Genomic DNA, 60,948 nt, shown 5'->3' with positions numbered 1-60,948 from the left:
AGGAAGGGTGAGCAGATTGCCCAAGCAGCTTTATTCCAAGGGGGTTGTTCCTGCTTGGTCCTCTCTGCTTTTTGGTGGCCGGGGAGGGTGTGTGTGGTAACCCACAGAGATTTCTGCTGATGTCCAGCACCAAACTCTTTCCTTAGAAGCAGAAGTGGGACAGGCAGTCAAATGGAGGCCCCAGAAGGGCTGGAATTGTCAGCTCCAGCTCCACCCAAATGTAAGCCTGCAGAGAAATCGTAAAGGCTGAGAACGTTATATCTGACTGGTATCTAGCAGGTCTTTGAATCGGATGCTCCGTGTGGAAGGGGGACAAAGATATTTTTACCCTTTGCTCAGATGTAGCAAAAGAAAGCTGTTGCAAAGCTGGAAAACAACCTCCAGCATCTTGGCCTCAGCATTTGGACTCCAAAGCCATTGCTCTCTTGCGGCAGCTGTTCTCAAAATCAGGATGCAGAGCATTTAGGACTTTGTAGGTTATCAGCAGCTTTTACAGGCAAACAGGAACTTATAAGACCTTTCCTGCTTATATTGCCATGAATACACAGCTCGATCTACCCTGACTGTAGATACTGGGAGTTCTCCAGGTCTAACCCTGGAAACACGCTTGGCAATAATCCACCCAGATGAAGCCATTAATTGATGCCACTTACTACAATTTTGCTTTGAGTAGCTGCCTTCACTGAACTATCTGGCCACAGATGTGATGATCAGATTGGAGCTAAACAGTACAAAAACCCCACTCAGACATCACTAGCACTGTTAGCCTGACCATAGATAAATTAAAGTATTAAAAGCAATAAATGGACTGAATTGCCTTGGTGCTTTCTCTCATCTCTGGACCCATCAGACGAGCCTGAAGGCAATGCTGAGGTGAGAAAACAACCCACGTGCATTCCTAGCCTCTCAAATAATCCATGATCCCTGCCCACTCTTTCAAAATCGTTGTTTTAATCATCACTCAGGCCAAACGCAGGGAAGATATATATCCTGTCCCCAGGTGGGGATGCTTTTCCTGGGCTGCGGAGACGACTGAGAGAAGATGAAGGCCTCCCTCCTTGCCCTGCTGGCTTTGATCCTATGCGCAGATCAAGGTGAGGTATTATGGCTCGCTACTAGACAAAGAACAGTTGTGTGTTTTAAAGTCAGGGAGGCCTTGTAGCCAGGGGAAAAAAAAATAATGGGAGAGGGTGCCTTAGCTCTTGCAATGGTGCAGCTGAAGGGCATGGTGCTCCTCTTTGGGTTTCTTACCTGTAGTCTCAGCCTCCCTGTGTGAAAGGTTTATTTTCTGGAGGGGAATTTCCCTATAGACACATGTACTACTGGATTTTTATGAAAGCAAGATGGAAAACAGGAAGCCGTTGCCACTGTTCTGCCTTTGTTAAGAGACTTCCCAGTGAGTTTGGCTGTTGAGATGATGCAAGACTGTGGTTATTTCTAAATCTTGATACAGAAGTGCTTCAGCCTACGATAGCGCCAATACATCAGCAACTCCATGCACATGGTTCCTACTGCAGTCAGCGATGCCATTTCTAACAGCATCAGGGGACAGGGCCAGATCTACAACATCTAGCTTTGCGCTGCTGCCTGCTGCATGCCCCTGATTTCTGCCCATCTCAGAGACCCGACAAGCTTGCCGATTTCAGAGATTTTGGGGCAAAGTTGGGGAATTAGGGAGAAGTTGGGTTGTGGACTAAATGGGTTGAGCAGCCTTATGCTGGGATATTGTGTGGAGTCATGTATTTGCATATTACTTGCATTATAGATTATGTATTTTATTTCCCAGAGAGACTGCAAACGAAATCAGAGCCCTATTAAAGTACATGATCTTACAGCCTCTATAGACAAGACAGTTAAGCAACCAGAGAGAATAAATGTTATCCTCATTTTGTGAAGAGGGATAGGGTTTGCCAGTGCTTGGAAATTTGCCACATTGTCTGGTGCAGAAAAATAATTTCTTGGAATAGTTATTTCTGTCTCATTGTGGCCTAAGAATACCTTTCTGCTATTTAGCTTTGTTCACTTACCAGAATAGTAATTCTGACAAATTTCCAAGTGTTAACAAGGCCTGGGGGACAGAGAGATTGTCTTCAGTGCCAAAACAAAGACTGCCCTTATCTGCATTAGATAGCCTAGGCAGTAAAAATGAAGTGCTAGACTGCGTGTGTTTTAGGGATGAATTCACACAGCGAAGAGTTAAAAGCCCTTTTCCTCACCTTTTTTTTTTTTTTTTTTTTTTTAACCCAGGTAATGGCTATATGTTTGAGGGCATTGAAGTTCCACCCAAAGACACAGGTGTGGGAGGCTGACTTTTTAAGGCGATAGAGGTCCCAATTAACCCTAATCAACTGCCAATGCTTACTACCCAGTTAGGCTATAGTCTACCTTATAGCGTCTTCAGCAACCAGAAAAGGTGAACCTGACCCTTGGGACACCCCTGTAAACTCTTACAAAGGACCCTATCCTTCCCAGCTCCCTGCACCACATCAAACCCAGTGCCCTTGGCCCATCGTGCTATTATTTTGAGTGCAGGGCAGGAAGGGCAGACTTGCACCATGGGTGCAAGTCAATGGAAAGAAGGTAGTAGGTTTTGCTGCCAGGACTGGTGGAATTTTGTCTCCGTCTTCCATATCCCGTGTCTCCTCCTGCAGCAAATGCCCTCTATTGCTACACCTGTGACTGGGAACGAAGCAACTGGAGCTGTCTGAAAGCCAAGAAGTGCTCGGACAAGGATGAGTACTGTGTGACCAACGTTGCTTCTGTAGGAATCGGTATGTCCTGGCTGCGTATCCTCTGATGGGGACTCAGGAATGGGATGTGGGATTTTGACTGGATTTGTTATGGTTGCCCTTTGTTGATGGATAGGCTGGGGAGTCATGGGGAAGCGTATGTGGAAGGTGGGACCTGGCAGTGCTGAATTTTGCACGGTATGAAATCCTCCTGCCCATCACACGTTGAGATTGTCCTCTTTAGCCTTTGTTTTATGCCTGCATGAAAAGGCAGGGGACACTGAGAGAAGAGGAAGGACAAAGAGAGCATCCTTCAGAGAAAGAATAAATAAATTTGAACTGTGATTAGACAAGGAGATGAAAAGAAGCAGGTAGAGAGGGTGGATGAGAAGGCGTAGAGAGATATAGAGGGGAATAAAATTATTTCCTTCAAGCAGAGGAGCCTGGAAACGTGCTTTGAATCCAGGCATGAACATTGTCTCATGGATGCCATCGTACACCTAAAAAAGCCTCAACGCAAGGGTCCATGCTGGGAAGTCCCAGATGCCCAGCAGGGATATTGAACGCCTTGTGGTCCCAGCAATTACTGGGCTGTGGTGGGATGAGGGTGGGTCTCATTGGCCATGCTGGTCCTCGGGGTTGTCGGGGACGGTGGGACTCATTAGCCCATCTCTCTCCTGTACAAGATCGAGGAGCGCTCAACAAACTTTCCTTGCTAATACTGCTCTCTCCCTTCTTTGGGCAAGGCTTTTTGTCTTTGTGGAAGAGGATCACCAAGAAGTGTTCTGAGACCTGTCCACACCACAACTTCAGCCTGGGCCTGGCTTCCTACACCTCATATTGCTGCCAAACCTTCTTGTGCAACCTGAGTGCATGCCCGGGACCCAGGCTAGCTCGGCAGTGAGATGGCAGGGAGTCCCATGCCAGTGTCCTTCACCTGCTCAGCGGTGGTGGGAGAAAGGGGCTTCTGAAGGCCTGAAAAGCATGGTCAGATTCCCTCAGGAGGGTACGGACATCGAACACGCTGCAGAATAGATAAAATATTATGGTCACCACCTCCTGCCCTGTGTTGCCTCCCAACCTGTAGCTTCTCACTTGCTTCTCGTACCTGAGCTCTGTTACCCCAGCAGCTTGATGGAGAAGCGGCCGTACTATGTCCTGCAGCCTGGGGGAAAGGGATGCTGCTTCTGCATGTCCTGCAAATCTCTAGAGGGATTTCTCCTGCCATCTTACCTTATCTCGGGTGCAGCTGGGACCCACACTGTGGCAGCTTCCAAATTCAAGGAGGGAGGTGGGCAAAAATAACAACCCCTCTGCACCAAGTCAGGAGGGAAACTATGCAAACTCACAGGGTTGCTAGCTGGGGATGGGAAAAAGGCGGTCCTGTGTATAAAAGCCTGAGCTTGCGATGGGTGCTAACTGCAACTCTCCTCCCTTACGTCCCTCACTCCCTCCATCCAGCCTCTTGCTCCCAGCTCCCAGCTAGGGACAATGACATCCCCCAGTGCTGCATTAACAGTCAGACGCACCAGCCACATATCTCTTCCTTTTGGCTCTGCCTGCGGTGCCACATTTTTATCAAAATGATGCTTATCTGCACAGCCTGCACAGCTGTGCACATCTGCGCACATCTGCTTCTCTGCAGTCTTTGTCCCCACCTCCACTCCCAGCAGCTGCCCTTGGTCATCCCCTTCTTCGTGTTGCCTTGCTTGCTTGTGGCTATTCTTTGAGCCAAGCGACTTTACCCAGGGCTAGCACTGCCCCGGACCTACCACTTGGCATTGTGTCTTCCAGCAAGCCATTCATTTACCCATCCCCCTGACATCCCCCAAAGCAACGGCAAGGTAATGAAAAGTATTTGCAGCATTTGGGTCGAGCTGCTGAGGAACAGTGGAGGGGTTTATAAGAGAAGAATACAGATTTCAGAGAGGCCAAATATTTCATGTAGATGTTTCCAGGGGCTGCAGAGAAATGAGGGTAAAAGGAAGATGAAAAAAATGAACAGTGATGAGAGCTCAGAGATTTTTCATTGCCAGAGGTGCTGCCGAATGCCTCTCCCTCCTCCCAAGCAGCACTTTTTGGAGGAGTTTTCCTCCGGCAAAAGCATGGAAATGCTTAAACTTGGGTCAGCCTGGGCTCCCAAATCTGCAAAACATTGCTCAGCCAAGGGATGACGCTGTGCTTCGAACCCAGCCCCGGTAAACAAGAGGGACAAAAGGGGCTTTGAGCCATGGCAAGCTTGTCTGCCTTGGGCTAGTGCCCATGGCTGCTCTGAATGAATGCCTTCTTCTGAAGTGCTGCATAACAGGAGTCTTCAGAGATGTGTGCTCTCTTTTATTAATCGACTTCTACTTTCCTTTACCCCCTCCTTCTCACAGTTACACCATGCTGCGAGGGCAGATCTCCGTGCCGAAGGAGCCGTGCTGGGTGATGCACCTCCCTTTACCTCTTCATTAGACCGTGATCTCTTTCATGACCTATTTAGGAATTTGCATTTTTCACCCTGAAGCAATCCAAGTCCCCTCCTGTCCCTCAGCCGGAATGCTCAAAAGCCCTAATTTACCCCTCACACAATATTTTCTCATAAAAAAAAGGACTTGTGTGATTTTTCTTCTGTGTGCAGGAATTATTCAGCTCTCTGAAAGCACTGTGGAATCCCAGTTGGACAGAGTCTAATAATTAATATTTCATTGTGTTGGATTTACACGTCCTGCAGTAGCAGAGACAGAGTCCCCCACAGCCTGCAGGAAAACACAGTTGGGTATTTTTTTGCCGCTTTAAAGCAAAACTGACTGGGTTTTTTTTGCTTGGTTTGGTCTGCCTTTGCTGCAGAAAAGCATTCTTGGATCCCATGGCTAATATAAGGGGAAATAAATCATCCTGGGCATAGTTGAAGAGCAAAGGGTTATTTTCCCTTGCCCAAAGGGCACTGCAGCTCAAGGACATTGAAATCTGCCCTTGTCCCGTGGTGCAGAGCTACCCTTGAGGCAATTGCTCCTTCCCAATACATCTGAGATGCGGAGGGAGGAAGAAGAGGTGGATGTGATTCCTAACCACTAATTTTGACCAGGAATTAGGGCCAGTCGGGACCACAGAGAGATGGCAGTCATTCACACACGGATGAGGCTGTCCAGAAAATTACCCTGAGCCTGTGTCATTGTGCAAGGCAGCATTCTCCCCTTGGGTTCGAAAAGTGCTTGGAGGACCCTAAACAGAAAGGGATTGTGCACTGAGTGGAAAGGAACTAGTTGTTATCATCACTATAGACTGCACTGAGCTTCTCTGACCCCATTCAAAGACATGGTGGTGATGGGAGAGGTGGGAGAGAGGTGAAGGAGCCCTTCTGCTCTCCCCAGCACAATGCAGAGCTCAGGTGCAACACCTGAGTGGTTCAGGGCATCCCTCAGGGCAAAAGAGACAGCTCAGCTGGAGACGGTCCACGGTGTGGGAGAAAGATGCTACGGAGATGTGGCACGGCGTTATTGCAGGCATTTGGGGAGGGGATACCCAACCAGCCAGACATGGGGAGAGAGGGGAGAGAGGGCTGTTGTCCCCCAAAGGGGCTAACAGACCCCAGTTCAAGGCATGGAGATAGATTAACGGGGAAAGAAGTGCCCAAGCGTGGGACTTAGAAGAGGCAACACAAAGCACAGAGTCCTTTCAGTGGCTGGAGCTGGCAGGCAGACAGAGCCTGGGGATGAAGCAACAAACAATTACAAATGGCATAATAAATGGCTGGTTGCAGATAATAACTAGCAGTTTAAATACCTAAGGGACTCATTGGATGGACGTCATGGGGGAGTTGTGACGTGGCTGCTTTGGATCCAGGCTGTAGGACAGTTGGACTCGCTGTGTGTGGTTGCCACCCTTCCCTTCTGCTATCAGAGGTACCAGCCTACAGCCTCGAACAGCCAAACCCGCACGATAAATTTAGCCCTGCGCCAAGCTGTGCGTGTGGGCAAGGCTGAAGGAGTGCTGGGAGGAAGGCTGGAAGCAGGATGGAGCCGTCAAGCCTTGCAAAAAGGGAAGCAGCGGTGCCCTGGGCAGGGGTCCCCATGGGTGGTGATGGTAGATGAAGGCAGCCAAGCCTTCCTGCGGCCAGCAGCCACACCATCTGTCCAACGGCCACCCACACCGCCGAGATGAATATCACGGCAGGCAGGAAAACACCAAACCATCTTTCTGAAGCACAGCCCCTGATGTGTTGCCTAATTCTCCGCAAGGCTCGGGGCGGGGGAGTGAGGTCTGTTTCATTTGTGGGGTGGCCAGCATCGTCGGGATACTGGTGAGACCTGCTGGGTCATGCAACCCCAGGAGAGGAGGGGGGAAGAGATCTGGCTGTCCCCAGCAGGTACCAGGGTGTGCTGCAGGATGGACAAACATCTCTCCCAACTCATGACGCCTCCCTGCTGGGGGTTTGGGTGGAAATGCTGCAGGAAATTCAGTTCTGGGGGAAATTCCAGCTCTTTGGGGAAGCTAGGAGTCTTTCAAACCAAAGCTAGAAGCTGAAATGACAGCGTTTCCCAAGCACTGTTTGGGGTTAAGCCACGGGGGTTTTGTGGTACAAATCAAAAGAGGTTTTTTAAATTTTTCTTTTTCTCCTTTTCTTTCTTGACTTTTGACTTCATAAAACATATTTGATTTCAAGCATTGCAAACTGAAATGGCCTTTGGGAACTTATGCCATGGTCCTCATTGACTTATCTAAATGGTGGATGCCTCAGTCTGTGCCTGCCCCCCCCCCCCAGGTTGGGCATTTCTGAGGTGACTCCCCCTTCCTAGGACAGACATCGAAGATGGTGCTTGAGGGGCTCAGTGGAGACCCCCAACTCTTTTCAGAGGCCCAGGGCAAGTGAATGAGAAAGACCTACCATTTACATGCCTAAATTAGTTGCTTTGAATCCCAGCCTCAGTGAGAAAAAGGGAAAAAAAAAAAAAAAAGGTTGGCAAAACTACCAAAAAACCCCACCTACGAGAGGAAACTTGATGGAGCCTACGAGAGGAAACTTGATGGAAGTTGGCACATTTCCATAAAACTACCATATCTGGTGAACTAATGAATATTCTGAATAATGGAGGGGGTAAGGGAACAACAAAAAAACCCCCACTTTCCTGGGAAAACCTGGACTGTTTCCAGCACAGAGGGCCAGACTAAGCCCACGAGAGGGAGCTGGTGCCTCTGCGCGGTGCCGGACCGGCCACAAAATACTGTCTGCCCACAAAAAGCCTATGCTCCTGGAGCAATTTCCAGAGGGAAAACCAGCAGCCGTGCGAGGGATGAGATGGTTTGGCTGGAAGAAGCCCAGGGAAGGATGGCTGCAGGACCGCGCTGCTGATGCTAGCCGCGTTGAGCTCTGCTTGCTGACGGCGGCCCCTGGCCAGCCTCCAGTGTCTGCTCACTCCCACGCCGGGGACATGCCTTGGTTTGGCTGTACGGGATAATTCTGGCACATCCAATATCGGCTCCTGGGTTGCCTGTGCTAGAAGAGAGAGCATTTGCATCCGAATCCCAAAGCTGGTACCAAGCCCTGCAAGGTTTCAATCAAGAGCTTGTGGCCGTGGGCTGCTTGGAAGTGGGATGCCACCTTCTGCGTTTCCCTCTCCTATGGCTGCGGTGCTCTGGGGAGTCCCCAAAATTGCTGGGCTGATGTTGGGCTGGGCCTGGGCAGCATGAAGGGAGCCTTATTTTCTTGGCACCTATGAGGTCCTGGGGAGTAAAGAGAGGATCAAATCGGATGGTGCTGCACCTTTCTGTCCCATTATGGCTGACTTTGTCTCCTTTTTCTGATTTTCCTACACATTCCCTCTTTGAAATAGCTCCTTGAACATCTTCCCTCCCCTTCAATATTAGACTTCACTAACTCCATCCATTCCTCTCATAAATGGTAACAGCCAAAAAACAAGACTAGCACCTGCAACCCACCATGCAAGCAAATAATGGAAATTCCACCTTTTTCCTCCTCACCCACGGGTTTTAACCCTGTCTTCAACCCACTGCCTGATGCCTTCAGCAACTGTATGAAAGTAGAGAAGTCTACAAAGGTCTTTAGGGAGAAGGTGGTCTAGGTGAGACTTCAAATCAAACTCTACCTCCACTTCCCCATGTCTGACCTCAGGAGAGTCACCAGGTGCCTCTGATTCATGTAGTTAGGATGGAGATAACAATGCAGGGCTTCTTGCCCTGACCTGGAGGGCGCTTTGGATTTCAACACTTGCTATCTTGGCGATGTTTCACGGAGCTGGTCTAGGGATGTCCTTACACCAGGACCAAGAAGGGTCAGCCTGCCCACCCACTGCAGGTGTCTGTGCACTCAGAGCTTTATCCTCCTGCAGCGCTGTGCTGCTATCACCGGTGTGAACGCTCATCCTCTCCATAATGCGATGCAGAAACCTGTCATGGCAAAGCTGGGGCTGCTCCCACGTCGCTCACTCCTCCAGAAATGCTGTTCTTTGACTCACTGTGGTGATGAGGAGCTTTTGTCAGGAGCTCTGTTAGGAGCTGGGCACGCAAACAGCGCAGAAAGACATCTCTCTCCCACTTCCCCGTCACATCAGCTTTCACAATGGATGGATGTAGACACAGAGGTGAAGGCAAGGGTGTGGGCATTGCCTGATGCATCGATTGCTTGGCCACTGCCTGATTTGTTGTCAGCAGGGTGACAGGTCTCATGATGGGCTGAGGCTGCTTAGTAGATCTGATGGGGTTCAGGACCTTTTGTGCAACATCAAGTCTCCTAATGGTGTAAACAGAGGAACTCCAGGGCCAGGAGTTGGTCCCTGGAATGAGCCCGATGCCAGGATGAGATGCAGAACCCCGTGTCCTCAGAAAACCTCGAAGGGCAGCAGGAGGGCTACACATTGCTGCTGACCTGCTTCTCCCCTCAGCAGGCAGGCTGCCCTCCTCCCCAGCACTGGCACAGGAAAGAAGGGGTGCTGAGCCCAGCACAACCCATGGTACAGCAGACAGGAGAGCAAGGAGGCAGTTTGGGGATGTGCCCTGCCCTGCAAAAGCTGGGAGACTGGCTTGTCAGCTCATCGCCCAGCTCCCAGCTGGATGTCAGCAGTGGTGAGAAGGAGGGGTGGTGTACTACCCCCTCCCCACAGCCAAAAAAAAAAACTCTCCAGGCTGCTCCGTGTCTCTTTTCCCCATGCTTAGGGCGGTGCAAAGTTTTCCCTGGCCTTGTGGATCTTGCTGCTGGGGTGAATGTATCTGGAAACAGATGCCATCCCCAAGGTTTGCTGCCTGCTGTGGGGCTGAAGGATCGGGAGGAAGCAGAGCTTGATGAATTTCTAGGTCTGACCATATTTCATTTCCCAAAATACCCACAGTCGCCAAGGCTTGGTGGCAGAAACCCAGTGCTTCCCCTAGATGCTGTCCTGCTTCCAAGGAAACCGGCATCTCCCAGGCATTACTGAAATGGTCCTGCCTGCAGGACCTTTTATTTTCCCCCTTCCTTTTATTTGGAGCGAGAGGGAGCTGGGTTGGAGGCTGTCACAGCAGCATCCCTGCAGATAATCTCACCTCCCACTCCAGACCCTCCCCGCTAAATGCTGCACTGCACGCGTTGGCAGGAGTGTGAAGAAGCAAGCGGGTGAAACCAAGCTCCTGAGATGAAATGCTACAGGGAGAGGCTCCATCCAGACAGGTAAACAGCCCAGGGCAGGGTCCGTCCTCCAGCTGCGAGTCCACGTGGTATGCCATGTTTGTGGCACCCTTCCCCTCCCCAAAACAGGGTGGTCACATCCAAATGGCCCATTGGCCCTGGGCTGTCTCCTCACCATAGTCTGGGAGGTGTTCCTTGGAATGGGTGAGTGTTGATAGCGGGCAAGTAGGCGAGCCCGTGCCCTGTCCTTGACGTATTTACTGGTGTAGAAGCAAGTTCCCACCTCTTTTTTTTTTATCAGAGCACTTTGTGGGTCTGGCCAGGACCTCACCACACTGGACAACTGGCATGAGAAACCCAAAGGAAGCAATGCCTGACTCCATGTGCAAGGATTGCTTGCTCAGGATGGTGTTTTGCATCCTCCCCTTCCTGGCCACCCTTCCCCGAGGAAATTAGATGGGATCCGAGCGGGTGGGCAGGACTCGTCCCACCATCAGGACCAAGTGGCAGAGATGTCACGGCTGGATTTTGGCTGTGGAAGTGACACTAGGGGCATTGCTTGGTGCTGTGGACATGTGAGAGGAGAGGAGAGAGGAGAGGAGAGGAGAGGAGAGGAGAGGAGAGGAGAGGAGAGGAGAGGAGAGGAGAGGAGAGGAGAGAGGACATACCCTGTATGTCTGCTGTGAAAGCCATGCCCAGGGAACAGGGGTGAGCTTTTGGCTGCAGAACATGTCTCCTGGTGCTAAGCCCTCCCCAGATTTGTTTCTCTTGGCACTTCTTTCATCCCACTTGCCTTTCAGCTTGAATGAAAATGGGGTTTCCTCCACGCGGGAAGGCAGGAGAAAGCGGCTGTGAGCAAAACGAGGGCCTGATGCCAAGCACTTGTGTTTACAGCCCAGAAATGGGAGGACACATCCTCGGGCTTTGCTTTCAGAGGAAGGAAAGCTTCGTAGGCCTTTTTTTCCCATTGGAGATCCTGTTTTCTTCCCCCCCCACCCTGTTCTTGCAGCAGCGGTTGGGTTGCAAAGCAAAGCCGGTGGGAGCAGCAACCACAGCTGCTGTGGGCTGAGGAGCAAAAGCTACCGCTCTCCCACGCCTGTGACTTTGGGCACGCTTATCCTCACTCAGAGTTAATTTTGAGGTTCTGGAAGCCTTTGCTGAAAGCTTGTAAAGTCCCTTCAAGATGTGGTTGTCTTTTTCCTGACATTTTAACAAGCTGGGAGTGGGTCAAAGCCTGGTACGCCGATTGTGCGATCAAGGTGGGGCGAGTTGCTCCTACCATGACCTTTCCTTGGCAAGCAGGAAGGTGTCTGCAAACTCAGGGTGGCTTTTCCACCCTGGTATTCCTCCCTGGATTATTGGTTCCCATGTCCCTCCCAGGCTGTCATCCGTGAGGTTTACAAGCCCTCGTTTGCGCTGAGTGGTTGGCAAGCTGGGCTCAGAGGGGCTGCTCTGAGGGTGAATGGGATCGATCGCGGCACGTGAGTTGCTCTCACCATACCCCACGAGTGGTGAGGACGGCGTGAGAGAAGCCAAAGCCCAGCTGCAGCGTGCAGGGATGCCCTCGAGGTGGACTGATGCCTTTCCCTCCTTCTGCCCTACCACCAGCGCAAACACACCCCAGCAAAACCATGCCCTGCTTTTCCGAAATAATAATAACTAAAAAACCACAAACAACACACAGCCTTGAACTTTTGGCTACCCCTCCTGGGAAAATACCCTTTTGCTCGCCCAGTGAGGAATACAATTGCATTCCCAGATATCATCCTGTTTGTTTCTCTGCCCTGCTGAACACACCCGTCAAGCTGGGATGGTTTCAGCCAGGGTTTTTCCTTGATCTGCAGCTCCTCCGCCTGCCGTGGGCTCTCCTCCTCCAGGGACAGCCCTTCTCTCCTTGCCCTCCTCGGCCACAGTGGTGGAGGTTTCAGCATGGCTATTACCTAAGGTGTGACAAGTTTCTAGACGTAATGAGGGATGGCCCAAGCTCTTGTTCTCACCATGCAACTGGGGTTTTGATGCCATACCTGGCTGGATCAGCAGGAGCAGGTCAGGAGAGAAACTGGAGCATCCTGATCTTCCCACGCACGTGCTGAGTTTTTCCACTCTCAGTTGGGACCCTTTTGTAAAAAATTAGACCCAGAGCCTCTAAAACAAATTAAGGGTAGAGAGGCTGTCTACGGAGCTGATCACAGCTTTTCCACAGACACAGAAACGTACTTTTCTCATTTTACTCTCAGCTTTCACCTAACCTTGGAAATTTCAGCGCAGAGGATCACTTCCAGGCCTGAAATACCCATCATGCAAAAAATGAGTCAAGAACCTAAAGCAAAGTTAAAAAAAAAAAAAAAAAGATCTATTTTGGAAACCATGACTGTTTCCTTGCCTTCCGGGGCGAAGTGTGTGTGACTACCCTATATAATGGGTAGACATGGAAAATTTTAGTTCTTACAGAAGTAAAATGGATGACTAGACTAAGGCTTTCTCGGTGTCCCTGCGGATGGCTGTGGAGGCTCTCTCAAGGCCAGCTGCTACCACAGCTGTGTTGCAGATGAGTTTCTCCCACATATCACTGGCCTGGCAGGTTCAAATGACTGCTCTCTACACCACCACGTAACTCCAGGGTCATAAAGTTTAATTTAAAAAAACCCCACAAAACAAACACAAAACCCCCACAGTGATCAGAAAGACAGTTGTAAAGACAAACATGACAGCTGTTACCTATTTTTCTTCTTGGAGAGGCTGGCCAAAATCTTCCATGGCAAAGCTTTTGATCAGCCTTTCGTAAGCGTTCGTATTGGCATGATTCAGATGCCTATCACAGCCCAAGATTTCCAAAGAAAGATCAGAGCCTCATTTGTCAGGACCAGTGTGAACATGCAGCAGAGGGGATGGTCCCATTTTAGTGCCTGCACGTTGACTGCTCATGTTATGAAAGAGGATCAGGAGGGTTGGACCTTGGGCAAGGGAAATTCTCACTTCCCAGTGAAAAAGCAATGACAGATGTGGGAATTATCAGCTGAGCTGTGTTACAAGTACAAACTTAAATAAACCTGTGAGGATCATTTCTCCCCAAACACAGTTGTGGCCAGTGGCGTCCTCCTTGGCAAGGAATGGCATTAACTCTTTTGGGGGAATCCCAAGCGGATAATGGGTTTTTCTCTCTTAACTGTCCTTCTTCACTGCCCTTTTTCCTTCAGACCCTGCAGGTCTCCAATACCCCTCCTTCTGGCTGCAGAGATGCCACCACAGAATAATAAACCTTGGCCCTGGATCCAAGAAGGATGATTCACATCCATAACTCTCTTTCCTCTACAAACAGGGTGGTTACAGCCAAATTGCTTGCAAGGAGCAGCCCTATGTCAGGGCACTATTTGAGACAATGCTGGTTGGGGTGTGCCCAAGCCATGGTGATGGTCTAGTGGCATGGATGGCGTTGGGGCTGGGCTTGTGCCCTGTTTGGTGAGCTAGTCTGGATCTGACCCTTCAGACAGGGCATTAGCAGGGATGTGAATCACGGTGGTTGACTCCATGCATGATGGTGATGTTTGATATCTCCCCATGAGCCTCCAACCTGATGGGACTGAATTATCTCTTAGGACCTTGGAGGTTAAGGGAATGTGACAAAATGGCTTTGGTTGCCTGGTGGCTGGTAGTTGTGGCCCCAAAGGACTCAGGTTCCTCACCCACTGTGACCGATAGCAAGGCTCCTGGTGACTGCCACAGCTGTCATGCTGAGATGGAAGTCTACCTGGATCACCTTTTTTTCAGCCAGACACAATGAATCTGGGCTACCCTTGTCCTTCCTAGCTAGAGGTATGATAGCTTCTGTCATCTGCCACGGGGGCTGACCTGAGGAGCTCTGCCCTGTTGTTCGGTCAGCTACAGACCCAGATGTGCTTTGGGAAAGGGAAGAATAGAGCACGCTACCCGCAACTGTCAGGCCTTAAGTGGAAAAGGCAAAATATCACAAGTAGGTCTCCCTTTCTTCCTGGGGTTTCTGGATCCCATGATCTCCCCCCTTCTGATCCTTCACCTAACCTTGTTGCCATTGCACGACCAGATGAAGCAACCCAGCCTTCCCTGACCTGTCAGGGAAGGAGGAGAGGACACGACCAGCTCAGCCTGATGCTATCCGGGACTGCGCTGGACCGCTTGCCCTGCATGCACCATCTGCACTACTCAGGGACACTGGGAGCACTACCCATGGCTGCCACCTCCTCACCTTATCCCACGGCCTCTCCTTTCCCTGTTGAGGCTGCAGTTTACAACTCTGAGCTGAAATGGAGACTTTCCTCCCTGCACCATGGAGGAGAGCTGCAATTGGAGCCACCCTCTGGAAAGAAAAAGGGAGAAAGTGGGGAGAGTTGATATTAAAATGTCCCCAGACCTGGCAGTTCGTTCCACCACGGGTTGAAAACACACATTGTCTGGCTCCACTTACACAAAATGGACAGGCCTTGCACAATGCGCTCCCAAGGTCTGGCACAAACACTCGCTATGGCTGCCAAGTTCAAAGTGGGTTAAGGTTTCTTCCTTAAAACTCCCAGGCTCTGTTAACTGTTTAATACCCTTCATAGCACCCATGGGGCTAACACCCACCTAGCCCAGTTTCTGCAGCAAGATTCACCCTGCTCCCCTCCCCTTCCTTTTTTTTTTTTATGTCCCTGGGAAAATAATTTTAACACTTCCATGCTGTGTTCTCCTGACACCATCTGCACTTCCCACTACCCCAGTTGTCTTTGCCCTGGCTTTTCTTCCAGTTCTCTTCACCCCTTGCTGGAAAAAACAGGGTTGTTCTCTGTTTCAAAGGACACCCGTCCCCCACCCCACCGCCGTGGTGCTGGTTGGAGCCCAGAGCCCTTGCAGTGGCCCTGGGCGTGATTGCAATATCAACAGCACACAAGAATAGCGTGTTTTTGGGACCTGGCCAGATCCCAGTCTGGGTCCCAAAGCTTTTGCAGTCTTCTTTGGGGACACAGGGATAGGGGTCAGGTGATGCCCTGGTTGCTTTCCCCATCCAGGCCCTGCAGGAGACCCCAGAGTTTGACCCCAGTGGCTGGTTAAACTGGGATTTGGGGAGCTGTAGAAAATGCTTCCCAGACCCTGAAAGGCTGTGGTTAATACCTGAAGAGTGTCTGCACATAAAAACACGTACATTTTGCACAGCGCTAAGTAATGCCACCATAGCAGAAACAGTGAAGCGTCGATACTTCCCATTCCATCTTATTTCTTACCCTCACTTTGCCTGTCTTTAATTATTTCCCCCCAAGCTTTGTGTGTTTGCTTTGATTTATTTTGCTTTGCACCAATATTTCTCAGCTCCCTCCTTCTCTCTTTCCAGTTCTGGGTGAAATATTAATCCTGTTTATTACTATTAACCTTCCCTCTCTTTAATCTATTTAAATGCCTTCTCACATTTCCACTTCCTACAGCCCATTTCTCACTTGCAGATTTTCTATTCAGCTGCACTTTGCTTTAACAGTGTCATTTATTTACTGTTCATTTATTTGTTTTAATTTTAAAGCCTTTCTTCTTTCTTGTTGTGGGCTGTGTTCATGCACTGCTCCCTTCTTCCTGCTGAGGAGCTGCATTTTTCTGCTCTGTTGGCTCCAAGACGAGCTGAATTCAGTGCAGTAATTCGGTTTCATTTCTGGATTTCTGATGTGGATGGGAGGGAAGGAAGTTTTGTTTTCCATTTCTCCAGCTGGCTGAGAGAATCCTGGCTATTATACGTAAAACAAACATGTAGACTAATACCTACTAGACTAATACCTACTATTCCCCCCCCCATGCTCTAGCAGAACATGTTTCCTGCCTGATGTCGTTCATGCATGTATTTATACGAAGTCTTGTTTGGAGAGTGTGGCTTTTTCACAGATTACTTCCAAAGTATAATTGCTGCATTAGCTGTCACATGGGTCTTTCACATCCTTGCTAGAAGCAGAGACAATTAAAGATTCATGGTCAAGGTCAGGGCAAATCCAGAGAACAGAGTGGAAGACTTTGAAAACTGGGTGCTCATCAGAGACAGAAATCGTTGGGGGCTGAAGCTGCTGTAGAAAAGGAAGAACTGGGCAAAGGAAGAATGACTGGAAGCAAAAGACTCATCACAGGGGTTGGGCATAGGGCCATCTGCCCAGGATCTTGCAGACAGGTGATCAGAGGAAGAGTCTATGAACCAACTGCTTGGGGAGTAATTTGGGGAAAACAAAGAGCAACTGGATGTTCTGTATTCTGTTTCCACATCATTTGTGACCTTACAAACTTTGACTCTGAGCTCCCCTTGATCATGTCTCTCTCTAAAGATGAAGGGTCCTGGTCTGCTGAGATGTCTTCTTGACCAGGACTTGTTTTATTTCTCTCAGTTTTGCTCCCATTCAGAGTTTAACTCCTGTAGCTGTTTCCATGCACTTTGTGCCTCTGCTGCATCCCGAGTCATTTGGCAAGAGGTGATGAAGTGGTTGTGGGAGCAGAAGGAGGGAGCCCAGATAGACTGGCAAGGTCATGAGGGACTGGAAAAACCTGACAGAGTCCAGAGTTGGTCTATAGGTAGCAACAAACATCATCGCTTGGAAAACATGGATGCTTCTGGAGGACAGAGAAGCAGAGCAAAACAAAAGCTTTGGACCCCATCCCTGCCTGCACCATGGGAGCCTCTGAGTTACAGTCTTCAGGCACAAATAGTGTCATTGCAGGAATGATACCAGCTGGGTTTCTGCTTAAAGCACTTTCCTTAGTACAAGTGAGATAATGCTGAATGACCGCGGACTATCCAGTGAAAATCTTTTTTGCCTCCTCTCCCACTTCCCACAGATGTGAAGCTCTCATATCCATGGCAGAGAGAAAGGATGGAGAATGCCAGGTGACACCTACTATCTTGCAAGCGATGAGCCATCCCAGCCTGGCACGGCTGCCTCTGCTTTGCTCCAGGTTTCATGGTTCAGCCCAACGGAGTAAGAAGGGACTCCCATGTTTGAATCAGATAAATTGTTCCCCAAATTAGCAATGCAGACATGGTCAGCAGGAGGAGGCCTTGGAAAAAAAGATTGGATCTGAATGATATGTAAAAAAAAATTGCTACCTGGAGCCTTGTAATAGGTTCCTATGCACAAACACACCCATCACTGATCACATCTTATGTGCTGTCACTCCCCAAACCTCAAATTACTGTAATCAAAGGAAGTCAAAGTAAACGCGTTCCCAGTATAAAACCTTACCGTAGTGCACCATCCCACATTGTTCAGGCTCTGAGGATACAACAACCATGAAGGCTTTTCTGATTGCCCTGCTGGCGGTAGTCCTGTGTGCCGAGCAAGGTAAGGAGCTTTGGAGGCTGAAAGCGCCAGATGGAGAGGATGAAAATACCAGCAGGGAAATTAGAGATAACTCAGGGTCAAGACAGTTTGGCAGATTTTATTGCAATTGGTGAGGTCTTGGTAGTGCAGTTTTTCTTTGGCATCAGCTGCGTCAAGCAATATTTAGTGTGGTTGAGTCTTAGCTTCTGGGTGAGTTCTGCTGAGGTACCCATAACCCAAAGAAAACGAGCTCACCGCTCTGGTTTCTCACACCCTCAAGTATCAAGCTCCGACCACTCACATCTGAAGATAGGCATGTGAACTGAAAAATGCTAACAAGAAACAAGCTGGGCTTAAAATTTTGTCTTTGATTTTATTTTTGTTCCTGAATGAAAATTGAAGAGCTGTTGATAAAGGTAATATAGCGGGTATTGACACCGCATCCTCTGCCAGCGTTTCACTTTATTTCCCACAATAACATTACAATTAAGAAACTAGGTTGCTGGCAGATATTTGAAAGCCTAAGAGCTCTTTGCTTATAGGTTTGAAGAGCTTTTTTAAGTAAGTGTCTGGGAGTGAGGGTGTTTGTAATGGGATCCACAATGCTCTGTGCTCATCCTCTTTCAAAAGGAAGTGCAGCTCTAACTAGATAATTGTGCAGAAATACCTCGTTGAGAAACATTGGCTCTGTGCATGCATTTGCCATCCCGAGGAGCACTGCAAGGCTTTTTGCACCGTTAAGGCGATTTCTGGCTGCATTCACAAAACTAGAGCTAATGGAGGGTGGAGGCCAGACGCAGGCAAGGCTTTATAACAGCTATAATGGTTTAAGCTGTTATTGTTTCCTGACTGAGAGGGATTTTCCTTGCAACAGTCAGTGAATACGAGTGCATTTCAGTTGCTTTCACTCACACGCTGGGGTCTCGGCTCCATCTGCAGCAGGAAGTGGTTGGAACAACTTTGTGAGAGTTGGCAGAAAAGCAGATCAGAGAGTGCTATGGGGTCTGTAAAATGCAATAACGCTTGCTGGGCAGCACGTCTGGGATTGCTCTGGCATGGTCTGCAAAGGAACGTTAGCCCACAGCTTGAGTTGGGGGACCTCCAGAGAGGTGAGAGGCTTAATTTACCCAAGTGATGGAGAACCGGCGAGTGCTGAATAGCCACTTAAAGAGAAGTTAAAACCAGGATGCAGGAAGGATGATTTTATCTGTTGTTATGGAGAACCCCTGCGCTCACAACACCTGGCACTAAAAAAGAGCATCTGGGTAGGTTTCAGAGCAAGACCGTCAATCATGCTGAGGCAACCAGAGCTGGCTCCAGAGCCTTACCCAAGGCATCTGAGCTCCCCACATCACAGAAGGGAGCCTTTTCTTCTCCTATCTGGGGTAGTTAGGCCCTAAAATGGCTTTTAATTCTCTTTTTAAACTGCTTCTGGAATTGTCTAACCAAGCCTCATGGGCCAGGTTTAACTTCAGAGATGAATTTGAAACAACAGCAGCTGGGCTTTGGAGAGTCCCTGGGAGGAGTTTCCTTGTTAAAACCAGGTTCAAATTCACCTGAAGGGGGCTATGCTGTGCAGAAACACGAGGCTTCCTGGGCTGAGAAAGCCAGGAGGAACTGAAACAGGGAAATTTCAGCCTAACGGAGGACCCTCCCTGGTTTGCAACTTGGTCACCTTCACCCAAGAGCTCTTCACCACTGGTGACAATGGAACAGGCTGTCGCGAGAGCAGCTTAACTGCCTCTGCCACCCCTGCTCAGACATGAGGAGCTTTTAATGGGACTCTGAACAGGAGGGAAACAGTTTCCACCAGTTGTGAATCGACCTCCAGGGAACGAGATGGCACATGCTGGTGTTTCTAGTATGGCCAGCTGGCCAGCCTGGAATTTTACTCAATTTACTTCAGTTTTGTCAGAAATACATATCCTACCTCATTCAGGCTTTGTAATAGACCTGGCTCAGCCCTGCTAATAATATCACTGAGAACATGTTGTTCCAGGCACTGGTAGAAATAATCTTTCTATTGTCCAGAGCAACCTCTCCCAGGGAACTCCCTTTAATGGGGCTCTGTGCTCAGTAATTTAGCTCACAGGGGTGTCATAGGCTTTAATTAATTCAGGTCTGAACAGTGTTTTGCAGATGCAATCTGAAAATACTAAAACTAAGCTCTTACCTGAGAACAGTGCCAGTTCATCCTCTGCTTGCCAGAGTTATACCAGACCCCGCTGGGCAGGGCGCGAGCTCTTTTTTTGCAGGTTGGCTGTCAACCAGGCCAATGTGGACCTTGGGGAGAAAGAAAGGTCACCTGAGAGTGCTGCTCAGGTTGAAAAAAAATGTGTTTTCAGGTTTAATCACCAAAAATCTCAAGTAAAGAAAGAAAACTTGGTTTGTTCTGTTTGTTTGCTTTTGCAGCTTCATTAATCAAAATGAAATCTTTATTTCACTTGTCATGAAAACTTGTTTGTAACATACTTGTCACCTTGTATTTTCCAAGAGCGGACATGGCTTTTGACACTTTCTTCCCAGGAGGGCATTGCTGGAAACTACTAATATGTGTCATGTGCGCTCTTTTCAGCTTCCTCGCTGTTTTGCTACACATGCGACAATGAACACTCCAACTGGAACTGTCTTAAAACCTATAAGTGTGAAGACCATGAGAAATACTGTCTAACCACATACAGCTCTGCTGGGTTTGGTGAGTACCAGCAACATGTCAAGGCTTTTTTTTTTTTTTTCCTCCAGAGACACTGATGAGCAAGAGGTTTTTTAGGGCAGTAGTTGGTCTTGTCGGAAAGAACTGAGGTTTAAGGATCACAACACATAACGTGTGTGAATGCCTCAGCGGTGCTCTGTGATCCACCACCTGGGGTATGTTCCTCACCACTTTGTGGGAGGGCTGGCTGGAGCACACAGATTTTCATGAGCAGACCCTGTTGCTTGATCTGAGAGCTCACACACACACACTTTGTGATGGAAGGTGGAAAGGGATTGGATGTAAGTAATGTGGTTTTAGAAACCGAAAATGCATTGGCAGTGATTTTTTGCTGTCCTACATGAAACATGGTGTGGGTTTCTACCAAGGACTTTCTAGTGTCATGCATTTGATACAGATCGTGTGGACCCTCACCCAGCACTCATCAAATCCACTGATGGCTGTTATTGCTGCATTGCAAATTAAGCATAGTGCAATATACCTCCTCCTACTGTCCTCTGGTCAGCTCTTGCAGAAGAATCTTAAATCACACCTCTCCTTTCTTGTCTATTCTCCATCCAGGCAAGGACATAGGACACCGCATCACCAAGAAATGTTCTGTAGACTGTCCTGAGACGAACGTGGACTTCGGTATGGCGGCTTATTCCACCAAATGCTGTAGCACCTCCCTGTGCAATTTCAGCGGTGCCAACAGCATAAAAATCAGCTACGCTGTGATGTTCCTGGGAATTGTGGCCAGTTTGATCTGTGTCATCAGGGCAGGATTGTGATGAGGGGTGGGAGAAGATGTGACAACCCAAGAACCTACAAGGTATTCCCCAGCTGAGAAACCAAGACCCTCTGTCAAGTGTCTCCAGCAGTGTCTATGCTACCCTGATTTTTTCCAAGACACTGTTTCAGACCCCATCCACCAAATGGCACGGCAGCGTAGCTCCTATCTTTTCCCCTGTATCATTCGTTGTTTTGTACTAATTTTCCCTGGGAAAGCTCTTTTGATAGCATGTGTGTGACAATTGTCAGACAAAATAAAGATTTATGTTATTCTAGAGTGTGTTTGCTATATCCACACTAAGATCAACCTGAGAAAACAGCTCTGCCAGAAAGGGCTGTAGTCTGAATCTCTGCTTCACATTGAATTCCTCTTTTTAGCACCTGAGAATCTTCTCCTGGCTGCCTTTCCCAATTGACTCAGTTGCATCCCCGCAGCTCAAGACAGACACTCCACAGAGCCAGATGTTCTGCCTGATCACTCAGTGCTAACGAATGAAGGTGTCAATCTGGAAAGGTCAAAGATGTTTGTGCTGTTCTCATTGCAAGCAACAGCAAGAATTGTCTTGTAACTGCTAACGCACAGGACTGGGGGTTTGCCAGGTATTCGTCGTGCCCCTGGCTGTGCTGCAAAGTTCTCATGTGATCTCTGCAGGGTGGATGGTTTCAGCTTTTAAAATAGGTAAAGGGCCCACACCAAGATGCTGGAGATGTCCAAGATGAGGATGGTACTGCTGGAATCTATCCTGATGGAAAGGGGACCTCCATGTCTGCTTGGAGAAGGTGCTGCTGTCTGAGCGATCGCTCATGACAAAACGGGCAGAAAGAGCCCGGCAAAGGCAACGGGTGTCTGATCTGGTGGGGAGGTCTCTGCTCCTTCCCTTTCCTCTGTTGCTGCTGCATTTCCATGTTTGAGGATGGAGGAGATGGAGTGGAGATCTCCTTCAGCTCTTGGAGGAGCAGAACTATAGCTAAGATGGGCAAAATACATGTACTTTTGGAGCTGGAGGGTGCGTAAGTCCCAGCTGAGCAATTTATAAGTGCAGTGCTGCATTTCAGGAGGGCTTGTATAAAAGTGGTACCTAGAAAAAAGCCCTGACATTTGCAGCCCAAATGAATTTGAGGGGAGTGCTGCTCCACCAGGGCTCAAGAAAGGCTGCAAAGTGCACGTGTTTCTCTACAACGGGGAGAAACTGCAGCGCTGGCCGAAGGCTGTGAAGATGGGATTAGGTTTAGTCATCCTATAAAAATGCAATTTCTGAGCAAGGAGGGTGTTCTGGCATTTATTTAAATATGAGATGGGCTAACTGAAGAATGGTAGTGTTGTAGCATTTGGTTTTTTGCACTTCTTTTTAACCACTTTTCCCATCACTTTTCCTATATATTAATCACAATAATTTCTGAAATGATTCTCAAAGCTTTTGGCCAACTTGAAAATCCACAATTAGTGAAAAGATCTGAGTTTCACAGTTCCTTTTAAATTTCAGCTTTTGTTTCATGACAACTACGCATTTTCACCAAGATAAAGGAATCGTTTACCCTTCTCACATGACAATTTCAACCAGGTTTCGAAGAAGATGAGCAAAACACTCTCCTTCCTTCTCCACTCAGCAACTGTGTCAAGGGAAATAAGTCTTTCCACCCCATCCTCCACCCCCAGTTAAATCCCCTGTTACTCTTTCCAAAATCTTCTTGAAGTTTATAGCTTCCAAATACTTGTAAACTGTGATATTACCTTCTCTGTTGCCTTGGTCCCCCTGGTGTCCTAATCATCTGTGTCTTTTCTATCCCCATGGGTTCTTTTCAATCTATCTCACCTGGCACTGGTGAAGGATGAAGATAACATTAATATCAGGGGGACATATGGGACCAGTTGGAAGAGTGCAGGACCGTTTAATGGAAAATCTCGACTGTCAGAAATCCTGCAATAACTGCTTTAAGAAATACAGCCTTGCCATCTCAAAATCTCAGCAGCTTGCAGGAGACAGGAGATATTTTAGTTTTTGCTTGGATGAGACTACAAGGGAGGGGGTGGGGGGGAAGCGCCTGGCTGAGCTGCTATTTCTGTACCTGTTAATGGATGCTGTTGGCTGAAATAAATCTGAATGTGGGCTGCCTCTGCAGCGCAACGTACAGGCTGTAGAATGACATCGCCTTGTGACTAGAGCCCCCCTTTCTGCTATTACCTCAAATAGTCAGCCATAAAAGTTGATTTACCAATAAAGACTCATGAAATATCTTCTGAACTGGGGAAAATAAAATATTTCACAAGGAATAGAGGGTTGCATTGCCTGGCATGGAGGTTGCCAACTTCTGTTTTCCTCCTGCCTGGTGTCTTACAAAGGCATTGGTCTTACGAAGCCAAACAACACCCCTCCTTTGAGCTTTCTTGGTTAATTGCCACCTCTGTTCCCACTGAGTTTCATGCTCTACCTATTGAGAAAGCAGAAATTTCCTCACCTTAGTCATGCAGGTCTCCATACGAACAATATTTATATGTCCAATTTAGAGGTGTTGGAAAGACTTACATCACCTCCAGAACTAGGCATGCCTTTTTGGTGAGATAATGACTGTAGGTGGGTCATATTGGAAGCCCAAATATTTAATGGGAGATGGAAATCTGAGCAACTTTGTGATGAAGAAAAAAGGGAAATAAAACAGATGGAGAGCAGCAAGGGGCAGAGTCGCTGGCAGAAGCTTGGGGCATGCAGGTTGCTCCTGCAGCTCTGAGTGTCATGTGAAAGGGATCCAGCTGGACCATTTCTGGGACTGTGCCTCCATCCCCACGACTAGATGGCAAAAAGACAACGGTGGGAGGAAAAAGCAACAGCACTCAGAAGAAGGTGGGAAAGATTCTCATTTTATACAGGGAGATAGGATGAAACATGATAAAAAAGGAGGAATAAAGAGCACCGTATGGAAATCCAGTGGAGTACTCCGATTTGGCATTTCACATAATTTTTGGCTACAATTTTTTTTTTCCGAAGACTTAATGAGTTGAGATCCTTGATCAGGCAATCCCCCATTCTCCATGCTTTAAGTGGTTTGTTTTTTTCTCCCTGACATTTATTTTTTGTGATTTGTGAAAAAAAAAGTCACAGCTTGTTCAATGTGATGGGAGTGGGTGCTATTTCCATTTTTTTAATTTAAGTGGTCATTTTCATTGCCCATTGGAATTTATTTTCTAATAAGATAACATTTTCCCTCATATAAAATATCCAATTTTTTAACAGAAACATTTATGATTTTGAACTGCTGTCTTAAAAAGGCCCACAGAAAATTATGTCTGGTCCCCTATGAAATGCAGTGGAAGGATACTGCTCTTCTGATCTAGCTGTATTGACAATCCTGGGAGACATTTCATAGAAGTTTCAACCCCAATTTCAATTTTAAATTCAATCAATTTCCATATGCACTAAAACAGTGCGTGAGGAGAGGATCTTTGAGGATGCAGCCTGCTCTGAGACCCAAGCTGGCCTGGAAAGGAAAACGTTCCTCTTCTCATGTGGACACTGGTTTGTTTTTGTGTGTTGCTTTTCCTCCACTTATCCAGAATTAGAAACTGTTGCATACTTAACACTAGATGAGCAAGCTGCATTGTGAAACAACTAGGGAAAGAAGAAGTGGGGGGAGAATATATGCTTATTGAGATTTCCAGCAAAGCATACTTCCACATACAAGCACTGACACGTTACTCTCAATCATCCATCATCTGACACAGCAACCCTATAGTTATTATCCTAGCATCAAAGCAAACACTGCAGAGGTATAAAACCTGCCCTGGGTGAGTCCTGCTTGTTTTGGAGGCTGTGAGACCTATAAAGGATGAAGACTTCTCTTCTTGTCGTGCTCATCATAGCCCTGTGCACGGAGAGTGGTGAGTCTCCAAGAATTGCTTTGCACTACTGAGACCCCCAGAGCTGGGGCATGTCTTTCATATTGCAGGATGACAAGAGGATTTTGCAGCATGAATGGTAAAGCTGAAGGGTCATTAGGCTCTAGACAGTATCCCAGTCCTCAGGATAAGAAGCCAGAGGATGTGTATCCCCATCAGAAGTTGGAAGAATGCTGAGGAGCTGAAGTGAGGGATGAGTTACCCACCTCACTTGACTCGTGCAGTCTCAGCCCAGACCTTGGAGTGGTTCAGTGCAGGCAGCTGAGAGCCCTTGGTCCAGCTCTGTGAGAAGGGGGGTTAGTTGATGAATATACAGAGCTGGACAGGGAGAGGGCAATATGTGCAATAAAGCTGAAAATTTTTGACATGTAACTAACTACAGCCTGATTTTTTAATTTTATTTTTTTTCTCACTTACTTGTTTACTGGTTCAATTACAAACCAGCATTACCTAAATTGGGAGAGATGGTCGTGCCACAAGAAGATGCAATTCTGGCTCCCATCTCTTTCTTGCAGCTTGTTGCTTTGAGGTGCAACTTTTGCTGATGTTGATCCCAGGTCTGGGATGGAGATGCAGAGTTCCATTCTCATTCTGATAACTGGATTTTTTGGGGAAGGTTGCACTGGGAAACTGCATTTTAACTTTGCCTGGTTGGGCTCTGCCAAGGACCACTGCCTGTGCTTCTGGGAGATCCTGTTTGCACAGAGGTGGGCTGTGGGACAGGCAAGGAACAGAGGGTGCAGCCCTGAATATCCCTCTCTGACTTCTCCAAGGGAATAGTTGATTCCTCCAGCTTGGGGGGGGGGTTGCTTTATTGCAAACTGCATTTTTCTCAGGCTCTGCCGTAGGGTTTTATTTGCAAATTACTGGCCGTTCTGGTACAGGTCTAGCAGAGCACTTAGGCTCACACTTAATTTGAGGCTGTAAATGTTCTTACTGCAGGACTTCACAGACTTCAGACTTGGCGTGTGCTAAATCATTGTGCTCAACAGGGTTGAGAAAGTTGAGGGTAATAAAAGGATTCTTTCCTGCAGCTTATCAACTGTAATCACATTTTTTAAAAAGATCACGTAATGAGACAGCAAACTTACCAAAGGAGTCAGTGAAAATTAACACATACGCAGCACCACTTCGCTGTGCAATCTAGCCAGAAGGCTGGTTGCTGTTCCAATTAATCCTGAACCTGACTGATTTTAACAGTGTAAATCCTGCATCTGCCGGCATTTGCACTTGCTAATGCTTTACACGTGTAAGTTGTTTATCTGGGTGGTTTGAATTATTCCCCTGAAAATCTTCCTTCAGGAATGTTCTTTTTCCATTAGAGCAGAAGTCTTGCGGGGTGCAGACAGCAGACCTCCAAAGGCAGCCTGGTTTAACCCCAGCTTTGCATCCCAAGTAGGGCACAGTTCAAAAGAAATACCGTTCCCTTCCCCACTCTTGCAACAGATATCTCAACAGATGCAATAAAACAGACATCTTTTTCCATAGCACGAGCAAAATTGTCTTACCTGATTTCAGGGTCTTAACTGAGTTACCAGGTTAGGAGCCCATACGGCTCCAGAGTCCTCTACAGTACATGGTGAGCGAGAAAGAAACCTCTTGAGCACAGAGGTTGGCAAAATCATCCCTGCAGAGTGGTTGCCCCCTCTCCTGGCTAGGAGGGTTCCAGGGCAACTGGGATCTGAAATTGGCAGCTTTGGGAGGTTGGGATGAAACAGGACTTGGGCATGCAATAAGTTCCACTGTTTCCTCCATAGAGTCAGGAAGTTTTTCTTGGAATGGGCTTGATTAAAGAAGCTGCATTAATTAAGGAATAAAATGAGCTACATGTCTGGAAATCCCAGTTTGGGGACTCTGCTCTAGTCTACACTTATTCTGGGAGGAAAGGGTGGTTCCCAGTGGGGTGGAGCAGAAATGTGCCTGTATGGGGTTTGCACAATAAAGAATGAAGCCACACCACTTCGCGTGCAGATGGTCTAAAGGAGGGTCCTAGAATTAGAAAGAAAAAAAAAAAATAATTATCCTGCAGTGTCAGGACAATACTGACCGCAAGAGCCACACAGGACAGCTGAGAGGTTCTGGAGTTGGAAATGACCAAGGTAGGAAGCAAATTGCAATAGTCTCGGTATCAAGTCAGAGCGAGCCGGCTGCCAGGTCTAAGGCTTTTGAAATAAGGGTGTTGAACATGGGAACAGAGGGAGATGGGGCGTCTGTGTCCTCTGCTAGCTGCTCTTCAGCAAGAGACAACAGAGGGAGAGCAGGAACTGTGAGGACTATGGACCGCAAGAAGAAAGTGAAGGTCAGTTCTGGGTGGCCATGGAAAGGGAAAAGGGGCTGCTAGCTGGTGTGGGGAGAGAATACAGTTTCCACAGAGACAGAGAAGGATGAATAGTGCCCTAAAAGGCATTTTTGTGGCTTCCTATGAAATATAGTGATAGTGGTCACCTGGGGTCACAGTCTGAGCTGGGACCAGGTCTGGGCTAGTACGACGTTAAGGAGCACAGACCCCGTTGGTGCCAGATGAGCTTGTCTAAGGTTAAACAAGGGCAGCAATGAGGTTGGGGCATTGCTGGCAAAGGCAGTAACAATGGCAAAGAAGCTCACGCAAGGGAGAAGAGCAAGGGAGACAAAGAGCAAGGAAGGCAAAGCTAAAGGACAGTGCTGGTACAAGAATAAGAGGGGTATTAACTGGCCATGGATAGGGATACCCTGGAAAGGAGAAGAATGAGTCTAATCCCTGGTGGGTGACATTACTGCAGGAGTGTTTGCTCCAGATAAACAGATGAGTAGGAAATTCCCCTTATCATGCAGAGAAACCTTCCCCAAGGATCTCTTTGCTATGAATGACTGCTTTAGCTTACTTGAGTGCAAGCTGTTTTCATTCATTCATACTAGCGCAGCGCTTTGCAGATGCACAGTGTTACAGATGTACACATTTTGTAGTGTTAGGCAGTCATCACCCACAGACGGCTGTAAAAAGGAATCTGCTGCAGCCAAGGGGGTGGTTTGCTGAGTCCTGTCTTCTACAGGTCCAAGATTGCCTCCCCATACAGGAGAGCTCTGAAAATGAACCAGCCAAATGCTAGGATCCATCTTCCCAGCAAATGTGGAGAAGCAGATCTAGGTCACTTGTCCCTCATTTGAGATACATTGTGGGGGAATGCAGTAAAATATTCATGCCTAGTATGGCCAGAGGGGGTTACTCTTAGGTCTGTGTCTCCCTTTTTTGTATTCAAAAAAGGTTTTTAAAGTAATTCACTGTTGGTCTGTGTGCTCTGAGAAAGGATGTGTAGGCCAGAACTCTTCAGATGACTTGAAAAGGATGTGAAAGAGTGTGGACAGGAATCCACTGCTCTCTTTCTATACAGGAAATAGTGGCCACCAACCAAGGCTTGGAGGAGCCAGGTTGGAAGGAATCCACAAGAGCTTCATGCTGCAAGCGGTAGTAGGCTGGGGTGCTCTTCCCAAAAGCACACTGGGGATGCCAGATGTTGAAACTGGAGACCCAAGTAAGTATCCAGAAGGAAGATCCTTTGAGGGTTACTAAACGAGCAAACCACATCAGTGTCAGGAATCTGAGCTTAAAGTAATTTGCATGCAGGAGATTCGCTGGGGCCAAGTTTCACACACCCAGGAGGTTGTCTGCCTGTGGCCACTGGGCTTGACAGATCCTCCATCTGGACCAGCACCACCAGTTTTGTGCTCCTATGGGTATTTCTAGAGGGGATTGATGGGTGTTGTGTGCTTCTTTTGCAGCTTTCTCCTTGACATGTTTCACATGCAAAGATGCAACTTCCAATTTACATTGTCTCAGTACAACCACATGCTCTGACCATGAGAAGTACTGTCTTACAACCTATTCTACCACAGGAGTCGGTAAGTGTGAAGCTTTACTAAGGCTCTGATGACAAAATGGGGTTCAGGTTAGGCTGACTGCAAAGCCTTCTCCCACCATGAGTTGTGATGGAACAAATAATTATGATTGTAGCACACAGAGAGCAAATCTTGCAGCAGGTGGGAACTCAGCATAGCCTGTCTCTGTTGCAATATATCGTAACAATACTGCACTGCTTATTAAACACACTCAGGAAAGGGAGTGTCATGGTTTAATCCCAGCCAGCAACTAAGCCCCACACAGCCATTCGCTCCCTCCCTCCCTGGTGGGATGGGGGAGAGAATCAGAAGAGTAAAAGTGAGAAAACTCGTGGGTTGAGATAAAGACGGTTTAACAAGTAAAGCAAAAGCCGTGCGTTCAAGCAAAATAAGGAATTCATTCACTACTTCCCATGGGCAGGCAGGTGTTCAGCCATCTCCAGGAAAGCAGGGCTCCATCATGCATAACGGTTACTTGGGAAGACAGACGCCATCACTTTGAATATCCCCCACATCCTTCTTCTTCCCCCAGCTTTATATGCTGAGCATGACGTCATATGGTCTGGAATATCCCTTTGGTCAGTTGAGGTCAGCTGTCCTGGCTGCGTTCCCTCCCAACTTCTTGTGCAACCCCAGCCTACTCGCTGGTGGGGTGGGATGAGAAGCAGAAAAGCCCTTGGCTCTGTGTAAGCACTGCTCAGCAGTAACTAAAACATCCCTGTGTTATCAACACTGTTTTCAGCACAAATCCAAAATGTAGCCCCATACTAGCTACTATGATGAAAATTAAACCTATCGCAGCCAAAACCAGCACATTGTCCACCCCTTATTCCATACCATTTACATCACGCTCAGGTCCCATGCTATCCAGTACATCCTCATTACCCACCACTCCCCTTCCTATCCTTTGATGTAATACACAGATATCATTACCGTAGTCTATGGACCACCCTTGTAAAATGTCCACAAAATGTCCAGAAATGTCCACAAAATGTCCATTGAGTTAATTTAGTCCATGACTTTGGCCTCCATCTCTTATGGTGGTCACTCAGAAGAGGAGAGGTGGTGTGTTGTGTGGAGTTATTGGGCACCAAAGCCAGCTCAGGTTGGGTCACTGCTGCATTTGCACTGCTTCTTGTAGGGCTTGTCCTCTATTGGTTCAGTTGGTTCCTGCTATAGTAATTCCTAAAACACGCAAACACAAATCATGGGTTACAACAATTCAAAGCTCTTTCCACTACAGTCTCCGCCCTTGGTCCCTTTGGACCAGACCATGGGGTTTGACATTGCAATGAACTCCTCCCCTTTCCCCTGCTCCGGCTTGGGCTTATCTATAGACTGCAGTCCCTTAGGGGAGTACCTGCTCCACCTTGTCTGTGAGCCACAGTCTCTCCAGGGGTATATATGCTGCAGCACAGACTTATCCACAGCCACAGTTGCTTTCAGGTGTACCTGTTCCAGTGTAGACTTCTCCACAGCCACAGATACTTCAAGTTGTACCTTCTCCAGCATGGATTTATCCTTGGGCCACAATCCCTTCAGAGGTATACCTGCTGTGGCACAGACGTAACCACAGCCACAGACACTTTGAGATGTACCTGGTCTGGCATGGGCTTATCCACGGCCACAGACACTTCAGGGTGTCCTGCTCCTGCGTGGACTCCTCCACAGGTCACAGTCCCTTCGACTTGAGTTCACACTGGAGTTCCAGCCTGACCGGTACAGCAGTACAGAAACAGCAGCGATGCCCTGGCCATCTGCCAGCCCAGGCACGTTGCCATTGCTGTTATCAAAATGTTCCCAGGCACGGCAGAGTAAGATGATAAGCAGTACAGCAAGCAGTGAAAGCAAAAAGCAGCCACTAACGAGCTCTAGACTCTAATATACAGCAAGGCAAGTAAGCCCCACGGCAGGAGCCCAGGAGCCTGCCAATTAAAAGCTAAACAGCAATAACAGCTGTAAATTCGATCTAGCACATTCCAAGCAAACCTGTCATTATCTCAAACCCTTTGAGCCCCGTGTTGGGCATCAAAAAGGACTGTCATGGTTTAACCCCAGCCAGCAGCTCAGACCCACACAGCCACTTGCTCACTCCCCCCGGTGGGATGGGGGAAAGAATTGGAAGGGTAAAAGTGAGAAAATTTGTCGGTTGAGATAAAGACGTTTTCAGCACAAATTCAAAACATAGCCCCATAGTAGCTACTGTGAAGAATATTAATTCTATGGCAGCACAGAGAGATACTGGAAGAGGGAGGATTTCTCTGCACAAACCCTGTGTCTCATCTCCAAGCTCAAATATATGCTCATGAGGTGGTGGGATTGGAAAGGGCCAGGTCCTGTGGAAGGAGCAATCCCAAGGCATGGTGAGGATGATGTCTTGCAATCTTGCACCGTGCAAATGTATTACATCTCCGAATTCTTGCCCTACGTTGCACTCAGCTGGCCCTGAAAACAGCAGAGTCGTAAGGCCTGGAGATCGTCTCCATAGGTTCCACATACACAAATAATGATGCACTGCAACGAAACCCAAGGGAAAACCAACAGCATTGAGTACAGAACAATGTATTCCCCACTGGATAGTGCACAGCCAGTCTATCACTGAAGTCTGTAAAAAATACACAAGACAAAAAACTTGACTTTTCTCCCTGTTTTCTCTCTTTCCCACTTCAGGCAATGACCGTAACCAGCGTATTAGCAAGAAATGTTCTGCATTTTGCCCAACAATTGACCTGAATATTGGCATAGCCGGGGTGGCTACCAGCTGCTGCGAGACTTCCCTGTGCAACATCAGCGGTGCCAGCAGTGTGAAAACCAGCTACACTATGATAGCTCTGGGTGTCTTGGCCAGTCTCGCCTGCATCCTCTGCCTGGGTTTTTAAAGGGGCTGGGAAGGGGGAAAGGAGCTGCCTGGCCTTGCATTGCAAGGGATCAAACCCTCATCTGTACAGTGCGAATGCTGCCCTGTTTCTCCTACCTGGCAGGTCACATCCCATCAGCAAATATTTTTGCTCTTTCTGTGCTCTGACGGCAACGCGCAAGAGCACAGCCCTACCTCAGAACGGTGTTTGGGAGAGAAAGGCGTGATGTGGAGCCCTGCACATGCAGAAGGGCACCATATAGTCACCGTCTCTCTTACTATTGGCCTTTATAACTCCATGCATTTTTCCCCCTTCATTTTTTCCCTGCCATTTTCTTGTGCCATTTTTCCCTTTATACCATTTTCTGCCCTGTATCATTTTACTCTGAGGAAGCCTTTAATATTATAGTTGTTAAACAGAAGCTGGGCACAATAAAGTGTTATTTTATTCTATTGTGTGACTGTGTGGTATGGTACATCGGGCGTAGCAGCTGGATGCATCCACGTTAGCAGCAATAAAAGCGGAGGCGTTAGTCTGCAAGTCAAATTGAAATAATGCTGAAATATATTGCAATTCCTTTGCAGTCACTTCAGGAAGCCTCTCCCCAGATTTTTTTCTTTTTTTTCTGCATCGGCAGAAGTGTCATTTTGTGACTCCATTTCAAAGTAAACTGTATTCTATTTAACTTGCTTTCAGTTTCTCTTCTGGGTCAGCCAGCTGAAAGGCAATGGCTGTTGAGCTCTCCAGCAGGCAAACAGAGGGGACAAGGCGGGACCCAGCAAGAAGGGATCTTGAGCATTAAGTTTTCTTTAAACTGATCTAAGATCTTCCAGTGGAAATTGCTTTATAAGCATTACGGATTATTTTGAAAGGGGAGAAGAGTATCTTGCATGGTGCTTAAAGGAAAATCATCAGAAAAGACAGACCGTTTCTACCGTGTGTCTGCTGAGTCTGGAAATTTCAGCTCCATCCATAACAAAATATTAACTTTGAAAATAAATCTTTTATGTTTGCTGGTCAAGTTTCCTATCGGGGTTAAAGTTGAAGGAACTCATTCCTCTGCACTGACCTTCCTTATGGATAATCTTAGCTAGCAATGAGAGATTTGCTCACTCAAACCCTTCTGAAGTGAGTCACAGGAAGCTGAAATGCTTTCTCCTGAGCTGAAGAAGCTCTCTACGAGGATTACCCCAACCAGATCTCCCAGGATAATTAGTTGGGTGCAGCTCACCCAGCTGGTTTTCTTTCTGTGGACTCATTGCACAGGGAGAGCAGCTACACACTTTGCTCGGTCTGCTGGGTATTTTACTGATAGCAGAGGAACAACAACACTCAGAAACAGCTGGGTATTTATAAGAGGTTTGCAAAGGAAATGTGGTCTCATGGCTCCAGCTCATCCCAACCTGCTCCCGTCCCTTCTTGTCCACCCTCCCTCCTATTCACATCTGACCCCCAGCTGTCCACTCCCTGGCTGTTTTCTCTCTCAGCCTTCCATGTTGGATTCTTCATCCAGTCTTAGTCCGGGCTTTACCTCCAACTTCTATTTTCTTGCTAGAGCCTCAGCTCATTTTTTTTCTCCTTGGTGCAAATGCACGATTGGCCAAGGATACTCCAGCTTTAGCCATGAGACTCTCTGTTGTCCTCACGGTTTCTATTGCACTGCCATCCCCTAGCTGAGCTGGCTCCCCTCTTTTGTCCAATTCACTCTCTTCACCTTTCTTCCCCTCCTGCCAGATTTAGAGATATTCAAGCAGCACACACATTTGAATGCCTCAAATGAGCCAAGAACTGTTCTGTGGCCTTGGATGGCCGTACTCTGCCCCACACCCAGATCATAACGTGGTAACAACTGAACTATTTGAAGTAGTCTTCAGCCTTTGCTATCCACAGGTTTAGGATTTCTTAGGGACAATGCCGGTTGGCACAGGCAAAGGCCAAGCTGGGGCTAGTACTGCCCCAGGTCTTGTCCTGCTGTGCTTATGAATACAGACCTGCTCTTGGCATACAGGTTTCAAATAAGGTCATGTCTTGTGCTACCTGAACTTGGTAGGTGCCTCCGTTTTGGGCTGGGAGGGAACCTGGCACGTGAAGGAAGGTATAAAAATGTGTGGGCAAAGGGGCCAAAGGCACGTGGTTGAGTCTGCTTCTGCCATGGAGGCTTTCATGGTCTGGTTATGGCTGTTGCATGGAGAAGTCATGATCAGGATTAGGAAGCCAGGAGTCCCATTCCTAAGGGAGCAGCTCCATCCATGGGCCCCAGCCTGCCTCCCTCTTGTCTGGTTTCTCCCACAGGTTTTGCATTCCCTGCTGCCCAGCAACACAACCCATGCACGTGGGCCAAAAAATTGACCCACATCTCCAGTTACATAAAAGGGTCCTTATCTGGAGGTGGGACCAGCAATTGCCCTGCGGTACAGGAGGTCCTAAACCCATGAAAACTCCCTTTAGTGAACCCTCCCTTGGCAACGGCTGTTGTGTAAAAGAAGACTCCTCTCTGCCAGCCTCCCTGAGAAATCCCGATGTGACATCACCCACGCAGATGCTGCTGCCTAATTCCACATCCCTCCGCCCAGCGTTTTTTATTTGCTGGCTCCCATGGTTGCATACTCCTTGCGTGAGAGTGGCGAGCTGCCCTGCAGAGACATCTGGGATGCCTGGAGGGCTCTCAGGAAGAAGATGGGCATCTCATCCAAATAGTTGGGATTGCTCCTGGGAGGTAGCTGTCTCTCTCTGCCCGGATTATGGAAGAGCTCAGTTTTCGGTTCTCTAAGTCACTGTGCCAGGACCTGAATCAGCCAAGGGGGCCTTGCCCTGCCTAAATTAGGCACCTGGAGGAGGTGGTTTAACTTTGGCCCTTCTTTTCCCTCACTCAGGGCTCTATCCCCACTAATTCTGAAGGACCTACGCTGCCTTCTGCTCTCCTTAAATAATTTGGCTGTCTTTTCCCTCACAACATGAAATTTCTTCCCTTCTGCTGTTTATTTGCCCAGATCCGATTAACACCCAATGAATCAATGGCAAAGTGAGAGACAAGATGGATGCACAAGATCAAAGCAAGGTCTCCGCCGGGTCTAAAAAAGCTTCTGGAAGCCATGGAAAGAGACAAAGGCATCCCTTTTTCAAAATTAACTGCTTCTCTCTTGTCATATAGCCAGCTCATGGCTCCATTTTGAGGTCCATTTTAGTTTTCCTGAATGGTTAGTGATGAGATATTACTCCACAGAGGTGATTCAGCTTCCTTGAGTTTTTTTGCAGTCTTCCTCAATCTTACTTCTCACTTGATGTCCCTGGCTTGCCAGCTCCAGGCCCTCCTCCAGGCTGAAGGCTGTGATGCTGGGCAGCAGGAGACATCCTCCCCACACTGGCTGCTTGAGTGTTGCCTCTAACCGCATTGAGTTTTGTAATCTGTCCTCTTGAGCAAAAAGGAATCATCATGACCCAGTCACTGTGCTGCAAAATTACTGCTCTCCAGACCCCGAGAAGAGGGCATGCTCCAGCATTGCAATATGCCTAGGTACTAACGAAGTTGTTAATGTCCTGGGGACAGGTCCCAGATAACTGTTTGATGTAGAAGACCTTGGTTTCCTGCTCAAATTTCTCTCCTTAGTGCATGTTTTCTGGCAGTGCTGGGGATGTTTTAGCCTCACCACTCTCTTTCAAAGCTGACTTGCACAGAGCCAACATGCGCATGAGCATGAAGGTTCACGTAGAAAAAAAAAGGATGTTGGCGAAGTCAACATGAGGGGGCATATGGCAGTAATTAGAGCACCATTTCATTCACGGAGGAAGGGAAAAGGCATATATGTAACAGAAGTCTGTGGGATAATTAATAGGACCGAAAAAAGGAAAAAAATGGTTGCTTCCTTTTACCCTCACTGCAAAATACCAGCAAGAAGACACACCCACTAATTATGAAGAACGACCTGTTTATAAAGCACTTAAGCAGTAAACTGAGTTCCCCTCTGTAAAGCAGAAGGCTGGATTTGATCATGTCCCTACCAGCATGTCCCCTGCTGACCTCCCAAACCTCCCAAACCAGGAACGGGGATATCTATTTTGACATCGGGCTTGAACAACTCTGGAATTCACCACCTGATGATGTCATTCTAGGAGCAATTTAGGAGGGCCGGAAAAAGTGTCAGAAACTCACATGGATAAGGTAATCATCCAGTGTTGGAATGATTCATATTAGAAACAGACAAAAATACCCTACTGATGGCTACTTCTAGGTAACTGCCTCTTAAGTTATTCTGTAACTGCCAGCAAATTGGCAATTTTAATTTTTTTTCGCACATTCTGCTACCCGCTGTCCAGGACTAATCTCGGTTTGGAAGAAGCTCCATTGAGGTGGAAGCTTGAGCTCTTACAAGATGCATCTTGTATTAGGGTCTATTTCCCAGAATATCAGAAACAGATTTTAAGAAATTCAGAGGAGAGCAACACAGAGGAATAGAACAAAAGGAATGATTTAAGAGAAGAGATTGAAAAAGAGACAGTTTGAGAGATGGCTTTTTTCAAAGTAGAGCAGAAATTCCAGGATGCCAATTTGTGGTATCATAAATGATTTCCAGAAACTGTTGGGCGTGGAGAAAAGCAGACCCCCTAAAGGATCCCTGAGACAGGAGCAAAACTTCATTAAATAAAAAGTGTATAAGGTATTTGAGAATTATAACCAAGAGAGGAGCAAGCAGACGGATTAATTACAGGTAATGGAGAATCGATAAAAGAAATGAAGACTGACATGAAAATTTGAGGAAGGTCTTCTGTTTAACTAACAATTAGCTAATTTCATTTTGTGTAAAATACACTGATTTTATTGGAGGTAAACCAGCATAAGCCAGCTGAGAGTCTGAACTTCTGGTACTGTGGAATAATTAAAGAAAATGAATGGTATGAACCTTTGTACATCATGTGCTGACTATGCAAAGGGATTAGAAAAATGCACTGTTAGGACTACCTCCCCGTGCCTCCAGGCTCCGCTATTTCATCAGTGCAGCTGCTGCTTCTGCTGGGAGGAAGAAAAGGAAGAAACTCAGAGGAGAAGAGAACAGATCCTCATTTCTCATCGCTCATACGACCAGAAGAGCAAGGAATGTGTTGCTAACAGGACTTTTCCCCAAGGTGCCAGCCTATTCCATGGGCCTCAGCATGGAGAACTCCCACATGCACATTACACACCCTTGGGTTGATTTCATGTCCACCCGTGAGCTATTCGGAACCTGTAAAACTGCTGCCGCCGTTCAAAAGGTATATAACCTGTCCTCCAAACATCTTCCCAGTCCAGTGGAGAGGATCTGGTGGAGATGAAGACTAGTCTTGTCACCTTGCTGGCTGCTGTCCTGTGTGTGGAGCAAGGTAAGCCTCTAATGCTACTACTAGTGAAGGCTTACAGAGAAGACGGTGGAAACTTTTCGCGTGGCAAAACTTTGGAGGGCTGTCACCCTAGCAGTATTGCATTGCTGCAACCATGCTGCCACCAACTTCCTTTTGCACCTTGATTAACAATTTGCTGCAGAAATAAGATCCTGATAAACTAATTCTTTCCAGCGGCGGTACTGAGTGATAGTGTTCTAATTGTATGGTGCTGGATGCCAGGTTATATCCATGCAGTGATCTATGGGATTGTCCCAAATGATGCAAGTTGGAAGTGCCAGAAAGCAGAACAAAACATTTTTTTAAATCCATATCGTTTTTTGAGTATTTTCCAGACTTTTCTGTACTACTGCCTCCTCCATTGTAGTGAGCCACATGGTGTGCCATGTGTCTCGCTCCCTAGGAAATGCACCAGGGAGAATTATATAGATTAAATCAGAGGCAGAGGTGAAAGAGCTTTTCTGTGCATGTCATGTTAAAGGCATCCTTCTCCCAGAGGGAAGTCTGAGGTACGCTGAGTGTGTTTCCCTCTTCTGGGACAGATACACGTGTGTTGCTACATCGCTACTTGCACGTAGGAATAATGACCATATTGCCAATATTTCCCCCACGCCTGATGGTTTCCCAGAAACCATGATACATATCTAGCAGGAGTTGAGAAAGAGGTATCTAATTAATTCTTGCTCTTTGATGTATCAACCCCCTACTCCTAAATTTTTTTGGACAGACAGCTCTGCAGCATGCCTGGAAGATCAAAAGCTTCGGCCAGTTTTGGAACGGGAAAAGGAGTATTAAATTCTGAAAGAATAAAGGATTTTGTGCCCATAATTCCTGAATGCAGTGACACAGTATGGACAGAGGAGAGTAATTATCAAAGGCAATATCCTCAGTGTTACCAGGATGGAGTGGAAAGCTAATAGAGGTCCAAGTCTCTGGTAGCACACATTCATGTGGGATACCTTATGTGTATAAGGTGGGATACCTTATAGCTGTAGTAGGCTGATGACATTTTATATTGGCATTAGCTTCCAAATGGGCTTAAGGACAGTCCTTTATGCAGCACCTTTCTGTAGCCAGTTCTAGATTGGAGAAAGCTAGTGATTCTAATATCAAGGCTTTCACATTCAAGAGTAAGATATCACAACTTTCTGGCCTAATACAGGGACAAAGGAAATCTTAAAGACAACTGTTATTTGATCCTTCTCATGTATCTGGGGTCCCATTACAGACCTTAATAAGCAACTTTTGATCAAAACTGTTGATCTCAAAGCCCACCAAAGACGTTCTGTTGCCATTTGCTTCCATGAACTCACTGTTATATTATGTCCAGAAGAAATCTTAAAAGGTCAAATCTTAAAAGGTCAAATCCTTTGCCCTGCTCTAATGCTGGACCAAACCAGGCAGATGTTTGTCTAATGTGGCCTTGAAAGTTTTCAACAAAGAAGATCATAGAGCCTGGAATTGCTCAGACCCTCATCCCTTTAGAAAGTTAGTCTTAATACCTCTTAACATCTCTTTCTCTACAGTTCTCCTGTGTTTTCACGATAGGATGTGTAGAACAGTTTATTACTTTCTTCTTTGCAGCTTCCTTTTGCTTGCATGAAGGTTACTGTGTCTTTCCTCAGCATTTTCTTATTTTTATTAAACAAACTAAATGCTTCTAACCTTTTCTAAGTGGTCATATTTTCAAGATATCTGACCATTTCTCCTCCCTCTCCTCTGGTATCTCTCCAAATGTTTCGCATATTTTTTGAAGTGCCGCATACAGATTTGGTCATAGGTGTTCCAGCTGAGGCCTTGCCAGAGTGGAAAGGCCACTTTGCATATCTTGCACATGACATTGCCGCCTGTGTTCCCTTGGATGACGTTTGTTTTCATCGCTGTAGTGTGACACTGTTGACTCCTGCTGTTTGCATTGCAGTCCTTAATTGTAACTCAACCAGTTGTTCCTCTTCCTACATTTAAGTGGCTGATTTTTATCTTTGTGTAATATATTTCTCTTTATTGAACTGCATCCATTCTTTTTTCATTCTTTTATTATATCCATCTGTCAAAATCACTTAGAACTCTACTTACAGTACGTTTTCAGCTATTTTGTCCTTTGCATGATCTGAAAATGTGATGTGCATCCTGTATCCCATTCCTACTGTCACTAGTGGTGATACTGTATACACCTGAGTCCACAGCAGAGCTCTAGAGAACCAAAAGAGTTGCATTGCTCCAATGGGTTTGACCAATTGCCATTGCGAACTACCCTGTGAGTGTGTTTTCGTGTCTGGCTTTGCACCCATTCTGTTGCATTTTCACTAGCTTGTGTTTCCTGGGGTTGCTCATAACAACGTCATTCAAGATTGTCCCAAAAATTCTGGTAAAACCTTATTGCATCGCCTCTACCCTGTTCATGAAGATTCAACTTTTTTAGTGATGAACAAAGCAAAAAAGCTACACAGTGTTATGGCTCTCTCAGCATCAACTGTGGATAACTTTTTCCTTCCCTTCCATCGGGAACTTCTCATTTAATGGTCTCTCTGACCTACATTGCCCTTCCACCTTCTTACTGCCAACTTCTTATCAGGCAAAACTGCACTCACAGGAACATGTCCTCTAGTTGCTTTCTGCCCTTTCCATACTGACAGACTGTCCCCAGACTTAGCAGGAACTTAGCAAGCATTCTGCACTGTGTTTGCTTCCCTTCCCCAAAGTGTCTGTATTTTTAAAGTAACTCATCCCCTCTCCTACACACAAAGCCATGTACTTCGCCCTGGGTGATTTTGCAAGCTCAGAACCCAACCACCACCATAAAACCTATAAAACAATTAATCTGCCTAGCTGGGGAGCGTTCTGCAGAACACTTTGGTGTGGTTTCTCATCCAGACTGGTTTTGCTCTTCTTCCTTTTTATCATTACTTTACAGAGGCTTTCCAGCAGTCTGTCCTACCACCTTCTGGATTTAAGGTCAAGTGTGTACATTCTTGACAGATACACCTCATCGCTGCCTGCCCTTCCTGCCAGTCATCTTCTGTATCTGTATTGCAGATGTATGAATTATCCTACCAAATTTGCACTTACTAGTTAAACCATACTTTTGGTTAAGACGTCCCATTTGTTCTCTGTCTTATAGTAGTATGCAGAAGTTCGACAGAGCATCTGACTACTCTCACCAGACTTCCTAGGACTGAGGTTAGGCCAGTTCAGTTAGTGACATTTGACCACAAGAAAGGGTATGTGACAGTAGTCTCTGAGCCAGGTGAAAGAGAAATAGGACACTGGGCATTGTCCACCTCCTCAAAATGCTCCAGGCATCCTCAAGTTCTCCCTGGCAAGACCTGCCTAGGCTGGCCCAGGATAAGCGACTGAGCAGTAATTGGCAATTCACGTGGCAGAGCTCTCAGGACAGAGAAGCTATTGCTCAGCAATAATCTCCATCATAAAAGACCCCAAATCCTTGAATTCCACTCACATCTACTGCTGCCAGAGATTGCAGACAGATCAATAGCACTTCACAGTCTGAGACATATAAGACAGAGAGGGATTTAGCATTGCTGCCATGGGTCAAGGGATAAAGAAAGTCACTGGTCATTCGCACACAAGCATTCATCAGGCTATAACTAGCAAAATGGAGATATCTGGATTGTAGGTATTGTGGTTCCTAAATCATGTAATGTGCTTTTTCTTTCCTTTTCCCCCCCCCCCCCCCCCTAGTTTACCCATTTATCTGCTATGTGTGCCAAGAACAGGAGTCCAACAAGAACTGTTTGACCATTTCCATGTGTGCAAAGGAAGATAAATACTGCGTGACTGTCCGTAACAACGTTGGAACAAGTATGTTTCTAAACACCACCTTGTTTGTGCTATAGAAGAGCAGTCCCAGGAATGGGCTTTCATCCCAGTCACGGCCCCATATGGAAACAATAGCCTCCGAACACTAACTGTTAGGAAACACCGACCTTGTTGCTTGCTATTGCAGTCACTGCAGTGTTGACACATACTTGATATTGTTGGGGAAATGCTGAAGACACATATAGCAGCACCAGGGAGTGAACTCAAGCCTGGGGCTGTGTGCACGGCTTCACAGTTAGCTCCCACCAGCTTTCTGCTGACCGTGCCAGCCAGCTCTTGTTATGGTGATATTCACTCCCAGGGTTGTTTTCAAAAATGTTTCGGCAAAACTGCACCACAGCTCATTCTCTCTGCCATGCACAACCCTTCAGGTCTGTCCTTGGGGCTCGGCACCCTCGAACACCTCCATGTCCTCTCAGACCAAGTCTCAGATCATATAATACATTCCCCCTGGTTTTATGTTGTAGGAAAACTGTCCTGGTGGGAAGTGACCCAGCCTGAGCATCACTTCAGGCAGCTTGAACTGAAAGCCAACCATAATACATCCCCATAATTCCAGTTTAGGGACAGATGAAACAAGGAGCCCAGAGAAGAGCAGCCTCATGTTGCAGCAGTGTGGACATGGCCGGACTGTTGCTAGTCCTGAGCAGAGGACATATTTGCCTTGGGGACTAGTGCCTGGCCTTCTTTTATTCACCAGTGCAGATTTAGCCGTGGAAACATTTTAACAATGATTCTTACATCCTACTCTTTCTTTTTTTTCCTCCTTCTCTTCTGCCTTAGAGCCCAACAAGCCTAAATATGTCATCTCTAAGATGTGTTCTCCAACGTGTCCAGCAACAAGTCAGCAACAAAACCAAACCTATCAGACGGTTTCTTGCTGTGAGAAACCATTATGCAATGTGAATGGAGTCAGCAGCAAGGAAAGCAGCTATGGAGCGATATCCCTGGGTGTCCTAGCCAGTATCACTTACATCTTTGCATGTGGACTGTGATGGGTTAGGAAAAGCTCCCCGTGATGGCATTGTTGGCCGAAATAAAATTGTGTTGCTCTGGGATAATTACTGCTCTCAAAGAGTCATGCTTTGCAGCTGAGCTTCCCCTGGGATTTTCAAGAGAGTCTAATTAGGTGGTGAACTACCATTGATTTGCTAAGCCTACTTGAATCCTAAGCGTCCCCAGCCATTCAAGTCACCTAAGAAAACACATAAAAGGCAGCCCTTTTGACATGTTTGGGCTTCAAATTGTTACAGCTCTGAAGAGATCCTTGAAGACATATTTTTGTCTCTCTGAGTTTCAAAGCGCTGTGAGGAATAACAACCCACCCTGCCTGAAACACAGGTAATAGCTCAATAGTTATGTCAGCACAGAGGGGATGTTCAGTATCTTCTGTTCACACTAAGTTGGTTCTCACACATCAGTCAAGCAGTTCATAAACAAGTAAGGAGAGGTAAAGCTTCTTTCTGGCAGTATTTTGGACATTCCTCCAGCCTCAGTGGGGAATAATTTCTGGCTCCTCTCGCTCTTTGCTCTCGTAGGGTTATCACATTTTGAAACGAGCATCCTTTATCCCCCAGCTCTGATGTGTTGGCTGAGCTTGGGGAAAAGGCAGAGAGAAGCAAACGTGGCTGAGAGAGGACAGACAGCAGCAGGGCACCAGAGGGGAGATGGGAGGGAGAAGGGAAGGGGGGGGGGGCCAGCATGGTAAGCACTGCCCTGGGAATTGCCTGCACACTGCCTCCTCATGGACCTGGTCCAGCTGGAAAAGATGTCCCCATATCTATTTCCCTCTTTTTTTTTGCAGGGCCAAACCAACCTGACAGCTGTTGCCAACCCCAGTCATTTAGAGATTGTGAGATGTTTTCTACAAAACCATGTTCCTGGCGTAGAAACGATTGATTGTGCTGTGCTTTGTTTAGTTTTGCACTCCAGGATCTCCGCTCCCTCCTCTCCCTCCAAGAGCTGCAGCTGAGGGGAGACAGAAAAGCTTTGTAGGAGCCCTGGGGGTGTCTACAGAGCAGAAGAAGGGCAGGCAGCCAGAGGCTAACACAAACAGCCCAGAGCTTCTTGGTCATACCCCTGCTGCAAGCTCACTTTTCTGGAAAACAAAAACAACAAAAAAACAAAAAGGAAGACTTGGCAGCATCACTAGCTCAGCTGTGTTCTGGGGAAAACTAGAGATCATCCAAACAATTCAAGGGTGGTTTTCTTTTTTGGATGAGATGTTGTATTTGATGGCTAAATGAGATCTTTGGTTTCTCTGAAGCATTGCCTTCGAAATCTGCTGTGTTTTTGTTGCACGTGTGGAAGGATGCACGTTTTTGAGATGTTTCACACTGCCTGGATTACAAAGCAAACGATTTCTCAAGAGGACGATCAGCCAAAGATGCCCCATCAACTTCTTGTTTTGTACTGTGAACTCTGAAGCCCGGTGCCTGGTTTTAAACGTTTTGATTAATGGACAGGAGAGAAACAAAGCAAAAGAAGGAGGTGACACCACAGTGCTGGGCAGGGACAAGACGCTGATGCCCATTGATCTGAGCATACTGGTGAGCCGTGCCTGGGGACGACAGATGTCAAGAGGGCCAAATGTGAACTTGCCAGCAGAACATGCTATTAATTTTCTCTCACCAAAGGCAACCACAAAAGGGAAGGAAAGCTATGATGGAGAAGGGGAAGGGAAAGACTTTTTAAAGCTAAAGGAAGGAAGAGATGCCCAGCTGCTAAGCGCATGGGCTGGCAGCACTGGTAGGGGCTGTGGTGGCCGTGCTGCATCCCGATTCCATGAGCACATGCTCCACAAATACCCCACACAGACAGAAGACACTTCATCCCCCCAATACATCGAGTGCTTTCAAAAAACTCCAGGAAAGTTGGGCTCCGGGCCAAAGCCATTACTGTCTTTACCACCAGGCAAGTTGGCACAGGAAAGGGGAAGCAGAAGGAGCAATTTATATCTCAACCAGTTTCACTGGACGTGAGAAGGCAAAGACCTGGTGGGTGAGACCAGCTGGCGGGGAGGAAACGAGTCAAGGGTTGAGACAAGTCCACTGAGGCTGGTGGCATGTGGCGAACCAGGATGGGCAGAGTGAAGGATGGAGAGCAAACCTCATCCAGATCGCTTTTTAGAGCCGTAGGATGGGACTTGCTGCAGGGTCTGGAGGGAGAGGTGGTCCGCTCAGAGCCCAGTTGAGCCCAGCAATCACTGCTGAGAACTCCCTTTTGTGACCTTCCAATTCTGCACTGGGATCCTTGGTGATCGGACACTCTTTAAAAAAGCGGCTTGGTTCTGCTTATAGGGACTTTCTCCTGCTGGCAGAATTCTGTATGTGCCCCCTTGAAGGCCTTTATTGCCTTCCTAGCTCTTCCTCTTCTCTTCGCCGTGCCAGTTTAAGTGCTGCCTGCTGATAGCACCCAAATGGATGTTGCCTCCAACAAGACAAAATGGACAGAGGGCTTCCTAGGTCACCTTGTCTACAAATTTAGAGGAACCCCTTCTTTTCTTGAAATTTCTGGATGCCAGAGCACCTGACCGTACCAGGATTACGCTGATTGATCCCTTGCAGGTGAAGTGCCTTAAGGTTTTCACTGTGTTTAAATGAATTTACTGGTTACATTGCCAGTCATACCAGTACCCACCTGGTTCCTGGACTGAAAGCCCACAGTTGTGAATGAGGAGCTGAAGGTCTCTGAAAAGTGAGTATGGGGGTAGGATTTATGAATGGATTTTGTCAGAGCTGATGCTCTGAGTGGGAAATGACTGAAACTCTTTCAAATAAAGAAGGAAGAGGGACACGTAAAAGCTGTCCTTCTTGGTTGGGGGTGAGAAATGGGGTACCTGTTGGTCTGGCTAAACACTATCACAACTCCCTTTCCACACTGGTACCTGCCTTTCCTGGGCTGGAGGAAGGTGCAGGCAGAAGATCAGGGCTCCTGCAGCCCAGGGGTTTAGGCACAGACAGCCTAGTCTCCTCTTTCTCCATGGGAAGAATCAGTCACGTTTGCCTTTTCAAATGTGTGTGGTTGGTTGGTGGTGCTCTCCAGGCTTAGCTGTGCTTGCTGGGAGAAGACATCCAGGTGATGCTTGGAGGTGCCTCTTCAGTGTAGAATTTGTTTTGCAATCTCACAACAACTTTGAGTTGCACACCCAGAGTCAGAAGATGTGTTTTTGCTTCCAGCCTGCAGTACATGTAGAGTAAAAGGGAAGACAGGTGCGGAGACAGTAACCACATCTAACACAAGAGTAACAGAGACAATATTGCTGCCACAGATGTTCGTGAGATTAACACGGATTAGCCAAATAACACATCAAAAGCAAGAATATTAAAACGAAGCAGGGCACAGGTCTAAGCAAATAAAAGGTGGTGGTTTCAATACGAGTATGCACATCAGTGAGGGACATCAGCCAAACTAAGTGGTGTTCAGGCACAGAGGCACTGGGAAAAGAAATCTCTGACATCCACCTCAGCTACCAAACCCAGCCTGTTTCACCTGCTCCTGTTTCTTCATAATAGGGAAATCTTGGTATTTCAGAAGACTGGATAGCACCAAATGTAGCATCCATCATTATAAAGGGGATGGGGGACACTCTAGGGACATACAGAGCAGTCGTCCCAGACCCCGGTCTTGGAAAAAACCCTTTGAAATAAATCATCAAACAATTTGCAATGGTGTAGGGGCTATCAAGGAGATGGGGATGAACAGCAAGAGCTTTGTGACAGATGGGTGTTATTCCCACCTGTGACAAGATGGCAAAATCTGTAGTTAGGGTAAAAGTGGTACCTGTCACATAGCTCTGTATTAATCAAGCTTTTGGCACCGTATCACATGACAGTCTCATAAGCAAAACTAAGAAAACACAGTCTAGCTAAAATCATGAGCAAATAACTGTCAACAGTTTGCTGTCAAACTGGAATGATCTATTAAACAGTGTCCTCGGTGGCTTGTCTTGGCTCTGGCATGATGCAATGTTTTAATTACCGGTTTGAATGATGGATTAGAGAATAAGTTCATTGAGCTTGCAGGTGACAAACTGAGAGAATCTGCAAATAGGAGAATTCTCTGTGACTGCTAAATCTAAGCGATAGTCTGAGAAAGAGGATGTAATTTAGGAAGGACAAGCACAAAGCTCTACAGTTAGTGTGGACCTGTCATCTGCACAAATACAGGATGATTCCTTGCAGCAATCTGGCAGAAGAAGAAGTTGTGGTGGGTGTTATAACAGATCACAAGTTTAACATGTGTCAAACTTCGGGAAAAAATTATGAAAAAGAAGGCGGCCTTGTTGGAACTCTGCAATCCATTGAAAAGTCTTACACTGGGAAGAGTAAAATGGTGTGTGATGGGATGAGATCCTTCCAGTCTTTTCTCCAAAGGGAAGGCCTGGGCTGCTCCATTCTCCCCACTTTTTGCTTTAGGGTTCACACAGCAGCAAAGGAGCTTTTAGATAGGATCAGAAAGGTTTCCTAGCATCTAATGTATAGCGAAGAGCTGGAGAACTGCCTCCAGCATCAGCAGCTTGAGCATCATTATCGAGATACATCAAAGCATGACAGAAAAATACCTTCCTCAGCATCTCATTGTGTCTCCACTGGGGCTGGAGAATGAACTCAGCTGTCTCTCCTGATTCTCTCCATTTCCTTTCTGTCATTCCCATGTGTACCCGTTGTGGGTGCTGGTTCCCTTCACTAGAGCAGAATTGTGGCATTCAGGCTTGACTTTGCTTTATCATAGAATCAAAGAATGGTTTGGGTTGGACGGGTCCTTAAAGACCATCTAGTTCCACCCCCCTGCCATGGGCAGAGACACCTTCCACTAGATCAGATTGCTCAAAGCCAAATATACAGCAATGTCTAGCAGCAAAGGTGACCCAAAGTTGCTCTTCTGCTGCGACTGCTTAGGAACTTTACTCCAAAGGATATTCAACCCCAGAACACCTTCAGGGTTCCCAGGATCTCAGTCAACAGTAAAAGCAATAGATGTGCTGAGCCAGTGAGTGGAGAGACAGCTCTGCATAATATGAATGACATATGGTTTTCTCCTCTTTCACCTGATTTCTCACCTAGGCAAATCCCTAAGCACCACACAAAGCATTGTCATCATGCATGGGGGTAACAGGGGCTCAATTTTCCTTGGTCAGGAAGGGCCAGGGAAACAGTCACTGGCTCCATGCCTCCTTCTCACAGTAGCTCATCTGGGACTTGCCTCCAGCTCCAGGGACTGCTCCAGCATTAGATGTTAATCAGCAATTAGATAACGTGCAGACACTGCTCCTGGGAACAAGAAACTCCCTTCTGCAGTCTACGGGAAATTAGTGTAATAAAACTCACTGCAAGATCTTCCAGGAGAAGAAAGCAATTTTATCATACAAAATCTCTAAGCAAGTTGGTTTTGCCCTCTCACACTCGTCCTTACAGATTTAATTTGATCACTGTCTTACAAGCACCAACATGTGTGTGCCCTGATGATCTGGGCAGTGTCGCTTCTATTGCCAGAGGTAGCCAGGAGATGACAGCTATGCAGTTCTCATCATGCTTCTGAGATTCTTGGCAGAGCACAACAAACTGCTTTTGGACTCCCCCTTTACAGCCTTTAGAGAGAGGATGCGTTTTGGCTTCCTGCCCCTTTTATTTTGCCCCTCTTAGATGAAATTCCCGAATCAGTTCTTTTGTTTTCTCTATCTGGGCGTTTTATGGCTCCTACCCTCTGGAGACTCTTATCTAAGGTCAGTTTATTCCTCCTCTACATTTGAATGAAGTCAGACTCAGGGTGCTCTAGAGCAATCAACACATGCCTTTCCTTCTAACCCTTGCTCTGCTGTTTCTTCCAGGTGCTTTCACACACTTGCACATTCCCACTCCTATGTCTTTCATACCAAACTTAACATCTCTACTACAAATTTCTGCAACCCGACCACCTTGCCTACAGCTTCAGCACGGTTTGTGCAGCCTCCCTGGAGCCTGGTGAATTCCTTGTTTACAGAGAGGCACATTTTTGGGGGAAGGGATGGGGAAGGGCCTGAAAAGCCTCTTCCCTCCCCAAAACAATCCGTCAGTGAGGTCCCTGCTGTGGGAGAGGAGATGCCCCCAGGCACAGGAACCTTTGCAGGTTGCTGCAGATCTTCATTGATAGTTCAAAAGAGGCCAGGACTGGAAATAAGGCTACAACACGGGCCCAAAGTTCACCCAGGAGATGGAGATAGGACTGGAGGCAGGTATATCTACTACGTAGGTCAAGAGCCATCCGGCAGACAGGGCTGGAGACAAGGTCACAACCTGAGTCCAGTAGCCATCACAAGGCCAGAAACAGAGCTGGAGACAAACTACCTACAGCAAGGGTCCAAGGTCCATCCAGGAGATGGCTGGAGATAGGCACACTTACAGCATAGTCCTGGCAAGGGCAAAAGGCTCAGGCTTGAGCTTAAATGGGGCTTCTGGACCCATGGCCGCAGTCTGAAGAGAGGTCCCTGGTGAGGCTGGTCAGGGCAATTAAGGCTTATGCATGCACTCGGGGCGTGACAACATGAGGCCATTTGTAGAGGAGTCAGTTTATAATGCCGGAGCACTCCAGAACAACCTTTCTTACAGGTAGCCTGGTCACTCCAGACATGGACATATGTTCCAGCACACTTTCAGCAGCCTGGAGAGATCACAGCAGCAATCAGAGTTTAACTTTTTGCCTGAGTAATGACCCCTGCTTAAAGCTTCACAATTGTTTTCCTGTCAAAAGCCTAGAATAAACAAGCAAGACAGAGGGTGAGTCATGCAGACTCTGGAAGGAGGACATGTGAAAATACCGATTTCTCTCGTACCGCCTGAGCATGCACCAACCAGTGAACCACTTTCACCTTAACAGCTCTGGAAGAAAAGGAAAATGGAAACGTTGACATCAACCAGAAACAAAAGTACATACGTTTGACAGCCTGATCGTGACTGCGGGTTGTGGTTTACGTGGGCAGAGGAAGGTCCTACTCCAGTAAACAGCGCAGCCCAAGATATACCTGGTTATACACCCACATTTTCAGGAACCTCAGTAGCTAACTGAGAGCTATCTCAGGTCTGTCCCCACTGGCTGCAGCAGAGAGTGCCTGTCAGGTTGACAGAGGACAGTGAGCTGTTTGGCACCGTAGACAGCAAGAAGGCTCAAAGAAGCACTCGTGCCTTGATTTGCCTATGAAAAACCTGTGCCCGGAGCATCCTTGGATGATCCAAGAATGTGTCTGAAGGTCTTCTGGGTAACTCTGATCCACAGCAACCAGAAGGAGCTTCAGGAGGAGAAACATCCGCGGGTGGGATGATGGGGAAGGGCTGGTAGATGAAGTCAGCTCTCTCATTCAGCCAGGAGGAGCAGAACGGTGTGAGCAGGAGTCTCAGGGATGGTAAATCAGGGCTCCAGCATTCTTTGTAGTGTAGGAAGCTATGCCAGCACCTGGCGCAGTGAGGGCCTTTACGTCATGACTATGTCGTAGCAGACTGCTCTGGGCAAAGAGACTTGTCTGTCTGAAACACGCCTTGCAGCAAGGATGGAGATCCTGGGCTCCTGCTCTTCCAGGCTAGAGAACAGATTATGTCCTCCCAGTCTTTCTGCTCTGCCAGACTGATACTCCACATTTTACGGTGAGATAGCTTTGGCAGGTGGGACAGGACTCTTCCACAGAGCAGTCCTTATCCTCTCCAGCAGAAGAGAAGCCTGAACACTTCTCATCTCCAGAGAATGATATAACTATTGAAAAGAAAGGACTTTGTCCCCTTCTTTGGCATCTGTGTAAGGTGGTTTTAGCAGGTTTGCTCCACAAATTCTCTCTGTTCCACTAACTGGGGAAACACCTAATTTGCAAATTCGACTGGGGTTTAAGTGCCTCACAGCCAGCCACGTGCACAGCCCTGGCCAGGCTCAGGAAGTCTTACCTAAGCCCTGAAACAGAAACGTGATGGTAAAGGAAACTTTCTGCATGCCACCTGGCTCCACAGAAGCTGAGCAAGCTTTTAGCAGGCCCACGTTTCAAGCTCAAAGTCTTGAAGTGCCAGTTCAGCACTGAAGCCTTGCAGACCTAGTAATTCTAGTTTTAATTGCTGCACCTATCTCTGCTACCCTTCTCCCTTGACCCATGAAGGGAGCTGCCATACTCTTCATTTCCTGATTTTAAAACTAGCCATTCCTCCCCATCATGCAAGCAAACCTTGAAATATTTACTCTAGCACCAGTTTGCTTTATGATCCAGCTGCTTCCTTATCTCTTTTTCTCTTAAGCATGTTTTTGTACCTGTGTCCACCTTTCCCCAGCACAGAACACATTCCTGTTGCTGGACTCTACCTCTGCCGCCTTTCTTTCCGCCTCCCTCTTCTTGTGAAGAGACATTTTTTTGCTTTGCAGTCACAGTACGAAGCCAATGGTTCAACAAAGCCCTCCAACAAACCCCAAACTTGCAAGAAGAGTCTGGAGCCTTCGGTGTGGTGTTTTGCTGCGTGTTGGTCTAGAACAGAAAGCCCTGCCAGCAGAGTTGCTGTGTTGAGCTTTGAAGTCTGCTGTCCCACACCGCAGCCTCGGTGAGGAGGTGGGAGACATGGGCTTAGAGCAGCAACCTTTCAGAAGGGCTTCCTTACCTGGCGCATCTTCCACCATAGCAAACTGGTCCCGAGTCACTCTGCCCACCTCTTCTGTTTGCAGCATCCCGTAATTAATACTGTCCCCACCCAGCCATTTCAGACTCCAGATCCTGTGGTGAGTTGTGTCCTGTGTGACTCTTAGGTCCTCTCTCTTCCTTCCTAGCAGCAGACAGGTCCTCTCCAGGAAATAGTGGAACTGATAATGTTAAATTGGGGGTGGGGTGGGGAGAAAACCAGAAAGCTGTAGGCCCTTTTATACTTCTCGTGGGGATGAAGGGATTCTACAAGACATGGAAGGAACAGGAAAGCTGAAGCTATGCCTTCCTGATACCCAGAAATTAAATCTCAGGTGCTGCACCTTAAAGTTGAGATAAATGCTGTGAAATTGCTCACATGTAGGCTACAAAAAGCCAGACCGACTCCTACGGGCACAGCCTGAACTCAGTCTGTATGAGACAGGGGTCTTGTGAGTGTATCTGAATTACAGTTGCTCAGGCTACCGCAAAGCTGAAACTTCCCAGTTTTTTAGCGTTTGATTTGTAAACCAGAGAATGAAACAGTGCCAGCAGCCCGTTCCAGTGGAAGATATTAGACCACAGAAACACATTGCTCGCAGTCAGTTCCTGCTAGAATAACTGGCAATGACAAATAAAAATGAGCCATAGGAGAGAAAAGGGAAGTGGGGATTTGCAGCCATGGTTTTATTTTCCAAGTAGAGAACTCAGAATGCATTCTGACAAGACAGGAGCTGGAATTTCTTCTGACAGATGCATTTGCCAGGAAATGCTGATTCTGCGGAATTAAACCCATCTGTGGCATACAGAGTTTGTCAAACCTGCTTGCTTCTTGCTACCTCACCAGCCATCTCCTCCATTCCCAGGCTTCCTTGACAGTCAGCTTCACAGGGTCCCACCCCAGTGCCCTCCCTCCAGCTCATTTCTTAGACGACTTAGCTATTTCTGTGGGACATACTGAACCCGGGCCACTCCAAGAAACCTTTCTGGGGGACTGTCCTACGCTCTGAAGGCCCACCCTGGCAAGCAGCCCAGGCTGTCCCGTGCCACCCCAGCTGCTGGGCCCTTGTACCTTCAAGCTTCCCAGCCCTGTATGTCTAATCCCATTAGGCTCTGGTAAACGGCTAGGGAAGTTGGTTGCCTATCTGCTTGGGTCTTGCATGGGGGCTGTGCATGCGGAGGGGGGGTCATGCATACAGGGGTCTCGTGCATTCGGGGGTTCTCGTATGCAGGAGATCCATGCACGAAGGGAGTCCTGCACACAGGCGTTTGCACATGCAGGGCATGGGCACGTATAGGGTGGTTGTGAATGTATGGGGGTGGGGTGCGTTCTCAGGGGATCTGTGAATGAAGATGCATGGAGGAGGGGAGGGAGGCAAGGACGCAGCAGGTCCTCTGGATGAAGGGAGCCGTGGATGCAGGGGGTTGCACTTGGAAAAGGCTGTGCAGCGTCCGGCATGCAGGCAGCCCTCCTACTCCCGTCTCTTCCCTCAGGGAAATTAGAGAGGGACCCGAAAGGGGGATGGAAAAAGCACTTGAGGCAGGGCCGGGGGGAGAGCTGGCTCTGCTCCCGGGTGGCTCTAAGCCCCCTCAGCGGGGGCGGGGGGGGGGGAGGCTAGCAAGCACAGGCGCCACAGAGACTGCCCCCTTCCCCGGCCCCGGCTCTCCGGAGCGGGGAAACGAAACCGGGCGGGGCCGGGGTAGGCGGTGGGGGAAGGCGGTGCGGGGCAGGGGCCGGCCCGCGGGGCGGGGCCGCTGGCCTTTCCCCACCCCCGGCGCTCGGCCCTGCCGCCAACCTTGTGCGCAGCCAGCCGCCCTGCGCATCTCCGCTGGCCCCACCATGAAGGCGCTCCTGTTCGCTGTGCTGGCTGCGGTGCTGTGCGTGGAAAGAGGTAAGGGGTGGGTGGGGGATGCCCCCGCCACCACCGTCTCTCCTCGAGGTCCTCCAGTCCTTCCCCAGCCCTGGGTTTGGGAGCAAATTGGGGGGGAGGGGTGTGCTGCGTCTTGCAGGGTGGGCTCTGGAAGTTGGAGGTTTGCGGGGGGGGTGAGGGTTTGCAGAGGGGCTGGGGGGGGACGGGGGACAGAGCTGAGCCGTGCTGGGATTTTGCGCGGGGTGTGTGGGGGGGTGTCTTTCCAAGACCTGCCTCGCAGCGGTGTCCCTCTTGAAGCAGGAACTTCAAGGCTTCCGTGCCTGTATGTATAGGTATGCATCTCCAGCTGTGCATGTAGATATTTTGGAGCTTTTCCCAGCTGCAGCTCGAACAAAGACCAGGGCCGGCTCCGCTCCCCCTTTTCGGTGCAACGAGCCGGGATAACGGCGCCGAAATGGGCTGAGATGCAGCCGAGGGGAAGGAGGGTGGAGGGGAGATGGAGCCCAGCCCCGGCAATGGCTGATGGAGCAAAGTCTGTGCAGAGCCACTCGTGATCCTGGCTCCTGCCCCCCCCACCCCCACCCCCAGCATCCTTCGGGGCAGGCTGCGGTGGCCAACGTGTGGGGAGGTGACCCCCAAGGGACCATGCCCTGTAGAGCGCATCTTGGGGCTGCCACCGAAGCTGGGGAGAACGTGCTTCCTCTTGCTGGGCATTAAACTGCAAGTTGTCCAAGTCGCAGGGGCTGCAATCCCCGCCTTCCCAATGACTCCATTCCTGACTATCCAAACTCCATGGGGCCGTGCAAAACCCCATATTGTTTCCATATGTCGATGCTTGGAGAAACCAAACAAAGAGCAAACAGGAGAGTTCTGGGCCCTCTGAGCCCCTGCTCAGGAAACATGGGCCCTTCTTGTTTCCTGAGGAGACCGGTAAGAAGAAACTAGTTGTTTGCTGCCCTTCCCGTGCCCCCCTCCCCATGGAGTCCGGGAAGCAACTGGAAATTCAAGCGTTGGGTCTCCGTCAGAACCCAACTGTTATGTGCTCGGTTCCAGGTGGGAGGATGGGCTGCCCAGGCCAAGGCAGTAAGGGGTTTCACTTCCACCCCCCCCAAAAAAAAAACCCTTTTCAGCTTTAAAGTAAGTTCTTAGCCAGGCAAAAGGGCAGCATTATCCCCAAAGGCTTCCAGCAAAACCAGGGAGTCTTTTGCAGAAAAGCTTTACCCCCCTGCTCAAAGTGCCCTGAAGATCTTGCATATGGTGTGTAAGGTTCTTGTCTAAGAGCAATGGAAAAGGAAAGAGTGTTCGGCATAGGGACCAAATGGAAGAGCTGCCGAAGCAACAGCATTTTTCAACGGTGCTGCTGAGCTTCAGAGCGGGTTTTCAAAGGCTTTTTTTTTTTTTTTTTTTTTTTTTTTCCCCCTGCATTGCTTTTTACAAGAAGGGCTTCAGCCTCTTATCTGAGGAATTCCCCCAAATGATCGGCTCTGTTTTGGGAGCTCTTTGTTCCTCTGAGGAGCCGAGCAGCAAACAAATAAACACATAAATTCTTCCTGTGGAAGAACACTGCATTTTCTGGTGAAAACGAGGCTTCCCTTTTGCATTGTTCAGTCTTAGGCTTTTTTTTTTTTTTTCTTTCTTCTTTTTTTGTAGCCTTGAGCTCCAACTCTTTGCTCTGTCTCCAGCTGCATCAAATAATTCTGCCACCCCTCTTGTGCCTTTTGTCTAAAACACTCAGCCTGCTTGCTCTCTTAACTCTGCAGCGGGTTATTTAGTTTTCTGTTTTGCTGGGGCAGAAAGTGGCACTAGCTATTACTGCGCATTTCCTCTCTTAAACTAGGTTGAAAGACTTGCCTCTCCTGGAAAGATTTTGTCTGTGTTAAGACAAGGGGTAATAGGTAGGTGTGACACAGAAAAACATGGGGACAGGTAGGAGATGCTGTGGTAGGAGCACAGATTTAGTCACCGTGGCAGAGAATTTCATGCCTAAAGGCACTTTTATGTTCATGTACAAATATTTCTCATGTGTTTGTATCTGGCACCTCTAAGCCTGAATGAATAGGACTGCACCACTCGACTCCTGCATTCAGCATAGTGAGCAAATACATATGGGGACATAGGTCCTGCCATAATGCACACAAGAAACCTGTAATCCACTTCATTCCTGGTTGCAGAAGGTTCCTTTGAAATGGGATGAGTCAGTCTACCTCCTCACTTTGCCCTCAGGGTGGTTGCAAGGAGAAGTTTGTGCCAGGTCACCTGAGAGTTGGGAGCAGAAACATGCTGGGAAAAAGGGAGCAGGAGAGAGCTGGGCTTCACTCAGAGGTTCCAGACTGAGTTTTGGCCAAGACATGGAAATGCTCTGAGGGCTCGGCAAGGGACAATAGCAGGCTGTAGACTCAATGGCTGGCTCTGTCCTCTCCCCTTCTCCTAGATCCCAAGGCAGGGTCCACTGATGAATCTCTCCTGGGGCTGTAAACTCAACTGGTGGCCCTGTAATCCTGGGTGCTGCACGTAGGTTGTGGCTGCTGGGTTGGCATGCTCGGGTAACTCGGTTTTGTTGCAAGGATCATGGGGAGACTGCTGATTGTTGGAGGATGTATGAGACAGTCCAGGAAATTCTTGCTTAGAGGGTTGTGGGGTTGGCTTCGTCTCCAAAACAGAGTTGTTTGGCCACCCCGATGTGACATTCAGCATCTCCCACTAACCTGCTTTAGTCTGTTTCCCTGAGATTAGGTTTTTGTTTTCTTTCCCTGCTTTGGCTATGGCCGCTCAAAATACATTCCTCTGGAAACAATTGTTATTTTTTCCCCAATTTTCTTGTAAAAAGCTTTTTTTTTTTTCCTGAGAGAAACAGGATTGAGAAGAACCTCAAGAGGTCATGCAGTCCCATGGCAAAGTGGGACAGCTGCTGACCAATATTTGTTCAATTTATTCTTCAAAATACTCCATAACAGGGACTGCTGAGCCTCAGCAAGCTCTCCCAGGGCTTCACTGACTTCACCTCCTTAGGATAATCTGTTTGTGGTGGGGCTGAAAGACGTAGGAGCAGGAATGATGCTGCCTTGCACTTCCCACCCTGCATCAGCCCCCACTCTGGTTTGTATCCTGTAAACGCAGAAGAGAAAGGCAGTACCTCATGGAAAGGCTTGCTTTCTTGAGTGCTCAAAAGTCAGAGGCCGTGAAACATCGGGAACAGACCTCATCTGTCTGCATATGTAGGTCAACAGTTGCAGTGTGGATGTGATGTTCTTGTATGTAAAATACAGAGAAGATCATCCGTCCACTGCAAAGTGCATATGTCCCTGCTGAGTCACTGGTCCAGGCTGTTTCTGCAACCATTTCCCACCACTGAATGCTATTTTCCAGTCTTTCCTCTTTCTTGGGCAGATCTGAAGGATGAGGGAGGGGAGCCAGTTGGTGCAGTCCATCCTGCTGGGGTAGGATAAACCATTTTAGGGGACCTGCCGTGGAGGAAGGCATGCTTTTTATTGCTCTCCCCCTGCTCCAGATTAAAAACGTTGGTTGCATATGCTGCCCTCATAGTGCTATGACTCCCTGGTTAGTGGGACAGTGCAAATCCTTGCAGGTCTTGCTGCAACGCTGGTCTTGCTCTAGCTGAGAAATCGTTTCCACCACACGCGCTAGCTCAAGCGTAGCCTGAGCTTTGTGCCCTGCTGCCAAAGGCGGGTCACAGAAAGCTCGAACCCATGGTCACGCCTGGACCATTTCCCGTCAGTGTCCACGGTAGCTGAGCTGAATAAGCCCAAATCTCAGGCTCGAGGTTGCAAGCCTGAACTTGCCTCCATTGTTTAGTTTCAAGTTGGCAGTTGTAGCTTGAACCTGCTTTTGGGGCAAACGGGAGGATGCCATAAAGTACGAGGTTGACCTGTGGTTGTATCGAGGCTTTAGCTGACAGCTGATCCCTCCAAGAGCTTGAAATGTATTCCTTATGCTTGAACCTGTCACTTGTTCAATTTTTTGGGGAAAAAAAAAAAAAATCTATCGCAGATCGATACAGCCAAAATAGCAAGCGTGGCTGTGGCCAGGAGCTGTGCGTGCCATGTGTCAGAGGTGGGGATGGCCAAGCGAAGAGGTCTTCCCACCAGCTCCTAACCGAGGTGTGCCTTTCCCTTGCAGCCCACACGCTCATCTGCTTTTCGTGCTCGGATGCATCCTCCAACTGGGCCTGCCTGACGCCTGTCAAGTGCGGGGAGAACGAAAACCACTGCGTGACGACGTATGTTGGAGTGGGAATCGGTGAGTGGTGACAGGACCTTCCTCTGCCCCTCTTGGCTGTTCTCCTGGGTCACCTGCCGAGCGGCAGGAAGGCTTTCCTTCCTTCGGCTGGAAAAAGGGGGAAAATTCTGCTTCGCAGCTGAGAGCCGGACCATCGCGAGGGAATTTTTACGAAGGACGTGCTGCCAGACGGAGTCACGTTAAAGCCCACATGTCTGCACCGATGCCGGGAGTCCGAGGGGAATTTGGGGGTGGGGGCGGGGAGGTTGCTGATGAATAAGTGAAAGTGTGGAGGATGCTGCAGGCTTCCTCTGTAGGAAGCCTTGGGGTTGTCTTTCCTGCTTTTGCCCTGTGGTCAGGCTGTTGATCCCCGAGTCCCACCTTTGCTTCTTCGCTCTCCATGGACGAGGTGGGGTTGCCAGCAAGGGAGATTTGCGGGTTTTCTCCCTAAGTGCCAGGAAAGACTGGGGATGGGGGGGGTTTCTGTGCTTCCAGCTGCTTTTAGGGAAGCAGGCTGCTCTGGCAGGTCTCCTGGCGTCATTGCAGAGCCCAGCCTGGCTTGCCTTGCTCTCCCTTACAGGAGGGAGGGCTGTTGCACGCCCGAGTTGCAGGGTCCATGATGTGGGCGGGTCGTGCGTGCACAAACGGAGGCTGGGAGCTTTTATAAACCTTTCGTTCTTAGCACGGTGCTAATGCTTTCCTATTTCCTGCTGCTAAATGTGCGCTGTGCCTCTCTCGCAGCCGATGCTTGAAATGCAGACTTTGCTCACAAGCGCTTCCCTTGGTGCTCCCTATGCCCCATGCTCTCTGTCTCGCTTGAGGAGTCCCAGGGTCAAGCTCGAGTGGGATTTTTGAGATTCTTCACAGGAGCCGTTGCAGCCAAACTTTGGCCGACAGCGTGGAAGGGGTGTCCCTGGGGTGTTGCTTGGTCTCTAGGGTCTGTGTGGGAGGTTATCACGGGTGTTCCTTGAAACGTGTGGGCTGGCTGAGATTGCTGCCGCAGCCTGATGCCGAGAAGCACTTCATCCTCTCCGTGCCACCTGTAACTCTTTGGCTATTTCAGTACTGTTATTTCCTTTGCAGAACAGGCGATCAGAAAGCTGAGAAACATTCTAAACCCGTCTTTTTGCTTTTCTTCCTTTTCCCCCCTACCCCAACCTAAATTCAGGCAGCAAGTCTGGCCAGTCCATCTCCAAAGGATGCTCTCCCATTTGCCCCAGCGCTGGGATTAACCTCGGCATAGCGGCTGCCTCCGTTTACTGCTGCGACTCCTTCCTCTGCAACATCAGCGGTTCCAGCAGCGTGAAAGCCAGCTACGCGGTCCTGGCCTTGGGGGTCCTCGTTAGCTTCATCTATGTCCTCAGGGCTCGCGAGTGATGGGGCTGGCCGAGGAAGAGCCGTCTTCCACGGGCCGTCGCGGGTCTCATTAGCCAATATCTTCTCTGTCGCTGTCTGCAAGGAGATCCTCTACTTCTCAGCAGGCTTCCAAGATGGTTATTTCCCAGACTTTATGCTCTTCCAGCATCGGAGACCTGGGCAGTTTGGCCAAGCTGTTCTCCTCCTTCTGTGGACATACCCCATTGCACTCTCACACCTCCTTGGCAAAGGTGGATCGTTTTGGAAGGGTTTCTGCTTTTATACCTAATACCCCCCCTCCCTCGTTTCTAAGGTTGGTTTAAACAAGGCTGGGACTCGCCGAGAACCGATTAATCCCAGACACCACCCGGTCAAGCGTTCAGACGTTCCTGCCTCTCGCCTCCGTGGAGGTGCCTGGCACCGGCGTGCTCCAGCACATGGGTGGCCCGGGCATCGGGAATGCATGACCCGAAGGGAGACACATTCCCAGCCCCTTGCAGCTGCAGTCTCTTTTTATAAACCCGTTTCGTTTCTTCTGATCCTGGGCTGACTTTTCTGGAAAACGAATGACATGTACCTTGTCCTTCCGAGCTCTGTAAGTGCCAGACCTGAATAAACATGCTCCTGTTGTTACCTGAGATGGGACGTGTGCTGTGTGTGTTTCCTTGCTCCAGACAGAGAGATTAGAAACGGCTGTTACGGAAAACCCAAATACTATGCCTGGCACGAGGGCCTCTTACCCTCTCAAGCAGCTTTTGAGTCCTTCATCTCAGCATTCCTTCCAGCTCACCTCTGAGCGGCAAGTCCATCTCCTCCCTGTTGCTGTCCTTTCTAATAAACACCCCTGGGCCACCTTGTTTCACCTCTCTTGGAAAGCGCCTTTTCCAGGTGCATTTTAGTGAAAAATGCCAGTTATTGGGGTCTTGAGTCAACCCCATTACTCTTAATGGAGCAAGCGCACTGGGAACAGGACCTCTAAAAATTAGTCTGCATCTTACAAAGACTCGGTGCCTCGATTTCCCTACTTTGGACTTGTGATGGTGATACACAATAACATCGATACCTAAATAATCCAGGGCAGCAGGTCTGTTTGCAAAATTTGGTGAAGTCAGAGGCAAAGATATCAATACTCAGATCTGTAGGTTCAACCTGCAATCCCTGGCTGATGGTGCACATGGACTGCAGAAGGTGACTTCACCACCAAACCTGCTACTCCTGTCCCACAGATCCCAGGATCTTCCCAGGTCTTTCGGCAGTGTTGCTTCTGGAAGTTCTCAGCCATCCCATGGGAGTTGTGTCCTCCTGCCATCTCTGTGTTTGTGCTGGTTTCCTACCTGCTTTGCCTACCTGTGGACCTGCTAGACAAAACAAGCCAAAATTGAGCCTTAAACTGTCAGGTGAAATCTTGCTGTCGCTTCCACTGATTGATCAGAGGTGCAGTGGGCTTTTTTCTCTTCTAGCAGCAAAAATCAGGTGTAGTATTGGCACTCTAACCATGCCCTCCTTGTATGTGGTTCTCCTGTTCTGTGTCAAAAAACCAACCAAAAGCCTCTCAAGCTGCACACACTGTTCAATTTTACCTCTGTCCCACTTAAATAAGTGTTAAACGGCTTCTTTTGAAAGATGGTGTGCAGATGTATAGAAATATTTGCAACAAAAGTGGTTACATATTTTTTCCTCCGCCTTCTCCCTGTCTTTTAATTAAAATGACACATGCTAATGATAACCTTTGCAGCAGGAGGGACTGGTCATCGTGACGTGACCTGCAATTAGGTGATGAGTTTGGTAAGAACGTGTGGCTTGTCTCCTTGGTCCTCAGATGTGCCTTCCTCTGGTTAATGCATCCTCCCTCACCTGCTGGGACCTGCTGGGACCACAGGGCTCGAGGTGCGCCACACCTCTGCTATGCACAGATAGCACAGGGAAAACTGGGGAAAAAATTGCTGGAAATGGGGTAAACATTCCCAAGCTTCCCTGTGCCTGAGCCTTCCTCCCAAGAGGTTTAGAAACCTCGTTTGCAGGGTTAATTTGTTCCTCGCCACATGCTGTGAGTAGATGCTGTAGTGAGACCAAGGCAGCACCCAGAGTACTCTACCTTGCAAGTAATGGGGCTGTAACTCTTTTCTAGCCACCTGGTAAAAGGTATCTTGGTTTTGGACTCAAATTACCCTCACACCACCTCTGCTGTGAGCAAAGAGCTAAACTTAAAAGCCATCAGCACAGCTGTGTCCTAATGCCTGTTCATGACTTTCCGAGGCTCTTGAGGATGCCACGCTGGACAACCCCATGGGCTGAAGCTATGAGCAGGGTTAGGAGACCCGGTTGCCTCCTGCAATGGCCATCTCCTTCCTATCGTGGCATTTCGGAGTTTGCTCGTGCCAAGGACTCGGTTATGCAAGGGAACAAGGGCTGGCAGGAAGAGCATTCGGCAGGCTACTTACCCTATACAAATAGCAAGTTATATTAATGGTATTGCCAGGGGACAGATCTGAAGGTCACTTCACACGTGTTCTTGAGCCTATAGATAATGAATAGATTGCATATGGAGATTTTTTTTTTTTTTTTGCTTCTCTTTCTTTTTGTCTTTCTGTCCTCATGTGCTATATTCCTGTACACTTAGTATATGGAAGAAGAGATATTTGCAGTTTTTCCTTTTGAACACGTGGCAAAGATCTCTTTGATAGATATATGTATATTTGCAAGAGAGGGAGGGTGTGACAGCTTGTCAAATGCAAGAGATGTTATTCAACAGTTTAATCCCAAGCATCATATGATCAGTTCTGCCAACTCTCACAATTTCTGGTCCTACTATAGATATTATTTTTTTTTTGCCCCCAAATCCCCAGCACCAGAAATCATGTGAACCTCAGCTGTCATAAAGCCCAGGAGTGAAAGGCCTGAAAATGTGCAGCTGTAGTA

General features: G+C 48.0%; 5 protein-coding genes and 1 long non-coding RNA gene across 6 annotated transcripts; 5 read left to right on the top strand and 1 right to left on the bottom strand.

Annotated features, from left to right (window-relative positions):
* Positions 1 to 1,042: 1,042 nt before the first annotated feature.
* On the top strand, positions 1,043 to 4,459 carry LOC126050655 (lymphocyte antigen 6E-like). The gene is made up of 4 exons (XM_049828820.1): positions 1,043 to 1,094; positions 2,652 to 2,771; positions 3,476 to 3,629; positions 4,375 to 4,459. The coding sequence occupies exons 1-4, from the start codon at positions 1,043 to 1,045 to the stop codon at positions 4,457 to 4,459; spliced, it is 411 nt and encodes a 136-aa protein (XP_049684777.1).
* An 8,538-nt stretch (positions 4,460 to 12,997) lies between these two features.
* Positions 12,998 to 20,997, bottom strand: LOC126049340 (uncharacterized). The gene is made up of 3 exons (XR_007509157.1): positions 20,822 to 20,997; positions 19,801 to 19,910; positions 12,998 to 17,364 (listed from the first exon to the last, which is right to left on the bottom strand). It is a non-coding gene; the product is annotated as an uncharacterized LOC126049340 (long non-coding RNA).
* LOC126049338 (lymphocyte antigen 6E-like) lies at positions 17,597 to 22,162 on the top strand. The gene is made up of 3 exons (XM_049825542.1): positions 17,597 to 17,648; positions 20,203 to 20,322; positions 20,902 to 22,162. The coding sequence occupies exons 1-3, from the start codon at positions 17,597 to 17,599 to the stop codon at positions 21,108 to 21,110; spliced, it is 381 nt and encodes a 126-aa protein (XP_049681499.1). The 3' UTR covers positions 21,111 to 22,162.
* Positions 22,163 to 24,094: 1,932 nt separating this feature from the next.
* Positions 24,095 to 32,186, top strand: LOC126049334 (lymphocyte antigen 6E-like). The gene is made up of 3 exons (XM_049825531.1): positions 24,095 to 24,985; positions 28,760 to 28,879; positions 31,547 to 32,186. The coding sequence occupies exons 1-3, from the start codon at positions 24,934 to 24,936 to the stop codon at positions 31,753 to 31,755; spliced, it is 381 nt and encodes a 126-aa protein (XP_049681488.1). The 5' UTR covers positions 24,095 to 24,933; the 3' UTR covers positions 31,756 to 32,186.
* A 4,710-nt stretch (positions 32,187 to 36,896) lies between these two features.
* On the top strand, positions 36,897 to 41,998 carry LOC126048871 (lymphocyte antigen 6E-like). Its single transcript, XM_049824367.1, has 3 exons — positions 36,897 to 37,089; positions 40,810 to 40,929; positions 41,731 to 41,998. The coding sequence occupies exons 1-3, from the start codon at positions 37,038 to 37,040 to the stop codon at positions 41,940 to 41,942; spliced, it is 384 nt and encodes a 127-aa protein (XP_049680324.1). The 5' UTR covers positions 36,897 to 37,037; the 3' UTR covers positions 41,943 to 41,998.
* Positions 41,999 to 52,319: 10,321 nt separating this feature from the next.
* On the top strand, positions 52,320 to 58,667 carry LOC126048774 (lymphocyte antigen 6E). Its single transcript, XM_049824179.1, has 3 exons — positions 52,320 to 52,458; positions 56,575 to 56,694; positions 57,842 to 58,667. Exons 1-3 carry the CDS (start codon positions 52,407 to 52,409, stop codon positions 58,048 to 58,050), a joined length of 381 nt encoding a protein of 126 aa, XP_049680136.1. The 5' UTR covers positions 52,320 to 52,406; the 3' UTR covers positions 58,051 to 58,667.
* The last annotated feature ends 2,281 nt before the right edge of the window (positions 58,668 to 60,948 follow it).

The sequence above is a fragment of the Accipiter gentilis genome, chromosome 2, assembly GCF_929443795.1.
Source record: "Accipiter gentilis chromosome 2, bAccGen1.1, whole genome shotgun sequence".
Lineage (NCBI taxonomy): Eukaryota > Metazoa > Chordata > Aves > Accipitriformes > Accipitridae > Astur > Astur gentilis.
The sequence above is the reverse complement of the archived record's forward strand: the minus strand, read 5'-3'. Positions and strand labels throughout refer to the sequence as shown.

What these genes read in the sequence shown, in the direction of transcription:
- LOC126050655 (XM_049828820.1), top strand. Translation starts at nt 1,043, where the DNA reads ATGAAGGCCTCCCTCCTTGCCCTGCTGGCTTTGATCCTATGCGCAGAT. An exon ending in CGTTGCTTCTGTAGGAATCG is followed by an intron (nt 2,772 to 3,475) that starts GTATGTCCTGGC and finishes TCTTTGGGCAAG; the next exon opens with GCTTTTTGTCTTTGTGGAAG. An exon ending in GGACCCAGGCTAGCTCGGCA is followed by an intron (nt 3,630 to 4,374) that starts GTGAGATGGCAG and finishes GCTTCTCTGCAG; the next exon opens with TCTTTGTCCCCACCTCCACT.
- LOC126049338 (XM_049825542.1), top strand. Translation starts at nt 17,597, where the DNA reads ATGAAGGCTTTTCTGATTGCCCTGCTGGCGGTAGTCCTGTGTGCCGAG. An exon ending in AGTCCTGTGTGCCGAGCAAG is followed by an intron (nt 17,649 to 20,202) that starts GTAAGGAGCTTT and finishes CGCTCTTTTCAG; the next exon opens with CTTCCTCGCTGTTTTGCTAC. An exon ending in ATACAGCTCTGCTGGGTTTG is followed by an intron (nt 20,323 to 20,901) that starts GTGAGTACCAGC and finishes TTCTCCATCCAG; the next exon opens with GCAAGGACATAGGACACCGC.
- LOC126049334 (XM_049825531.1), top strand. Translation starts at nt 24,934, where the DNA reads ATGAAGACTTCTCTTCTTGTCGTGCTCATCATAGCCCTGTGCACGGAG. An exon ending in AGCCCTGTGCACGGAGAGTG is followed by an intron (nt 24,986 to 28,759) that starts GTGAGTCTCCAA and finishes CTTCTTTTGCAG; the next exon opens with CTTTCTCCTTGACATGTTTC. An exon ending in CTATTCTACCACAGGAGTCG is followed by an intron (nt 28,880 to 31,546) that starts GTAAGTGTGAAG and finishes TTCCCACTTCAG; the next exon opens with GCAATGACCGTAACCAGCGT.
- LOC126048871 (XM_049824367.1), top strand. Translation starts at nt 37,038, where the DNA reads ATGAAGACTAGTCTTGTCACCTTGCTGGCTGCTGTCCTGTGTGTGGAG. An exon ending in TGTCCTGTGTGTGGAGCAAG is followed by an intron (nt 37,090 to 40,809) that starts GTAAGCCTCTAA and finishes CCCCCCCCCTAG; the next exon opens with TTTACCCATTTATCTGCTAT. An exon ending in CCGTAACAACGTTGGAACAA is followed by an intron (nt 40,930 to 41,730) that starts GTATGTTTCTAA and finishes CTTCTGCCTTAG; the next exon opens with AGCCCAACAAGCCTAAATAT.
- LOC126048774 (XM_049824179.1), top strand. Translation starts at nt 52,407, where the DNA reads ATGAAGGCGCTCCTGTTCGCTGTGCTGGCTGCGGTGCTGTGCGTGGAA. An exon ending in GGTGCTGTGCGTGGAAAGAG is followed by an intron (nt 52,459 to 56,574) that starts GTAAGGGGTGGG and finishes TTTCCCTTGCAG; the next exon opens with CCCACACGCTCATCTGCTTT. An exon ending in GTATGTTGGAGTGGGAATCG is followed by an intron (nt 56,695 to 57,841) that starts GTGAGTGGTGAC and finishes ACCTAAATTCAG; the next exon opens with GCAGCAAGTCTGGCCAGTCC.